Source organism: Protopterus annectens, chromosome 13.part0 (assembly GCF_019279795.1).
Source record: "Protopterus annectens isolate FY-2018-M chromosome 13.part0, PAN1.0, whole genome shotgun sequence".
Classification (NCBI taxonomy): Eukaryota; Metazoa; Chordata; order Ceratodontiformes; family Protopteridae; genus Protopterus; species Protopterus annectens.
The window spans coordinates 315,527,543-315,599,631 of NC_056747.1; positions in this window are offsets into that span (position 1 = coordinate 315,527,543).

The window sequence follows — 72,089 nt, forward strand, 5'->3', positions numbered from 1 at the left end:
CGGAGAATAAAAATTAATTAGGTACCAGAAGAAGCTCACCTTCCATTGTTATTACTTGGTGAACATAACTGTATCAGTTATGTGCAGTGATTAGGAAACCTTTCAGAAGAGACAGGAACTGTTCATTGTACCTGGGCTGCCCTGCCTGCCCATGTTTCCTCCATCCCACTGATAATGAAGAAAAGTATTGTATCTGCAGTAATTTATTTGCAGGGGTAAAATAAATGGACTATGACTGTAGGAAAGCTTGAATGTTGTAACATACATGTCTTGGTAGTAAGGAATTATTCTGGAAAGTAACAGACTGGCAGAAAGAAACTTCCACAAGCATGTACAACACTATGTACAAAACTGGGGTTGTGGGTGAATACAGCAATTTTAGAAACAGGAGTAGCTATAGCCTAGGAGAAAAGTTTTGGGATTTAAAATAGGTATGATAATGGAGACTGGATATGAAGTTGAAGATTCTGGTTTGTGCATAAGATGTGCACAAATATGTGTTCAGTGGAAGTAGTGGAAAGGACCTGAGCATGTTTGTTTAAGGCAGGATGTCTGAGATGTGTGAGATGATTGTTTCTCACAGGTTGGCATATGGTACTAAAAATCCACACACCACTAAAGTGTAACAAGTGGCAGAGATAGCAGAGAACTAATCAGATAGGAAGGATGGTGAGCTGAACTTGTCTTCCTGTTATTATATTTAGAGACCGTTTTACTTCTGGAAAGAGCATCAGTACATTAGGAGTACACAGTTGCTGAGGCAGAGTTAGAGTAACTCAAGGACAGTTGCACAATCAAAGTTGGCTGAGTTGTTGCAGTGTGCTCAAAGAGGATTTAAGCAAGATGAATCTATACCGATTTTGCTGGAATACAAACAATATTAGCCCTGGTTTTGTACAACTAGTGAATACAAGGCATACTGTAAACTGTATCAAAACCAGTGAATTTGGAATGGAGTTGTGACTGCAGAGTAGAAGTGGATGTAAACAGGTGCAGAAGGGAAGTAGAGCAAATAGTAAACCACAAGTGACTCTCTGCAGTAGGACCGCTGATGTATGGAGAGTACAGCAGACCAAATAGCAAACCACTAGTGACTCCCTGCAGTAGGACCGCTGATGTATGGAGAGGACAGCAGACCAAATAGCAAACCACCAGTGACTCTCTGCAGTAGGACCACTGATGTATGGAGAGGATACCAGACCAAATAGTAAACCACCAGTGACTCTCTGCAGTTGGACTGCTGATGTATGGAGAGGACACTAGACCAAATAGAAAACCACCAGTGACTCTCTGCAGTAGGACCACTGATGTATGGAGGGGATACCAGACCAAATAGCAAACCACCAGTGACTCTCTGCAGTAGGACCGCTGATGCATGCAGAGGACACCAGACCAAATAGCAAACCACCAGTGACTCTCTGCAGTAGGACCACTGATGTATGGAGAGGACACCAGACCAAATAGCAAACCACCAGTGACTCTCTGCAGTAGGACCACTGATGTATGGAGAGGACACCAGACCAAATAGCAAACCACCAGTGACTCTCTGCAGTAGGACCACTGATGTATGGAGAGGATACTAGACCAAATAGCAAACCACTGGTGACTCTCTGCAGTAGGACCGCTGATGTATGGAGAGGACACCAGACCAAATAGCAAACCACCAGTGACTCTCTGCAGTAAGACCACTGATGTATGGAGAGGACACCAGACCAAATAGCAAACCACCAGTGACTCTCTGTAGTAGGACCGCTGATGTATGAAGAGGACACCAGACCAAATAGTAAACCACCAGTGACTCTCTGCAGTAGGACCGCTGATGTATGGAGAGGACACCAGATCAAATAGCAAACCAACAATGTGACTCTCTGCAGTAGGACCGCTGATGTATGGAGAGAACACCAGACCAAATAGCAAACCACCAGTGACTTTCTGCAGTAGGACCGCTGATGTATGGAGAGGACAACAGACCAAATAGTAAACCACCAGTGACTCTCTGCAGTAGGACCGCTGATGTATGGAGAGGGCACCAGACCAAATAGCAAACCACCAGTGACTCTCTGCAGTAGGACCGCTGATGTATGAAGGGGATAGCAGACCAAATAGCAAAACACCAGTGACTCTCTGCAGTAGGACCGGTGATGTATGCAGAGGACACCAGACCAAATAGCAAACCACCAGTGACTCTCTGCAGTAGGACCACTGATGTATGGAGAGGACACCAGACCAAATAGCAAACCATCAGTGACTCTCTGCAGTAGGACCACTGATGTATGGAGAGGACACCAGACCAAATAGCAAACCACCAGTGACTCTCTGCAGTAGGACCGCTGATGTATGCAGAGGGCACCAGACCAAATAGCAAACTACCAGTGACTCTCAGCAGTAGGACCGCTGATGTATGGAGAGAACACCAGACCAAATAGCAAACCACCAGTGACTCGCTGCAGTAGGACCGCTGATGTATGGAGAGGACACCAGACCAAATAGTAAGCCACCAGTGACTCTCTGCAGCAGGACTGCTGATGTATGGAGAGGACACCAGACCAAATAGCAAACCACCAGTGACTCTCTGCAGTAGGACCACTGATGTATGGAGGGGATACCAGACCAAATAGCAAACCACTAGTGACTCTCTGCAGTAGGACCACTGATGCATGCAGAGGAAACCAGACCAAATAGCAAACCACCAGTTACTTTCTGCAGTAGGACCACTGATGTATGGAAAGGACACCAGACCAAATAGCAAACCACCAGTGACTCTCTGCAGTAGGACCACTGATGTATGGAGGGGATACCAGACCAAATAGCAAACCACTAGTGACTCTCTGCAGTAGGACCACTGATGCATGCAGAGGAAACCAGACCAAATAGCAAACCACCAGTTACTTTCTGCAGTAGGACCACTGATGTATGGAGAGGACACCAGACCAAATAGCAAACCACCAGTGACTCTCTGCAGTAGGACCACTGATGTATGGAGAGGACACCAGACCAAATAGCAAACCACCAGTGACTCTCTGCAGTAGGACCACTGATGTATGGAGAGGACACCAGACCAAATAGCAAACCAGCAGTGACTCTCTGCAGTAGGACCACTGATGTATGGAGAGGATACCAGACCAAATAGCAAACCACCGGTGACTCTCTGCAGTAAGACCACTGATGTATGGAGAGGACACCAGACCAAATAGCAAACCACCAGTGACTCTCTGCAGTAGGACCGCTGATGTATGGACAGGACACCAGACCAAATAGCAAACCACCAATGACTCTCTGCAGTAGGACCGCTGATGTATGGAGAGGACACCAAACACTCTGTGGTGCAGCTTGGCTTCTGCATGAAAAGCTGGACAAGAACCAAATAATGAAAGTACAAGATCAGTAAGATTTTGCATGGAGAAATGTTGTGGAGTGTGTTATCTCTGGTCTGCTACAAGCCTTTTAGAAGCTAACTTTTGGGGCAAAAGGAGTGAAATGCAGCATTGCAGGTGTGGTGTTATGGGAACATCATATTACTTTGGCAGGTAAGTTTGCTAAGAGACATGATACGTGGCCAGGGTCAGGATGCTCAAGTGCCCTAAATGATTTCTCTAAGGTAAGCAAGCAAATTATGCTGCTCATTCTGACTTCAGTTGAGGCTGTTGTTATTTTTTCCAGTTTTCAGATTTATGAGGAGAACATAGAATTGATATGCAGGTATTTCCAGGAGTGACAGCCTTGAAGTAAAAGGTGAGCATAGTAGGGTTTAGAAAGCTGGAATAATCAATACAATCAAAAAGTTAGAGCTGGGACAAAAAGGACAGGCGTATTGCTAAAGACTGTACTGGATGCTTCCTTAATAATGTTGGTGATATTCTGAAGTAGAACTGGAAATTACCTCTTATATTTAATTATCAGTACAGCACCGTTAGACTGTATAGCTCTCAACATTATGAAATAGCCATTCTTCATTGCTACATGCATCCCTTTTTATTTCACTCATATTCATAGGCCACCCCAAATTGTTTATGGGCGAGGGTGTTCCTAATCCATGCCGTAACTAACTTTCCATGCTTTCTAGCACTGACTACTGCACATAAAACAGTGTAGTGTTTACCTTGCCAGTGACCACATTTACTTTTTTCTGCATCCTTTTGTTTTTACTGCTGACATATTTACTGGGATGTGCTATGCTTCTTCTCTGTCACACTTGTTAGCATATATGTTACACCGTTTTAAAGACAATGAAGGTTTGGCACACTCTGCAGGAAATAGTTCTGATCGGAGGACTCCATATTCAATTCTCACTTTAGCTGTACATTGTCTTTTCAGAAAAAAATACACTTGTCCTCAGAAGCAAAGACACTTGTTCTTCTTTCTTTGAAAACAGGTTCTTTCATCTGTAAACTGCCTTTGGCAATGACATTCAGTCCCTCCAACATTTCAGGAGGGTGGTAACCTTTGTAAGACTTTAGCATCTTTTTGACATGCCAGCAAAGAGTTTCACTGTGCTGAGAGCAAAAAAAGTGTAACATAAAGGTCACAACTGCAGAAGAAATACACACCTGATGTAAGCTAAACCTACTTAACAGTGTAGTGAATGGGAATTTAAAGGTACCACATCATGTATCATATACTGTTCTCTCTGTGAATAAATGTGTATATATATATATATATATATATATATATATATATAATTGATCCTTTGGTACTTTGAAACTCAATATTTTAGTACATATTTCCTGCACTTCACTCTATCCATCACCAATAAATACTGTATTTCTGTCTGTGACTTAGGTTTACAGATTGTTGCTAATGTTCATATGATCGTGGGGTATTTTGTAGGTTTAGAATCCTTCATTAGAGTTCTTGATAATGATTCTATATTTTTAAGATATTCTAACAGGGTGGAAATCCTCATCTGAATGGTGAAAGAGTGGGAAGGAGAGAGAGAGAGAGACAGAGAGACAGAGAGACAGAGAGAGAATGAGAGAGAGAGAGAGAGAGAGAGTACGGGGAATAAATCAATGATCTACAAACCCAGTCATGAAGTAAGCCTTATCCAGGCCTGCTGACTTCATTAATTTAGTCCGCTTCTATCATTTTATAATGATTGTTATTAAGATGGAGTTATTCTTAAGGAGTCTAATACACAAAATATATTCATAATTAATGGACATTTTTTTAGAAATACTCCAGTAGCTGATAGTTTTCTCCATAAAAATATGCATTACATATATAAGAGACTAATTGTGTGACTAATGATTCTGCGGAGTGCTAAAATATGCATGCATTGTTTAGGAAGTACTAACAGGACACTCACTATACCATGTAAATGTATCTGCATACACAACTACATCTGCAACCCATACTCATGAAGAATACTTCTGACCTTATCGTACAGTGCTGCACTCTACCTAAAACTGAACTCTGAACCCATGAAAAAAGATTGCATTCTTTACATTGAACACACAGATGGGTTAAGGGTACCTGACTCTCCTCTCAGGCCCTGTACTGTTCACTCACGAATGGCATATAGCTGCCTTTCTGCCACCCAGTGCTACCCATTGCTACACAGTGTAACTAGAGAAATAGACTTGACTTCCTAATCCTACACCCTATATCTTGATTCTTCTGCCATGTTTGAACATACTTCTTTGATTAGAGGATGCAAAGGAAACTGATTGCCTGTCCCCTTCATGACAACATGGTAGCAATCTCATTGCTCACAATAATGACTTTAACATTTAATCCTTGGAAAGGATGACCACAGAAAGTGGACAGAGAGCATCAGACAAAGAAGGATAAGAACACAACAGGCTAATAAGCAAAAATGTAACTGCTGGTGAGAAGAGAGAGTGCATCTCATGGAGAAGCATGTGTATCATTATATGTGTCATAGGGAGTAAAGTGCTGGGACTGCACCAGACAATTTCATATTCAGGGAGGTTGAGGACAGTGGTATTATGTATCACACTGGAACGAAGCAGGAGTACTGCTGCACGGACGTTCCATACTACAGATTTAAGTAAGTAAATCTGTAGGTAAGTAAATCTGTAGGTAAGTACCAAGTAGGTACTAGTCACAAAGTAGCAGCTGTTGAAGAAGCACTGGAGGTACCACAAGGTATTTATTACACTATACTGTATACAGAGTAGGAGTATTTTGGAGCCTGCTTTGTCAAAAGAGGGCACATCTTATAATTTCTAAAAGGGGGAAGGTGTAAGCTCAGCTGTGCTGGTGTCTTTTCAGGAGAATAAAATATCAGAACTATTACTGCCATGGCAGAATTGTGAGTGTCAAGGCGGGGGGCTTTAGAATGCAATAATTATTGCAGATTATTTTTTAAATTCATTAGTGTGGTACACTCAAGCCATAGCATGTTCTCATCACTTCAGCATAGCTCTCAACCTTCCATCTCCAAAATGAGGAAAGCTAGCCCTCATAATGTGGAACAAATGGGCAAAATGTGGAACACTAACAACTTCAACTAGGAAGGTCATAGGATGGTTATTCTTATAAAGATCTTTTAGTGAATTAATATGATTAATTTCTATTTACAATGGATTTCACTTAAAAAATTCCTCACACTGAATGTGTGACAGTCTTTCAATGTGGAACTTTGAGGAACTTCGAGGAACATGAACTTTTTAAGACCCCAAATGAGATACGTTCCTCGTAATGAGGTACACTTGAGAGGTATGCACTTCAGTCTTCCTTTAATCTGACTAATACACAGTTCTTTTCCAACTCCTTCATAACCCCATCTCACACACATTTTTGTTGCTTTAAAAGGTAAACTTGAACAAATGTTCTATAAGTTAAAGTCTGCTATTCTGAAATCCAGTACTCAGTCCTTAAGGAAAGAAGAACAGAAGATGAAGAGGGAGCTTGAAGACAACAGGGACAATAGAGATGTAGCACACAACAGAAACAGAAAAATAACAACAAGAAAAACAGAAAAATAACAAGAAAAACAGATAATTCAGCAAAGACACAAGCAGACCAAACAGCTTCCATATCGGTTTAAAAGAAGGGAAGGAGAAGGGAAACAGAAAGGGAATGGAAATAATTCTATCAGTATATAGGATCTTACTCAGACAAAATTCACAAACTCCTGAAAGTGGTTCAGATGAAAGGTATTCTGCAACATAAAACATTATTTTCTACCTTCTAGATAGATGACAGTCAGGAAAAATGTTTAGATTTTGTCAACCTTAAGTGACACACAACTTGCTCATAGGATCATAGTAAGTTACTGGGCTACTGGCCCTGAGGCCCAGAGGCCCTGAGGACCTTATAGGCCTAGCCAATAAATTAGCCCATGGTCCCACAAGTCAACACCCAATGCCCCAGTCCAGCAGGGACACAGGTAGAATTTTCTATTTCCCATCCAGTCATCTAGGTTCCTCTTAAAGAGGGATAATGAAGAACTGTGCTTGACGTGGAGAAGGAGTCTGTAACACAGATGTGGTAGTCTCTGGGAGATCTGTCCCACCAGCAAGTCCTATTGATGTCAAGACCAAGTTGAGGTTTTGCGTGCGGGTCATGTGAGTGGAGTTTGGCTCAATATCATCAAGGTGGGGTTAGAGATTGCTCTGTATGAAAAACATAGGTCACCTCTGAAGAGTCTGTATGAGATGGGGTAGAGGGACAGGTTTTTAGCCTATCTGTAAAGGATAGACTTTGAAGCCCTGGATTCTCCTAGTCAGGAACCTCTGTTGTCTCTCCAGCTACTGCATGTGCTTTGTGAGGTACATGCCAAAAGGGGCGTTATACTTGATGATGGGCCTGATAAGGGAGGAATACAGGGAAGTTATGACTTCCTTGTTTCTGGAAGAAATACCCTTACTAATGAGGTGAGCTATATAGAAACCTGTCCGTACAATGGAGGCAACATGGTGGTCAAAAGTTAGATTGTGGTCAACTTGGGTGTTCAGGTCCCTCACAACAGCTTGTGTGCTTATGACGTTGTTATTAATGTGATAATTTGCAGAGATGCCACTTTCCCCAAAGGGAATGATGATGCATTTTTTGGTGTTTAGTTTGAGGCTGTGTTTCTGGCACCAGTCATTTGTCTGTGTGAGACCCTCTTGTAGTATGTCTACATCACTAGGGGAGCTGATGACAGCACCTACCTTGCAGTCATCTACAAACTTAGTCATCCATAGACCTGTGGTTTTGGCTTGCACCTCAGAGACAGCAGGAGCCCTAAGACCAATCCCTGGGTACGCCGTTTGTTATTCTACTACTTGAGGTAGCTTCCCCTATTATGACTGCGTGAGTTCTATCAATGAGCCAGTTAGCTACCCATTTGTTCACATATGGATTTCCACCAAGCTGGGATAGTTTATCTATTATGCCTGAGTAGGGAATAGTGTCAAACACCTTGGCCAGGTCAAGGTAGGTGGCATGCACCATCTTCCCCTCATCTATGGCTTTGGTGACTGACTCAAAGAAGTCTACCAAATTTAACAGGCATGATCTCCCCTTGACAAAATCAAACTGTGTGGGATCAAGGGTTTGGAGGTTGCCAATGTCCTTGTTAATGTGGTCCATCATAATGCAAAACAAGCTTGTTAGGCTGATGCATCTGTAATTGCCTGGATTGGTGGATACTCTACCTTTGTGCAGAGGGATGATGGTGGCCATCCTCCACTCAGCTAGGATGAAACCAGTACTCAGGTTTAGGTTGAATAGGGTGCTTAATGGTTCTGCAAGTTCCTGCCTGAGTTGATGCAGGATGCAGCCTGGGATGTTATCAGGTCCCATGGAAGCTGTGTTTTTAGCCTTCAAGAGAGCAGCAATGACTTGTTCCCTAGAAATAAGGAAGGGGGCAGATTCATAGGTAGGTACTAGGCTATCTGCCCAAAGGCATTTATAAGCCTAGCCAGAATGTGCTGGCTTTCGCTACCCCCTTAGATTAGTTGCCTGTGCCTCTGTCCAGCAGAGCCATTGAAGTGATCCCTGGGGTAAACTTTCTTTTTCCCATCCACTCATCAAGGTTTCTCTTGAAGAGGGTTAGCGAGGAGCTCTGCCTAATGTAGATTGGAATCTTGTTCCAAAGCATGGGAAGTCTCTGGGACAGGAATCTATTCCTCCAGCACATCCTATTTATTGTTATGGTGAGGTTTAGATCCCTGGAGCGTGTGGCTCGAGGGGATACGGTTTTCTTTAGGTGGAGCATGTCCATCATTTCTGCGTTGGGCATGGCCTTGTATGTCAGGCAAAGATCACCTCTGAGTAGGTGGTATGCAACCGAGTACAGCTGGAGTTTCTTCAGTTGAGCTGCATAGGGCATCTGCTTGAGGCCAGTGATCCTCTTGGTGTGGTACTTCTGTGGTCTTTCCAGTTGTTGCAGTTGCCTTTTAAGGTACATCCCAAATGGGGCATTGTACTCTATGATGGGTCTGATGAGTGATGTGTAGAGGGGCCCAATGACCTCTTTCTATCTGGATGCAAACCCTTTTGTGATTAGGTGGGCCACATAGAAGGATTTTCTAACCACTTTGGCAATGTGATTATCAAAGGAGAAGTTACTATCTACTTGGGTCCCCAGATCCCTTATTAAGTCTTCCATATTTAGGGTGCTACTACCTATGTGGTAGTTTGTGGGTACTTTGTTTTTTCCAAAGGGGATGACTATGCACTTTTTGGCATTTAGCTTGTGGCCATGGTTTTGGAGGATGTCTGTGTCAGCCGGAGAGTCAATTATAGCCCTTAGTTTGCAGTCGTCTGCGAACTTGGTCAGCCATAGTCCTCCTGTGCTTGCCTGTAGCTCTGAGAAGTATATGCTGAACAGGAGGGGTCCTAGGACTGAACCCTAGGGAACGCCACTTGTAACTGGTGTAGAGTCAGACCTAGCTCCCACAACTCTTACCATGTGGGTTCTGTCCATAAGCCATTTGGCAACCCATCTCATGACGTAGGGGATTATGTTCAGGCTGGTGAGCTTGTCTATAATACCTGAGTGGGGAATGGTGTCAAAGGCCTTTGTGAGACCTAGGTAGGCTGTGTTGACCACCTTTCCCTCATCTATAGCCTTAGTAACTGTCTCAAAGAAGTCCACCTGATCTGCCCTTAACAAAGCCGAACTGGGTAGGGTCCAGTTTTTGGAGGTTTCCAATGTCTCTGTTAATGAGATCCATGATGATGTGCTCCATAGCTTTGCAGACCAAGCTATTCCAATGTCTCTGTTAATGAGATCCATGATGATGTGCTCCATAGCTTTGCAGACCAAGCTAGTCAGGCTTATAGGGTGATAGTTCCCAGGGTCCATTGTGGCTCCACCTTTGTGGAGCAGAATAACAGTTGCTGTGCACCACTCTCTCGGCATGTAGCCTGTGGAGAGGCTCAGTTTAAACAGTGTGTTTAGGTGAGGGGTTAGTTCATCTTTGAGCTCATATAGGACGCAGCCTGGAGCACCGTCCGGTCCCATTGATGCTGTGTTTTTGGCTTTGGAGAGGGCTTTTTAACCTGAGTGTCTGTGATTTCATGGACACTATATTGTTCTGGTATAGTTATGGGCCTTTTGGGAGTATGAGGGGGTGAAGTTTGCACTGAATCTGTCTGCCAGGATGTTGGCTATATAGTTGGTTCAGTGAATTTTGTGCCATTCTACACTAACTCCGAGCAGATCTGAGAATTGCCACTTAGATTTTTGACATAGCTAAAGAATGCCTTGTAGTTATCTTTGGAGTCCATGGCAATTTTTCTTTCGAAGCTAACCTTGGATGATTTTATGAGGGAACATAGTATCTTGCTGATATGTCTTCCCTTCTTGGGATTTTACTCTTTTCTGTACTAGTTTCATCCTTCTATTGTATAGCTTGTTTATGGCAGGGGTCCACCAGGCTGGTTTCCTTTTCTTGGAGGAGTGAGTCTTGGTTTTGTTTGGGATAGCACAATCCATGCATTCTTGTAGGTGCCCGTAAAGTGCATTAGTAAAGGATTTTGCAGCTTGAACAGTGTTATCCTTTAGCATGGGGGCTTTGAAACTTCTCACCTCGGTCTTAAGTAACGTGAAGTTTGCTTTTGAAAAGTTTTTCATGGTGGTTTCTTTGACTGGGGGTGGTGGCGGAATGTGGATATCCAGAGTGATTAGTTTATGGTCAGATCTAACCAGTGAGGGGTTAACCTCTGGTGTGGAACACCGGTTGCCCATGTTGGTGATGACCAGGTCCAATATGTTGTCACCTCTGGTGGGGGTGTTGACCAGTTGATCTAGGGCATTTGAGTTTATAAATTCTAGGAAATGTTGGGCAAGGGAGTTTGTACTTGAGTAGTTCTCCCTGTTAATGTTTGGGAAATTTTCACCCAATATCAGGGTGTTTGGTAAGACCTTTATGTTTCCCAGTGTTTCCAGAAATGCGGAGTGTGGGTCCTGGGATGTGGTGGGTGATCTGTAGCAAGCTATAATTTGAATAGCAGTTTTGCCCATTGTAAGTTGCACGTGGATGATTTCTGAAGCATCGTGCTGTGTCACTAACCTGGAGGTGTGGGTATCCTTGATGAATATGGATACTCCCCCACCTTTTGTATTTCGGTCTGGGTTTTGTGGCCGAAATGTATGGTATGAGTTGTAGCCTGGTAGTGCTGGAGTGCTCTCTGGAGCCTTAAACCAGGTTTCTGTTACTGAACATATATCGATTTTCTCCATACTGAGGAGTGCCTCGAGTGCGTGCATTTTGAGGTTTAGACTTCTGGCATTGAGTAGCATTACCCTCAGTTTTTTTGTTACTTGTGCTATTTACGGTGGTGGGTTTGTCTTTTGAGCCTTGCCTAAAAAAGGCACTATGGGGGTGGCAAGAGCCTTGGCCAGTATTTGAAAGCCTAAGGGTGATAGTTGCAAGCCGTCTCTAGTGAAGCAGTGTGGCTTGTCGATCATGTCATCCTAGGCTGACAAGACACTGGATCCCCTTTGAATGACACCAATAGCTTAGCCAATTGTTGAAATTGATAATTTTTTCTGTATAACGTGGTATCATTCTTGTTGAGGGCAGGATACTACTCAGGGTCAGGGTCACACCGGCCTGGACTACATGATCAGAGTGCTCCTCCATATCTCTTTTCATGTAGTCCAGCGAGGTACAGCTAAGGTGATTCACACCAGCATGGACAATAACAGTCATATTTGTACTTGTTCTGGAGTGACCTGAGTGCTTGTGTTATGTGGCGGATCCTGGCACCTGACAGGCAGCTAACAGTAACCTTCTCCTTGTTCAGCCTAGTGAGTGGGACGTCAGTGTGCCTGACTATAGATTCACCTATTACTAGTTTGTTGGGTATGTTATTTTGCCTTGAGGGCTGTGATTGTGTGGCACACTGGTTTTGTGAAGTATGTGTTTCATGGTTTGTGTTGGGGGTGGTGGAGGTTGCTTGGATATCTGCTTTGGAGGTCTCTGTTGCTTTTGCAGATTTTTATTTAGAGCCTCTAAGTATGTTCTCATGTATTTATGTGTGTTTTTTGCCGGTGCTGGTTTCATAGGTCTATGTGAGACTGGTGGTGTGATGCAAGTAATTCCCTTCTCCTCTTGACTGCCTGGTCCAGTCTTGGGTTGAGAGAGCTTAGCCTCCAGTTTGGCTGTATAATTGCATCTCTTGCATGTATTAGTGTTTGGTGGAAGGAGGAGAGTGTTGTCTGTGTACATGAGGTAATTGTAACATTGCCTCAAAATGCCTAGATTCACCAGTTGGACCAGAGAGTACACCTGAAACTGCCCTTTGGACATGCCAGGATAGGTACAGTGAACTGTTTTACTTATTGGCTGGTAAGGTCGAATAGAGAGCCTTATGCTTTTCTACAGTATAAGGGGGTCTAGTGCTAAGGTTTATTAGTGATTGTTATGAGTTTTGAGCAAGTGCCAGGATGAGAAGTGAATGATTTGAGTGCTTAAGTTGAAAGTTTGTCTAGTTCTAGGGAAAAATTGAAGAGTAGACTTTGTGGAGCCAGGAATAGTTATACCCTAGCTAACCGGCGCTGCCTGGCATGCAAAACAGTGCAAAGGCACGTTTTATAGCAGGGAAATGAAAGCGATAGAAATTAGCCCAAAATGGCCAATAAACTACTAATTGCTGGGCTGAAACCACTCCTCCAGGGACAGATAGGCTGCTCAAAGCTCCCTCTCTCACAGTGAACAGAGAAACTTCCTTCTATCCAAGTAAGGTATGGGCAAACACAGAAACTTGTAACGCAGTCCTGAATTCAGCACTAACCTGAAAAATGGACTATACTAGCTTAGAAAGGCGAGAAAACAAGTATACTTTTTTTTTTCAGAAAATAAAGCAGATACAATAAAAAAAACACTTTAAATGGACAGAAATGGCTATCTCACTTGAGTGTGTAGCCTATAACAGCTAAACAGGTAATTTAAACACAAAAACGACTTTGTTAAAGTGCAGGCAGTAAAATAAGTACAATATGTAGCTGAAACAAGCTTTTTAAATCACAGAAATGCTAGAAAATTGGCATTTTAGGCAGAATTAGCTAAAGGCAGCAAGAAAATGCAGAAAAATAATACTTAATCATTCCAATGTCTCACTTTTGTCTCTCTGCTGCTGCAGAACTCTGCAGGGCACCAGGCAGGAGCTTGCTGAGCTGTATACTAGCCCAAAAACCTTGCAAATGCAGGTTTTATAGCAGGGAAATGAAAGAGATAGAAATTGCCAATAAACTAATAATTTCTGGGCTGAAACCACTCCTCCGGGTACAAATAGGCTGCTCAAAGCTCCCTCTCTCACAGTGAACAGAGAAACTTCCTTCTATGCAAGTAAGGTATGGGCAAATATTGCTGGGGATATCCCAGATTACTGATGGGGAAGGAGGACGGGGGGTGGAGTTTTCACTGAACCTGTCTGCCAGCAGGTTGGCGATATCCATGGCATTTGTGTACATGGTGTTCTTGACCATTAGTTCTGAGCATATTTGGGTGTTTCCCCTTAGACTGTGGACGTATGTGAAGAAGGCCTTATGATTATCTTTAGCAGATGTGTCCAATTTGGACTTGAAGTTAGCTTTGGAGGCCTTCACTAATACCCTTATTTGCCTGTTTAGGCCAAGGAGAGATTGCTTCCAGTTTGGCACCTGCTCCTTCTTAGTCCTGGACAGCAATTTTTTTTTCCTTTTGTTATAGAGTTTATTTATAGCCGATGTTCACCAGACAGCTTTCCTCTTCCTTGAGGAGGAGGATTTTGTCCTAGCGGGTATTGCTGAATCCACACGTTTATGTAAGTGGTTGTATAGTACTTTGGTGAAGGTTTGGACAGTAGTACTTCTTTTCTTCATTATGTTTTACTTAGGTAATATACTAAGAAAAAAATCCTGCTGAATTAATCTCGCTGCGCTGTCTTTTGCCTACCTAAGGCCATAATGTAGATGACAAACTCTATGGAGATACTAATAGGAAGAAAATTTCTTGTATATGTACATAATGCAAAATAGAATTTAAATGACTTGTGTATGGTATGATTTCCAGAGGTTTACATTAGATATCAGTATCTGATAAGGAGATGGTGTCCATGTCTCAACAGGTAGCACACTTGCCTTTTATTCCAAAAAAATCAGTTGTTTGTAGGTTTTATCTACATACACCATATTTATGTTCCATTGCTGACACTGCTGTACAGTATAGAGTGGGTACTGCCCTCCTGAGGTGCTGTCTTTAAAATGCTACATTATACTGAGGTTCCACATGCATGAGTGGCTTATAGGTGCAAAGGATCTCACAACACTTATCAGAAGGAGTAGGGCTAGCTATATTTTAACATTTTCGAGTTAAAAAATCTTTATAGCTTACTTAAACAGAAACTCAGATTTAAAGCATTGTGTAAATAAATATGGGTCTATATTTGGCAAATGAAAAATCAAAAGCCTGAATGGCGAAATATCGAATGGAAGACAGCAAAACCGACAATTACTGAACAACAACACCATATGGTTCAGGAAGCCACTGTTTACATTGTTTTTTTATTTTTTTGAAAATAATACAAAAACAAATTCAGTTTAAATAATTATACCAAATTAGACATAATATGAAAACATTGGTTAGGAATAGATGGAAGTTATATGATAATGATTTGATAGTTTGAGTAATTTTAGGTAGTTTATAGAGAAATTAAAGGTAAGTTGGTGTAATACAAACACGAATTGCAACACGAAGTTAGAAAAAAGCAGGATTATAGTATATTTAGAGAGAGAGCTGGGGAAAGAAATTGATTGATAGAAGTAAGGACGTGAGTTAAGAAGGGATAGTAAGGATATGTAAGGTATGAATATATATTTGTCCACATTTAAGGATATAGTTTATCCTGGTGTTGAGCAAGAACAGAGACAGCTTTTAGCTAGGATGTCTTTCAGAATGTTTTTGAAGGATTGGAGGGAGAGTATTGACCTGATGGATAGAGATAAGAAGTTCCAGGCCATAGCAACATGGTACAAGTACAGACAATACCCAGCATGTTTGTGGACAGGAGTTTTTGGTCATTAGATCATAATGACTAAGAACATAGTTGTGTAGAATGTTATTTAGTGCTGGATAAGCAAATGGATTCTGGATAATTTTATAGATGGTAAGTAGCTGTGTGTTAGGTGATGGGGCAGTTCTAACCAATTTAGCCTTTTTTAGTGCTGTATAGTGGCAGTTTATGAAAGGGAAAGGGATATTTGCTGCAAATATAGCAACTTTGTTATAGCATTGTTCAGGTTTTTACTTACTATGTAAATATTCCAGATCCTGTAACATGGTGCAGTCTCTAATACTGGCCTGATTACCTCTGGTTGGAGAGGCACATTCACCTTCTTACAGTCAGCAACTCAGCTCTATGTTTATAGTTAATATTGTGATAGCACTTCTTTCTTATACCAACCGCCCCATCAGATGCATAGAACCACCCCTCCCCCCAGCACCCATCTTTCTGCTCCTTTCCACTGTGTCTTTAACTAAGCTTCATCATTCTCTTTGTCTCTTTGTTTCTCTCTCTCTGTCCTGTAGGTGTACTGAAACTAAACAGAACACCCAAAGATTGATGTTTACAAAGTCCACCACAGTCGACTTTGCAAATGTTGACACTCTACTACACATGCACTGAGCAATAACCTTGGTACATGCAAAACTTAAACTTAAAAAAAAAAAAAAATAAAACATTGTTTATTTTCAGGGGGTGCAAGCCCTTCTGCAACCCTTGCTAATTATATATACATACTCAGAAATCACACACTCTTAGGGAAAGGGCATATTTCCCTACCTCAAGAAATGTGTGATCTCACACAGCTTTTGACTAGTCGACCAACAATAGAGTTGACATATTTCAGTGGACCTATATATATATATATATATATATATATATGTGCATGTGTGTGTGTGTGTGTGTGTGTGTGTGTGTGTATCACACAAAGAAAGTCCATGAAGCACAATAAAAAAAAATGAACACAAGTAGTCATCCACACAAATGGAACTAAATCAAAGACAGCAATAGTAGCACTCAATAATCCATGCATTTGATAATTAAAAACAGCTATGCCAGGTGTCAACAAGCTTTGTAGTGTAAATTGAAATCATCAAGCAAATTATAGTTGAAAAGTATGAATGGGAAGGGTGTAGTTAGCAAAGAACATGGACTACTGGAATTGGGTGAATTGTCCCTTTTTTCTGGTATTGTGCATTGTCAGAGTTGGTATATTTAAGTGATGGTATGGCTGGTACAAATGGGTGTTGCCCCCTTGCAAAACTGATTGTTTTCCTGTTTTTGTTTTCTTTGTAATTCCTTTGCTAAGTTGTATTTCATGATTATGTGATCAATATTATGGACTTCAAAGAAAGTGGTTTGATATGTGTGTGTGTGTGTGTGTGTGTGTGTGTGTGTGTGTGTGTGTGTGTGTGTGTGTGTGTGTGTACACTTGTGTGGTCAATAACACTTTTACACCAAGGTAAGTACTAAGTTATGAGTTGGCCATAATATGTTGAAATGGATCATGGCATGGAAATAAAGTAAGGAATTATTTCTCTTTAGAAATGAAAGGAAGCATGTAATTAACTGCACAGTAGAGATAGGGCAAATATGGACAGACAAAATGGGGCTAAGTGCCATTATCTGACATTTTTCTTTGTAACAGTTTACTAGTTATGTGCGTGTTTCTTGTTTTTGCCTCTACACTGTGCACACGTACGTGCGACTTGATTTTCAGTCTTAGTGCTTGTATTTGTCTGTACTGTCATGGGACAGCCAGTCTTCTAATCCCAGTAATGAAATCTCTTTGTACTCCTTATGTGTCTAAGCTGTTTGGCCTGCTGACTGATAAAGAGGGACATAACTGCTTCTGTATGCTCTGTGCTAAAAGAAGAGATGTGGTTGTGTGTGATACTGTTACTGAAATTTACATTGTATAAGCACAGACAAAAACAAATTACTTCATTGATTTACCTGAATCCACAATGCACTCTCACAGTTGGGATTTATTTACCTAATTCTGCTGTCTAATTCTGTAATGGGGATCTGCTTAGGTTTCTCATGGTATGTGATCTTTCAACCAGAATATACAAAGAGAAACCACACAAGGAAATGCCTGTTAATCCCACTGGCATAAATCTACATGCTCAACTTGCACGGAGATCATGTAGCAATGCAATGCAAGTTAAAGAACCTGCAAAATAAAAATACAGGAAGTAAGAGCATTAATGAAGAGAAAAGAGCAGAGAAAGTTAAGAGGAATGGGTCTTGGGATGATTATTTCTATTTTTTAAATGTAAGCAGATAACAGAAAGTGCTAATGGCATATTGGGAAGTACTGGATGACACGTCACCACTAGTAAACAGAAAGTTGTTGTTCCCATTTATGTTTGGTGAGATGTCAACTGCAGTAGTCTGTTTCAGGCTGGATATGTTATCTTCATAAGGATATATACAGTTCATAGTAGAATGAAACAAATGTTCCATAGTCCAGGTAAGCACCTATATAAAGACTGATTAAATGATTTATTATGCATGCTGTTCAAGAAAAAAATGGAAATGGGAGTAAAATATTCAAATATCTTGATGAAATCAAGTTGTGAGGTGCTTGCTCTTCTACAAAATGGGTTTACAAGAGGAGGACTGACTATATATAATTTGGACAGGTCTAAGAAAATGCGAAGAGTGGTGAGTGTAAGAACTTAATAGGGTATGAATACTTATGAGGAATTTCAAAAAAACATAGACGAGGGATATTACAGTTGTATTACCTATAAGCAGTGGGGACAGCCGCGGTGGTGTAACAGTTAGCGTAGTCGCCTCACAGCAAGAGGCTCTCCAGTTCGATCTTCGGCTGGGGTGTCTTCTGTGCGAAGTCTGCATGTTCTCCCTGTGGTTGTGTAGGTTTCTTCTGGGTGCTCCGGTTTCCTCCCACATCCCCAAAGACATGCTGCAAGTGGATTGGACATGCTAAAATTGGCCCTAGACGTTGAGTGGGTGCGTGTGTGTGCCTTCCGTGGAAGGTTGGGCGCTGTGCTGGCAACTCGACACCATAAAACTCCACTGCCAATCATGAGCAGACAAGGTGATCTGCTGTGGCAACCCCTAACTGGGAAAAGCCAAAAGACAGAGAGAGAGAGAGAGAGAGAGAGAGATTACCTATAAGCAGTGGGAACATAAGCTGTTGATTAGTGAAGCATGCAACTGATAACGGACAGGTGCCAATTATGTTTCATTAGAGCTTATGCTGCTTTACCCATTCTACTGAGACCTTTCTCCTGGATATGTGCATGACTGACACAGCTGCCATTGCTGTTTCAATAATGAACCACATGTGCCCATTGATTTTATCTATGTCTTATACTCACAATGGGGGTTCATCTGTTAACAATTAACACATGCACCATCCTAAGCAGTATAAAGTACTGGTTCCCAAACCTTAAAAAAATGGAGAAACAGGTAGTAAAGGGGCACATATGAAAAGTCATAGTCAACAGCTTTCTGATAGAACAAGGAATGTATTAAATCAGTAAAAAATTCCTGCTCCCCAACTTTAAGTACTTCCTTCCTGTTGTGGGTCTTTCATGTGCACGTAACCTACAAACACTACAGACAGCACAGAACAACATCTGTCAACTTATCATTGGGGCTTGCAAGAGATAATATCATTGCCTGATTATCCAGGAAGCAGGATGCCTGCCCGTCAGTCTAAGATACCCCTTCCCTCAACAGAAAACTGCTCTACAATCTGGACACTCTTAGTCAATGTAGATCTCTCTGCTATAAGATCACCATTAGGCAATACAAAAAAATGTTGTAATCCATTGTATCCTCAGCCACCTATCTGCATGTCCCCAAGGCTTTATTAGCCTACACAGACAGAGCTTTCACTGACTTATTGCTGTGGACCTCCGTCCCAAGCACAGTGTGTCAGTTACCCATGCTATGTGCATTCACTGAACACCTAAATTCATTATTCCAGCAAAAGGATGGACGTACCTGCATAGGTCCTGTAATGTAAATACAGTCAAATTTGCAGCTTTTGCAACTGTCAACTGGATCACTTTTGGGAGAAGTTCATAAACGTGTCCTAAAATGACTGTAAAACTGAACAGTGTTAATCACTCTTTGTTGGCCTTTGTTGAACTTGCTAACACCACTCAAATGCTATGATTTAGGAATAGAGATATGATTTTGGCCCTCAGATTTAGCTTTGCTCCTCCTAGATTTATTAAGTTCCTCAAAAAGTCAAACCTATTTATGGTTACATACTTTATTAAATAGATAAATTAAGCCTAAACATTCACAACCACTAACTATATAGGGTCTAGGATATAAAAACATTCTTTTGTGAAAAATAAGAAACAGCTTCTTGTTATGACCCTCTGACACTCCCTCTCTTATGATTTTTATTGCTTGGAAGTTGAGAGATATATTGTTTACGTCAGCTTGACTCTTCATATTTTGTATTTATACTTTTCTTCTGTAACAGTATCTTGACTAATAAAAGGCCCATGTGGTCCAGCTTACAAATGCATGTTAAATAAATAAATAAATAAATACATGCAAAATTACATAATGGTAAGTGAAAGGATACAACTGACTCTTCACAAGGTACTGCTGCTCTGAGAAGTATGTTTTTGCATACAGGGCACATTAAAATTGCATACACTGATGCAGATTTACCTTTCTGTTTGTGCAGGGTACATCCTACTTGCAGAGGCTGTTGTTACTCTAAACAATTAACTATACACTGGTGTCTATACAGAGTACAACAAACACCTCAGAAGCTGTTGTTACATTGACACATAGTTATTCCCTCCTATGTGTTTAGGGAACACACAGCACACAATAACCCATAATGTTACCTTGCTATGTGTGCAAGCTGCACCCATTACAACACATACTTGCTACACTAACCCATAACTATACCATGCTGTGGGTACAGGCCACACCCATCACAGCAAAGCACAGGCTGCTTTCCACTAACCCATAACTATACTGTGCTGTGGGTACAGGCCACATCAAGCATAGCACAGCACATGCTGTTCTTATACTAACCCCTAACTGCACCTTGTTGTGGGTACAGGCCACACCTGGCACAGCACTGGCTGCCTTTTCACTAACCCATAACTATACCCTGCAGTGGGTACAGACCACACCAATCATATCACAGCACGGGTTGCTGTTACACTAACTCATAACAATACTGTGCTATGAGTACAGGCCACACTCGGCACAGAACAGCACAGGCTGCTGTTACACTAACCCATAAATTCACCCTGCTGTGGGTATAGACCACGACAAGCATAGCACAGGCTGCTGTTACACTAACCCATATCTACAACCTGCTGTGGGTACAGGCCTTACCAACACAGCACAGGCTGCTGTTACATTAACCCGTAACTACAACCACATGTGGGTACAGACCGCACCCAACACACCACTGGCTGCAGTTTCACTAACCCATAACTACACCCTGCTGTGGGTACAGCACACACCCAATACAGAGTAGGTTACTGTTACACTAACCTATAACTACCCCCTACTCTAGGTACAGTCACATCCACGACAGTACAGGTTGTTGTTTCACTAACCATAACTACATTTTGCTATATGTACAGACTATAGCCAGCAAGGAACAGGCTGCTGTTGCACTAACCCATAACTAGACCATGTTGTTGATGTAGGGCGCACCCAGCACAGTACAGGTTGCTGTTATAGTAACCCGTAACTACAACCTACTGTGGGTGCTGGACATAACCAACATAGCACTGGCTGCAGTTACACTAACCTGTAACTATACCCTGGTGTGGATGGAGGACACACCCAGCACAGCACAGGCTGCCAGTTTCAATAACCCATAACTACTTTCTGCTGTGGGTACAAGGCATAGCCAACATAGCACAGGCTACTGCTTTACTAACACATAACTACACCCTGCTGTGGGTACAGGCTACACCCAGCACAGCACAAGCTGCTGTTATATTAATCCATAACTACACCCTACTGTAGGTACAGGGCATACTCAACACAGCATAGGCTCATGTTTTACTAGCCCATAACTACACCCTGCTGTGTGTACAGGCTACCCCCAGCACAGCACAAGCTGCTGTTACACTAATCCGTAAATGCCCCTTACTGTAGGTACACGGCACCACAGACAGCAGTCACACATCTATTGGATCACAGGTTGATGTTACATTACCTCAAAATTATACAGTGTACTTCCTTTTATCTAGCCTCTCTTTAACTGGCCTCCTCTTTACCCTGCCATCAAATTTCTGCCATAGGCCTAGCAAAAAACAACAGAGAAGAACAAAACGTCTGCCTCCTCTTGGCTAAATAATGACAGACATTTGAGTTTTAGACTTCATATTCATTAGAAAAATGCATACTAACACAAATTATTTTATTCTAGCTAATTTATAACCTATAAATGCTATTTTGTATGCTTTTCTGATTAACCAGCCATTTATTTATCCAGCCTAAGGTCTGGTCCCAGTGAGACCAGATAAGTGGGAGTCTACTGTACCCTGCCAGATGTACAGGGCACACCCATCATCTCACAGACACCTCTAAGGTTAAATATTAAATATAGTCTGCTATCTGCACGTGGTACAGTACCTATTTCTTCTTTAAAAGTGTGTTGATCAAATTGGGTGCAGTTTAGGTACAATTTCTAGGATATTTCAGAAAAGTGGGAGACATGATTCAACAAGCTCCAGGAACAATTGTGTATCATGATTGTTGTTTACCTTTGTAGATCACCCTGAGCCATCTACATTGCTTTGTTACATTAGTATTTAGGGGTAGTATGAGAAGAAATGCCCTGCTACAGTCCACACTGCCAGCCCGCTTTTATTCATCGATGGCATGGCTGTAGAGGAAACATAATGGAAGCTTTCGGATGCATTTTTTCTATAACTTCATGCCACTGTGTGAAACTGCACAAAAGATATTAAGTGAAGCTTTAAATTGATTAGAATAAGAGGTTTTGACTTATCCCAAAACAAAACTATCCTGAGTACCACTACTCCACAGAGATCCATTTAAACTTAAGAGTTAAATGCTCCTCCTAAATCCCAACATATCTGGAGCGGTCATAGTTTGCGAGTCTAGGTTCTTGTCACCCAAGAATTAGTCTTAAGATTTTTTTATGAACGTACAGCTACAGCCACTGTCAGGGCAATGCAGCTTTGCTGTTCTAACATGGTTTTCAGAGGAATTAATGTGCTTAAGGTCAAGAATAAGGGAGGGGAAACTCTGTGTATAAAAGTAATTGCACTCCTGTGAGAGACCAAGACATTTGTACAAGCTGAAGTTTGCAATGGAACACAACAAATTAGGCTGTGAGAGAGAAAAACTAGGACACGACATTGAAGTCTTGCTTTAAAAAATGAGGCAATTAGCTGGAAGCTTAGTTGTGCTGTGTTACATTCACAACTACAGTAACTTTCATTCTGAAGCTTCATTCTGCAAACTATGTATGTAGGAAAAAGAAGGGTAATTGCACATGAAAGGGCTTAAATCTATTACAGTATCATATTTTTTCTGCAAAGTGCTGTAATAATAATAATAATAGTTAGTAGAGGGGGTTATACATGCCTACATCTCCTAGGTAAAGACACTGTATGTAATGGTATACCAGTATGTATTGTGGGAACACATTTCTTCATGGTCAGTGCTGGAAGCGGTGCAGAATTGATGCCTGAGAGAGAGCTCAGATGTAGTCCAGGGCTCAGCCTTTAGAGCCAGTATACTTTCAGATAATGACCCTGGGGTGCTGTCTATTTGAGTGAGCTCACGGATACTCCAGGCACAGCTTCCAGCAGCCATTGTTTCCACATGTAACACCACAGCTCATAAACAGTTAGGGCTCCCTTTCCTGCAGTCAGTGTTTCTACAAATAAGAATACCATCTGTTGGAGAGCAAGATCACAGTTACTCCAGGCTGAATTTCCTACAGCCAGTGCCCCTGCAAGTAATGGTACATGTGTGCTGCCTGCAAAAAGCTTGTTGTTCCAACTCTAGCACTTCCTCCTATCAGGAATCATCACCATACATAATGTTTGGGGGTATTATCACAGAATAAGGACTTAATGTAGCCTCAGACTCACAGGCATGGTGGACCTAGAAATAATTGTACAATAGTACTGATTAAAAGAAAGTTTTTACAGTTACTTGAGCATAACCTCTCCTGACAGTAGTTACTGTAAGCAATATCAGTATAATGTTCATCGTAGAAGAGATGCATGACAATTTTAATGGAAGACTTTTCCAATGAGAGTTATGTGAGGTCATGACACAGTAGAGCTGGCTAATGTCACTCTATTGTATGCAGATCAAACTTTTGTCTAAAATGGTTAATGTTAATAATTGTGTAGACAGTTTTTAGAGGATTAGGTATTCATGAAACACAGGTATTTTAGTATCATGCAGGTATTATATTAAAAAAACAGTAGTTTTTGGAAGTATTCTTTTAGAATAGCTATGCAAGAAAACTTCAGGGTAACTGAATTAGTAGTCTTGATTTCCACCAGTAGCAGTCAGTAAGTAGTGATGTAAGATCATTGGCCGTGGGGGTGCTTATAGCTACTAGTGTCCTAGTTTCTTCCAGCAGGTAATCATGTAGGACAGTTAGCTGCAGGGTAACTCTGTGTTTTGTTTTGTTTTATAGCACGTCTTGCACTGGTTAATATAATTTGCTTTTTATCATTTTGCATTGATCAGGGAACAGATAAAGAAACAGCTATTTTAAATACATCTCCCCCCTCCTGCCTGCAGCCACAATTAGAGCAAAGCTCTCTAATTGCCAAGGGATTGGACTATCGCCTGTGATGAAGCACCTCCAGTCACGGCACTGCTCTGTTCATTCATTACAAGACATCCCCTGTCGACAGCTGTACTACAGAGACAGAATAGCAAATTGTGATGAGGCCAATAATGCTGCAAGCCCCCAGAATATGAGGCTAGCTTATCCTCGCTGCAATATTTCACTTATAAGCAAAACAAATACTGTGCATTTTTTATTCCTTGATTACGCTGCTTTAAGCACTGCATTATATTTTTTCCAGCACACAATCCTGTAATTTATGGTAGGCCATGAATCCCCTGTCTAGACTGGAGTGTTACCTATCAATAAAACACAGTCTTTTTCTGCACTAAGTAATAAAGTAGCAAATGGGAGTTTTCATTTTATTATCATATGTATATCATGCTGAGTGTGTTTCAGTGTTTGTTCACAGCACATTACCAAGCCCAATGTTCCCAGCAAGCATGTTTACAGAGGCAAACTGATATATAAGTGGCAATTCCCTGTTTTTAAGACTTGTTTTCAATTTCAGCTATGGTATATCTGCTGGTAAAAACACAAGTTCTTAGGTGGACATATTTTGTAGAGGCTTACGATGTGTCTGTAGTGTTTTATTTATGCTAGACAAAAAAATAGACTGCTCATCATACAGGTGAAATAACTCTGAATTTTTTCTTCTAGTTTCTTTACTTGCTCATAGCCTGAGACATGTGTCATGGTCCAGTGACTACTCCCAACAACTTTACCATGATGAAGTATAAGGGACCGATGCTGAATCACATGTGCCTGCACTTTTTTAAGTGGTTTTCCTAATATGCAGCTAAGTATTCAGTAAAAGTAGATCAAGGATCTGAAACAAGCAAGTTTTGAATGGTATGACTTAGTAACAAACAACTGTACTTACAAATAAATGCAGATACTATTAGAAGATACAGGTAATTCATTAAGTCCTCAAAATGTGTTTTATAGCAACACTACAATACTATGTAGCTTCCACTTCCATTCTGTGCCTTTTTAATGTTTCTCAGCATAATTCTGCTGCACTATACTTCATCAGACAATTCCATTTTTTGCATTCTGAGGTCCACCACCTGCGCTGCGGACTTACCACTTTCTCTTTCAATTATAGCTCAGCCAGCAGATTTTTCTTATTCTTTCTCCAAAGTGTTACCCTACTAGCACTCCCTCCCCCCAGTGTATAGGCATCCATTTGTATCTCCCCTTTCCCTTCTCTCTTCTAGGACATACATTTCCAGTGATTTGAGCCTCTCATCATTCTCCTTATTCTTTATTACCCTAATCATTTTGGCAATCCTCTTTTGTATGTTTTTAACCAACTTATGAGTTCTGGTGCCCATAAATAAGCAAAGAGTTTCATATGAGGCCTCCCCACTGCTCTGTTAATGGGAAAATGATCTCTCTGTTAACAGGATCCAGAGCGCCACTAGTGTACACCACTATTCTGCTCTCAGATCACAGCGTGACTCAAACAGGGGATTATTATAGTACACAGACCTCTTTATTTTACTGTCTATCCTTTGGTAAAGCAGTCATCCCTTATTTCGAGGTTCATGACCCTCCACTTTTCAGAATAAACCTTCACTGGCACTTGCTTCTCTAGCTTGCAGACCTCACTAGGTAATGCTGGAGATTGGCTCCTCCATTCCTAATAACTACTCTGACCCCTGTGCCATCATTCTAGACCACACACAGCCCTCCGCACCACAGACACAGAAGGCTAAGCCCCATGCAACCCCCACTAGTCTAATAATAATGCACTCAAAAGTTGCTACATTGTTGGTGTAAAGAAACATTCTCTTCCTTCGATAAAGCACACTGGCCCATCAGAGATCTTCTTAGGGGGTACAATAAATTAAATGAATTTCACAGAGTTATATACTTTCTGATGAAAGTTGATTGGATTGAAACCTGCTCTTGCATCCTGGTCCCTTATCTATTAAATTATACTGCCTGTTTATAAAATTATGTTCCTTTAGAAGGTATACTGTATTCTTTTTATTTATTTACTGGGTAACTGACATAATCCTTGGCATTTTATAGTTCTTATTGTACAATGAAGAAATCTAGTGCTTGCAAATAATTCTGATCACAGATATGAGATCACTGTAAATAATTCCCTATAAGGAAGTGTCTCTCTTCAGAAATCTGTCAGAAATAAGTATGCAATACTGTAGCACAAATGTGTGCTATAATAAACACTGATGGTACTCTGCTGTTTCTAGAAATGGTTAAGCTTGCAGTGGCCACTTGCAGTCTCACCATTGTCACATGGATGAGCATCTGAGCCATTAATTAAAACTGGGTCATCTGAGCCATTCCCCAATTAAAAAAAAAACAAAGCCCTCAAAAGCATTGTAACTTCCAGAATAATACTTTATTAAACAGATTAAGCACTTTTGTCCAGCTAATTCACAGACTTATTCAGAATCAATTACACAATTCAACTGCAACTTTTTTATCCCTTGCATTAAAAAAAAAAATCACATGACTTTATACGCCAATGCAATACCACAATTAATTCAACTAACACAGCATAAAACATGCCTGTTTAAAAACCTGTAAAAAAATATAAAAAAGTAATAAAAACTATTGTTATTTTTTTTTTACACTTTATAAGACAAAACTCTTAAAATACTGACTAATGAAATCTGCTCATCGAGGCCTAGTGGTACACATGCATTTAAGTTGCCACAAAATTTCCTTACAATCTGTCAAATCAATCCACGGTCCACCTTCCAATTTTTTAACTATTGTATCCATTCCAAAAAATAAAATAAAACGTGTTCAGGATATTTTTCCAAATGTTTATACAATGAATTGTTAGTCTGCTTCTTCTTAATATCTCATATGTGTTCATAAATATGCTCTTTAAATTTACGCTGGGTCTTCCCTATGTAGAAACTGTCACATTCCTTGCACTTTGCTAAATATATAACTCCTGTAGAATTGCATGTACAGTGAGTACATACAAGCTGGTTGCTAACTTTAACCTTATCAGTCTCTAATATGTATTTACACTGGTTACAACACCCACATTTAAATGTACCTAACCTCTTGTTATATTGTACATTTAACTGGGCATCATTTTTAATACATTTTTTAAGGGCTTACCCTTTTTATAGACTATTCTGTTTTTTTTTTCTCCCAAAAGTTCCATTAAACCATCAAAACATTGGAACGCTTTCCAATTCTTCTCTAAGATCCTATAAATAAACTCATGTTCCAGTGTACAAGTAGCTAATAAAGTACAATTTTGCAAGTTGCAGTACTTTCAAGGGCTTTGTTTTTTTTTTTTAATTGGAGTTTGCCTTAAGCTCTGAGTTTGTTTTTGGTTCATCTGAGCCATTTTGTGGGACAAAACCTCTGTCATGCAGCCATTAGACAGAGAAGTCTTAACCCATCCCCCAGTGTCTAAACATGCAGATACAGAGAGTCTTGGCTAAGAATGGTCTTTTGACCAACCCACCCAATCAGTTAACAATGACATTAAATACATGCATAGGGAACACACAACATGTAACCCATGTCAGATGGCCACTCCCTCAAAGCTTTCCTCACCTTGGAGAATGCAAACATTTTTGCAATTACTGAGACATGGTTTAAAGCTGCAGAGAGTACCCCGACGGTGCTTTTCACACATTTAGACCAGAAACTGTACAGACAGGGACTAAGGGTGGAGGTGTATCCATCTACATCAATAGCATGCTTACCACTAGATTGGTTAAACAGAATGATACACTGAAATTCCCCCATGTACAGATTACCATAGACAAACATCCCATGCCATATTCTAGCAAGTTATAGGTCACACTCTATGTCCCATGAAATCCACAGCTCATACTGACACCTATTGGAGACACTCACCATTCAAATACCATACTCATGGGGGCCATTAATTATCCCACATTAAAATTGGAATCCTACAACACTCCAAATTTGCAGCCACAGAGATTCCTAAACTTTGTAAACACAAACACCTTGGACCAGGTAGTGCATATACCTACTTAGAGATAAAAAAATATTGGACCTGGTATTCACAAATACAGGAAAACAATGAACCTCCCAGTGTACTGTCCACTCTGGTAAGGTCAGATCACAAAGCAGTCTTCACTGAAATAAGAATCAGTTCTGTAACCCCAGCAATTCTGTAATAAACTACTCCAAGACAAACTAGCTTTTATTAAGTGATAACCTGTCAAAATTTCTATTCCCTCCAAACCTAGATAATACAGCAGTCTATGTGGAATTATTCATAGAAGCTTTGTACAGCCATATCAATGATTGTATAGAGGTTGCTATGTATACCAGAAGTAATCTCAAAACTAACTCAAGAAACAAACCATCCTTTGGCATCAATTTTTCAGAAGTCAAGGCCAATGTGAAAGACCTGTGGCTTACCAGGTTTGCAGATGATTTCAGGCTAGGAGAAATAACAGAACCCTTCCCCCCAAGATACTTACATCATACAGTAAGGTCTAACACAGTCAAATGCCTGGTACCAAAGACATAGCTTAATACTCACCTTTGAGACACTCCCTAGGAAACACCATCTAACGTAACCCCTCTAACTATCAGTAGGGAAAAGGTCTTAAATGCACTCTCTGAAGCCAAGACTGTAGCTTTGATGGGCTCTAACAGTATCGAAGGATGCCTCAAATAGCCTGAAATATGACCTATCAGGGCCATTAGAGTCACTATTCAACCATAGCCTCCACACAGCCTTTATGATAGATGAATGGAAGACTGAAATAGTCATCCCTCTGCATAATGGTTAACCATCAATGGATCCTGGGAACTACAGACCCATTAGTCTGACTAGTTTCATATGCAAAGCCATGGAAATAATTATCACAAAAGGGATTAGCAATGACATTGGAAATCTTCAGACACGGGACCCTGCCGAATTAAGTTTTGTAAAGTCAGGTCATGCTTACTAAACCTGATGGACTTCTTTGAGAGGGTCACCAAGAGAATGGCTGAGGGCAAAAAATGTATAGTGTCTACCTTGATCTAGCTAAGTTATTTCATACAACATCCCACTCTGGCGTTGTTAACAAACTCACAGAATTAGGCAAGAACACGTATCTAATTCACTAGATAGCCAGCTGGCTCACAGGCAAGTCCCAGGAAGTTAGGAATGGAGGGATCACGTCTACAAAGAGGCCAGTCACCAGTGGTGTCCCCCAGGGCTCTGTGGTGGGTCTGCTTCACTTTGGCATCTATTTTTTGGAAGTCAAGTTCAATGTCATAGGCCTGTGGCTTACCAAGTTTGCAGATGATTGCAGGCTAGGAGCAATCATAGAAACCCCCAAGATACAGACATCTTACAGGAAGGTCTAACATAGACAAATGACTGGTGCCAAAGCCATGGCTTAAAGCTCATTGCTAAGAAATGCATAATAGTACATTTTTGGAAGTCAGCCACACAGAGAAACTACCTCATTGATAAAACACCCCTACACAGAAGTCAGGGATTATTGGACTTGTGTCAGTAGTAACCTGGATTTTTACTAAAGTGTCTCAGGTAGTAAGAAAATCCTTCTAAGTCACTCACCTTATAAGTAAAAACATGGCATATAGGTACAGAGAAGTTATTGTTGCCACTGTTTTCAGCCATTATTAGACCCGTTATTGAGTATAACACCCCATTCAGTATATACCTGACCAATCACATGCAACACCTGGGATGTCCATAGGGATTCCTCACAAAAAGTATGCAGGAAATAAACATAATGTCCAATGCAGATTGACTCAAAGCCCTGGCTCTATCCTTTGTTTTCTACAGACTGCTGAACAGCAGTTTATGCCTGCATACAAGGCATCCTAGGACTTTTTGCATATCTGTGAAATGAACAGCACTAGAGCTACTAGATCTAAGGATTTGACTTTGCCTGCGACTTAAATAGTTGTTGGAGGGACAGGTATTTTTATTTCAGAGAATCCCCATTCTCTGAAATAGGCAATCCATCCATATGAAGGAAACCCTTTCCTAACCCTATTCAACAGTGACCTGGACCAGTGGATGGGAAATTGGAAATTCACCCTTGGTCTGACAATGTGTCGCTGATGGACAGTGACAACCGTTAAATCATGTCCTAAGTAACATACACCACTGAAAATTAATTATAGGGCATAATAACTCGTGGGATACATTTGGGTTACATGGTTAGGCTTATAAAAGCCCCAGTGGTCATTAGCCTACTATACATCTATGAGCCTATAAATAAACACGAACAAATCAGGGTAATTCTTTATTTTTCTTGTTAGATTTCTTTTTTTTTTACTTTTTACTTAGTCTTTACACAGTGCTTAATATTTTGTAGTTCCTACATTCTTTTTCATTTCTTTTATTCATATATATTTCATTTGCATTCCTTCATTGATTCTTTATATTTCACTGTCTGTTGTATTACATTATTTTTGTATTTTCTTGTCCTGATTCTTCTGGTTAGCTTCTTATTGTATTGTTCATAGCTATTTTAATTACCTTCTTTCTCTGTATTTATAATGAACTTGTTCCTTTTTCAGTCTTTTTCTTCTCTCTGATTGTCACTTCTTGTTTTTCATCTCTGCACATGCTTGCTCATTTCATTCAAGCATAGAAGTGGCTGGCAGATACAGGTCACTGTAGAACTCTGGGTGAATGACACTCATAGACTATCAAGCTTATAGCACCTTTTTATAAGTTAAACATCCATGGTGATGTCATTCTTCTTTTCATAGATGATGCCCAGGACTCTGCTTTTAAAATGGTGGCAGATGACTGGAACCTGTCCGTCTATGGCCCCCTTTATGGCACTGTACTCTAATGGAAGGTCTATCTGCAATAATCCTGGTGTTATCTCAGACTTGCTTTATTATTGACTTTGCATTCACTAGGGAGAGCTGGCTGCTGCCATTCTACACAGGTTCTCCAAAATTCAGAGAACTAGGTGGGATAAGATGAGGGTGGGTCACTATTTGCTATGGCTCTGAATTATAGCTGACACAGATTGCCTCTAAGATCAGAGCTGTAGCTAGGTTGGGGCAAAGGGGGCAGCCACACAGGCACAAAGTGTTAGGTGCCACAGTCATTAGATCCTAATCAGTCTTCAGTGCATTACTGGCATTGGATGCCAATATTGTATTTGCACTTAAAACAGAAGCACTGTAGAGCTCTATGTTTTCTGAATACTGGTATTGAATTTATGGTTAAATCTGAAGCTGTAGAAGTTTAAAAGATAAACAGTTTTTTTTATGCTAATCAAGTCTGAGAGGAGCTTGCTTGCTTTTATTTATTGTTTATAATTAAGTGGGGTGGGGTTGGGGGTCCTTCCTGAAAACTGTGCTTTTTTATCATCATCCTTCCATCTGGATGTGTCAGAACTTTTCTACTAGAATTTACAAACCTTGTCATTGATGCAGTCTTGGGTTTCTGACATCATGTTGTTCTCAATGACTTCAACATCTGAGTTAATGATGACTTGGTGGCACTCTCCTATTAGCTTAGCTGCATCCTGAAACTTTGTCTTTGCTCAGGAAATTACCTCTGCAATGCATACATTTGTATCTGTATTTGAACACCTGTTGGACATAAAAATCTCTGATTAGGTAGTAGGATGGAATGCCTATTTCAGAGAATGGTTTAATCACTTCCTGGTCTTCTTCATTCTAGAGCTACCAAAATTCAGTTCTACTGATCTTGAACTGAGGGTCGTGTTCTATTTGTCATATCACTTCTGATATCTTTTCATTCATACTCGTTTGGTTTCTTTTAGAGAAAGATGCTCTCTTTTGCTTGCTTGATGTTCTGGCTGGTGATGATCTTTGACAGTGGACATGCTGTCCCTGTGTGGCCTTGGCATTGGACACGCCCAAAGTGGCACAGCCATGGTTCAGCCATGAGATTCACACATTGTGACAAGGACAGGAGAGGCCAGAGCATCACTGGCTATGTATGGGCCTGTGGAGTGACATACCTGACCTGAATGACCATTATGCTTTGTACCAGACTGGGATCACTCATAAGAGAGGGAGCTTATTTGTCCAGAGTGATCTCAACAGCATCTAACAGTCCAGGAATGCTCTTTTGAATGGAGAACAGAGTATGCAGCCCATTAGAATACAGTGCCCTAAAGGGGGTCATGGGAGAATGGGACCAAGTCACTTGCCATAGTAGAGCTCCTCTGGAATTCATATCTTTGCACTGCTTCTCCTTGATTCTAGAGTGCCACAGGACTCAATCTTGGGCCCTTTTCTTTTTATGGTGATATTGCTTCTCTTGGGAAATCTTCTGGATGAAGGCATTTCATTTACTGTTATTATGCAGACAATATTCAGTTCAGTTTCATCAGGAGGAAATGACGAACAAACTTCTACACCCTTGATGAAGATTTGGAGGCCATCCATCAATGGCTTAATATATAATCAGTTAAAAACTGAGGCCATGGTGGTTCATGTTACTTTGATAGATTCCTTTCTCCTCAACATTCAAAACACATTGTTTACAGAAGCAGCAAGCCTGTGTTTGTTAACAAGATGTGTGATATATGAGTGACCTTGGATAAACAGCTGTCATTTTGGAGCAAGTTGTCATTCTTTTCTTTTTTATATGTCATTTTGTTTCCATATGATGAGCATTTACAGGATGAAACAGCACATCCTTCAAACTGATCCCTCAGTGGTTGCTAACATGGTGGTCTTACCTTGACATTGTTACTTCAGTGTCCTTTACTTTGGACTTCCTGTCACCTAGATGCCCACATTTGCCTGGTTGTCTTTTTCCTAAAGGAGCTTGTTCTACCATTCGGATCACAATGGACTCTGTGCTCAGCTTCCCAAGGGCTGTTGGTTGTTCCACAAATGCATTTTGATACTTCTGGCATTGTCCCTTTTGCACATTAGTCCCTGAACATGTGGAACTAACATTTACTCTTTTGCATTTTAGGCTAAGTTTATGTGGTAGTTACTACTTTGGTGAATAGGGAGTACTCTACACTGGCTTGTTTCCACAGACCCTTGAAGGTCTCTGTTTTTGAATTAGCTATGAAGGTGTGGCTGATTATTTTTCAAAGCCTGATGTCAAAGTTAATATTGGCTTTTGCCCTTTTACCTTTAATTTGTGTTAGTATTCATGGGAGTTACTCATTTACTTATGCAATGTTTTTGTGAGAGTCTGGCATTCTACATTTTGATGTTCTTACTTATGTATGCATTTTGCTTTTATGTTTTATTTTACTGTTTGTAACTACTATTTTGCATGTTTCATTTTTGTTCTATGTATGTTATGCCTATGTTTTATTTTTTTACGGTACTTTGTGATAAAACACCATAACAAAGAAAGATGAAGTTGAAGCTGAAATCTTACCCATCACTGCGGCTGGTGGTGTGCCACTCTATGGGAAAGTCATTGCAGTCTCTCAGGAAGGTACCATAAGAATCAGTTCCAGTATCTCCAGTCTTACATTTCTGGTTAGAGGTGGTGTCTCTCTGATGCAACAAGATGCTTGAATTTTGTTATAAAGGCAACTGTAATGCTTCCTTATAAGGGAATAGGTACAAGTGGACCAAAGGGGTGGGCATTGGGAAACCTGTTGGAATATAGGGAACTTTATTGGTATATATATATATATATATATATATATATATATATATATATATGGGTCTACCTCGACCCATCGAAATTATGTTTCAATGAAACATAAACAGACAAACTCCTTTTTGCAAAAGTACATTTTCACGAAAATGTACTTTCACGAAAAGGCAACTAAGTGAACATCAATGGGGGCTGTTGCTTACATTGCGGCACAGTGGGGATAAGGGAATATTCCCTTTTCCCCACTGTAGTGCGATCTTGGATTGAGAATATAAAAATAGAGGGTGTGTGTGGGGCTTGCCCCCCTGCATAAATGTGGTTCGTTCTGTGTTTTTGTTTTGGTTTATTTGCATTTCGCTGAAAGAGCATTTTCATGAAAATGCACTTTTGCGAAAAAGAGTTAATCTGTTTACGTTTTGTTGAAATATAATTTCGATGAGTCGAGGTAGACCCCATATATATATATATATATATATATATATATATATATATATATATATATATATATATATATATATATATATATATATAATTTCTACACTTTATTGTTTCTTTATAACTTTTTATTTTTTTCTTTCCTGCACTCTTTCACTTTTATTTGCTCTTATTAAATCCAATTATTTGTTATACATTTCCTTAAACAATTTTCTTATATAAACAATCTCATCTCCATTAATCCATTCTTACACTCTGAATAAATTTATGGATGCTCCATTAACCACTGGATTTAATAATTCCAAACCTCCTGCATTCTTATCCACATACAATGCTCCACCTTTAAGTGGGTTCAGTCTAGAACTTTAGATAAATCTAAATGTTAATTCAATAATTTATTTTTTTATTTCTTAGGTATTGTACATATGCTCACCATATAATATTTTCCATGAATATTGAATTAATTAAATTAACTTTGTTATTGTAAGATAATCTGTATTTACTCCCTGTAATACTCAACTCTCTCAGATGCTGTGAACGTTTTGTCCATTATTCCTTAACAACTTTAATAGGTCCAAAAGTAATACCCAGTACCAAAATTCAACCTATCCCAACATTAATATCCTTTATTACTTCTTTATGTCCAAATCCTTTTCTTTTATTACTATTTAAGCACATTCCTAAACCTTGTAAACAATAATTTGTTCTAACAATTATTTTTTCCATCATGTTTCTACGTTTAGGTACTAAAATCATATCATCTGCATACAATATAATAATACAATATTCAATATTTTCATTTTGTATAAACCTTGCCTTTATCATATCTTTGTTTATTCTTGTCACTATGCAATTCATAACCATAGAAAATAAAACACTACTCATAGGACATCCTTGTTTCAATCCTCTGTTCATCTTTATTTCCTTACTTAACCATTAATTTACCAATACTTTAATATTACTGCTCTTATATACTGACTGAATCACATTCTGGATTTTCCTACTCCTATTTTAACATTTCCCATTATACTTTGTAATTTATTTTATCAAAATCCTTATTTATATCTGCTATCAAAATTTTCCCTTTATTTCCTTACCTTATATCATCCACTATTTCCCTAGCTATCATTAATATCCCCTGAGACCGTCTCCCTTTAATTCCATGTACACCATTCTCTAACACCTTATTTAGATTATTTTTCTATTCATATTTGTAAAATCTTCATAAATATTTTGCAATCTATATTATTTAAAACCACCAGTCTCCAATTTATCTCCCTCCTTTCTCCTTTTTACATATAAATGTCATTACTCCATTACATATTTGTGTGTATTGAATACCATCTTGTAACCATTCATTCAGTGTACATATAAATCTTTCTTTTTGCCAAGCCTCCATATTCTTGTATATTAGATATTTTATCCCATCTGGACCAGCAATATGAAATCCAATAATGTCAAAGTAATTTGTTTTTCCTTATCATTATTTATATTTTCATTAAACTTCTTTACTTCTTGTTTTCTGACTGTCTTTTCAACAAATTGCACTATAATGTTCATAATTTCAGACTGTTTTTTACCACCAACCCTTTCTCATCTCTCAATTCTATAATTATTCCACTATCTTCTTTAACTTTCTTAGCTAAATACAGTGAAACTTCTTTTTTACCTTGAAAAAAATGTCTTTGTTTATACAATAATCCTTTTATGTTTCTCTTTATTCATTTTATATATTTCAGTTTATTTTATATAATAAATGTTTTTATTCCTTTCTAAACACTCTAATGGATTATTGTGTAAGGCCAAATATTCCTGTTTTTCTTTTTGTCTTAATACATTCTCCCATTTATTCTGATTTATATTTTTCTTTAAATACTAATCAGTATTCTATCCAGTTTAAATAACAATCTCTCATAGTTAAATGTTCCTTCCAAAATTGCATTGTATTTTCTTTACCTTTTTCATGCCAACTAATCTCATTAATGCTTTTACTCCTTTTTGCAATCTTTATATATTCACTATCCTCCTTAATTTCTATCCATATAGCCATATGATCTGGGAACCCTGTCTAAACTTTCTCTTCTATCTTGAACCTTATACTGTAATTGATCTCACATCTGTTGCACCAGGAAAACAAAATTACATATTTTTACATGAGGTGGTGTTGTAATAATTTATAATTTTAGTGCCCTCTTTTTAAGCACTGGTAGCAAGGAGATATTATCGTTGATGCCAGGTGCCTTAACTGCATTCAACCTCATTTGTCATTGTAATTCAGCTAATACTAAGTTCATTTCCCATCAACCACCTCTAGGGTGCTTGAGGACCACCTCTAAAATACCAGATTTGAATTTAGAAAAATTTGGACATTCAGTGACTGAAATAGGGCATTACTAGTGTTGGCTCTCTGTATAGCATATACATGTTCACATATTCTTTTTTCTTAAAAGTCTTTCTGTCTTACCAACATAGTAATGCCCACATTCAACACATATCCCAATGTATACAATACCTCTCGTGTTACAATTAACCTTTTGCAACCTAATTTCAAAATTATTACACCACCACCTCATGTAAACATGTGTAATTTTGTTTTCCTGGTGCATCCTATCTATTATGGCTGTTTTATAATATATTATATTTTATAACATATTTTATTAACATATTATACATTTCAACATTGTGTTAACATTTTATTTTTACATCTTAGCAGCATATGTGTCTTTTATTAGGTTTTAGTAATATTTTATAGTAACATGCTTTTTAAGTGATTTTTTTTACTGTGTGCATTCAAATTTGTGTGTGATGTTTCTTGTAAAAAGCACTGGTCACTTTAAATGTTGTTATGGGTTTAACAACCAGTTAATTGATTCAGTAAAAAGGAAGGTTCTGAAGTGTAATGACTGTTCTAATGAAGTCCCCTTGCTTGTTGTTGAGGGATGAAAGTGCTTAACAGTCTTTTTATTTTTTGTGATTTAGTCAATAAACTTAGCTGTTCAAATGATCTGGATTTAAAGTTTTGCGTTTTGGAAGCATTAATTTGACTTAACTCTGTGTAACTACACAAGAGGTTTTGCTGTTTTATACTTTCCAAAACCCAACATGGTTTCCACCCTGGTCATAGTATCACTATCACCCTCATCAATGTCTGCAGTATTATCAACTAAAATAGGAATGAAGGCAACTTAGTATCATCCCTGTGTATAGCTCTCTCTAAAGCATTCAGTGCTGTTGCCCATCACTACTACTATCTGAATTCCCTAGTCTTGGACTCAGTCATACAGCCCTGTCTTGGTGCCAAAGCCTAACCAATAGACTGCAAGCCATAAAATGTCAACAAGACCTCTCTCTACCTCTCTCAATTATGATACATGTTCCACAAGGATCAATATTGGGTATGCATATTCACAAATAAACTCCACGATGGCACAAACTTGGAGTCTGTTATGTGATATGTAGACTACTCAACCCCATCCCTCTCTAAATTCCAAGAAGTGACCCAGCTCTCTTTTTCAGCAGTAGAATCCTGGCTAAACAATTTCTAAGTTTGCCTGAACTGAAACAAAACCAACTAATGATATTTACTCCTGAAATAATCACAGATTTAAAACATTTTTTTCATATCTTTTCATCCAACAATACCAAATAGATGTTCTAATTGAGTATAAAATAAAATTAATCCAGTACCTTCTGCAATCGGTCAAAAAAACAAAACAAAACACTAAACTAGATTGTCTCTACAGAGCAAAACCTCACCTCTCTGATTCCATGTGACAGTCCATGACCAGAACTTACCTAATTTCAGGCCAAATCTATGGATTACCAAGTCTCACTGACCTGAACAAAATGGATTATTATGAAACTGAGATTTGTTACAACAAAACTGCAAAGTTTGTTACAAACCCATTACACTGATATCACTACTATAAAACTCTAAAAGAATTACAGTGGTTTGACCTACCCCACTAATTGTCATACTTACTGTTAGTCACTGCTCACAAGTTTATTTACACCCAAAAAATAATTCTCAGCAGTACAAAATACCCTGTAATAGTACACCTGTACCAGAGAACTAAGACCCAGAAAAATGTCCCACCTACTTATAACCAAATCCAATATTCATGCAATGAGTCTGTATACTGTAGCTATGTCTCAAAACTCTGAAACTCTATCCCCCTCAAAATCAGACAAATACAGAAACTACCTATTTTCAAATGTCAACTCAAATAAAACCTAAACAATAACTGGCTATGTTCATGCTCCTCTCCTGGATTGCCTCACTCACACCCTTAACTCTCTCTGGCTTTACATATTACCTCTTCTTTTCCATTTCTTCTCCTGTTTCTTCCTCTGTCAGTCATTTTACTCTTTGCTTTTTCATCTATGTATTTTTCCAGGCAACCTCCTAGCAATTATTTTAAACTTTTTTTCCCTTGGTATTAATTCCATAAGTTATCATGGGATGGATAGATGTATTCCTGCTCCCAACCATGCAAATTATAAAATTCACCTAAGTAGTCCACAGCTGCTGTTAATCAACCTACATAGGCCACAGCTGTTTTTCATCACCCTACGAAGCCCACAGTTTCTCTAACTCATCCTAAGTAGCTCACAGCTGCTCTTCATCATTATAAGTAGCCCACATCTGCTCTATATAACCCTAAGTAGCCAACAGCTGCTGTACATCACTCTAAGTAGCTCACAGTTGCTGTTCATCACCTAGATGGCCCAGAGCTGCTCTTTATCATCCTGGGTAGCCCACAGTTGCTATCACCCTAAGTAGTTCACGGCCAATCTTCATTGCCTAAGTAGCCCAGAGCTGCTCATCACCCTAAGTAGCTCACAGCTGCCCTACATCACCTAATTAGCTGACAGCTGCTCTGCATCACTCTCAGTAGTCCACAACTGCTCTGCATCATCCTGAGTAGCCCAAAGCTGCTCTTCATCACCCTTAGTAGCCCAGAGTTGCATTACATCATCCTAAGTAGTCCACAACTGCTGTACATCATCCTGAGTAGCCCGTAGTTGCTCCACATCACCCTAATTATCCCACAGGTGCTCTACATCACCTTAAGTAGCCTGCAAGTGCTCTTCATCATCCCAAGCAGCCCACAGCTGCTGTTCATCACCATAAGTAGCCAATAGTTTCTCTACATCACCTAAGTAGCCCACAGCTGCTCTACGTCATCCTCAGCAGTCCACAGCTGCTATTCATCACCCCAAGCAACCCACAGCTGCTCTTCATCACCCTAAGTAGCCCATAACTGCTCATCGCCCTTAGTAGCCCACAGTTGTTTTCATCTAAGTAGCCCACAGCTGCTCTTTATCACCATAAATAGCCCACTGCTAGTCTTCATTGCCTAAGTAGCATGCAGCTGCTCTACATCAGTCTCAGTAGCCCACAGCTGCTCTACATCAGCCTGAGTATCCCACAGGTGCACTTCATCACCCTAAAATGCCCGCAATTGCTGTACATAATTTTAAGTAGCTCAGAGCTGCTCTTATAGGTTCATAGGTTAGTACTAGGCAAACTGACCTTAGGGGCTATTTTAAGCCTAGCCAATTACCCCATGTCAGAATCAAACCTTGCACCTTGTGTTTCTAAGGTAAGCACTTTAAACATTACTCCAACCTCCCACCTGTCTTCATCATCCTAAGTAGCCCACTGCTACTGTATATCACCATAAGTAGCCCACAACTGCTGTACATTACTCTAAGTAGCCTAACGCTGCTCTACATTGCCCAAAGCAGCCCACAGCTGCTCCTCATCACCCTAAATAGCCTGCAGCTGCTCTTCATTATCCTAAGTAGCCCACAGCTGCTCTACATCATTCTAAGTAGCCCACAACTGCTCTACATCATGCTTAGTAGCCCACAGCTGCTTTTCATCACCCTTAGTAGCACACAGTTGCTCTACATTGTCCTAAGGAACTCACTGGTACTCTGCATCACCATAGGTATCCCACAGCTACTCTATATTATCTAAGTAGCCGACAGCTGCTCTAAATCACTGTAAGTAGTCCACAGCTGCTCTATATCATCCTGATTAGGCCATAGTTGCTCCACATCACCTTAATTAGCCCACAGCTGCTCTACATCACCCTAAGTAGCTCACAATTGCTGTTCAATACCTCAAGCAGCCCACAGCTGCTCTTCATCACCCTACATAACCCACACTTGCTCTGCATCACCTAAGTAGCACCCATCTGCTCTACATTTCCCCATGTAGCCCTCAGCCACTCTACATTGCCCAAAGCAGCTCATAGTTGTTCCACATCACTGTAAGTAGCCCACAGTTACTCTACATGACCTAAGTAGCACAGATCTGGTCTACATTACCCTAAGTAGTCCACAGCTGCTCTGCGTCACCCTAAGCAGTTCACAGCTAGTCTTAATTGCATAAGTAGCCCACTTCCGCACTTCATCACCCTAAGTAGCCCGCAGTTGCTCTACATTACCCGATATAGCCCACAGCCACACTACATTGCACAAAGCAGGCCATAGTTTTTCCACATCACAGTTAGTAGCCCACAGATGCTCTGCATCACCCTAATTAGCACACAGCTGCTCTACATCACCCTAAGTAGTCCAGAGTTGCTCTATATCACTCCAAGTAGCCCTCAGCTGCTCTACATTACCCTATGTAGCTTGCAGCCACACTATATTGCACAAAGCAGGCCATAGTTTTTTCACATCGCAATAAGTAGTCCGTAGTTGCTGTACATCACCCTAATTAGCCCACAGCTGCTCTATATCACCCTAAGTAGCCCACAGTTGCTCTTCATCACTTAAGTAGCCCACAGCTGCCCTATATCACTCTACGTAGTCAACAGCTGCACATGATCACCCTAAGTAGCTCATAGCTGCTCTACATCACCTAAGTAGCCCACAGCTGCTCTACATCATCCTGAGTAGGCCACAGCTGCTCTTCATCAATGCTAAGTAGCCCACAGTTGCTTATTATCACCTAAGTATCCCACAGCTACTCTATATCACCCTAAGTAGCCCACAGCTGCTCTTCATCCCCCAAGTAGTACACAGCTGCTCTACATTATTCTGAGTAGCCCACAGCTGCTCTTCATCACCCCAAGCAGCCCACAGCTGCTGTTCATCACCCTAAGTAGCTCACAATTAGTCTACATCACCTAAGTATTGCACAGCTGCTGTACATCACCCTCAGTAGCCCACAGCTGCTCTTCTTCTTCCCAAGCAGTCCACAGCTGCTCTTCTTTACCCTAAGTAGCCCACAACTGCTCTTCATCACCCTTAGTTACCCACGGTTGCTCATCACCTAAGTAGTCCACAGCTGCTGTACATCATTCTCAGTAGCCTGCAGCTGTTCTACATCATCCTGAGTAGCCCAAAGCTGTTGTTCATCACCTAAGTATCCCACACCTGCTCTTCAACACCCAAAGTAACCCACAGGTGCTCTACATCATCCTTAGTAACCCACAACTACTCTTCATCACCATAGGTATGCCACAGATGCTCTACATAACCGTAAGTAGCCCACAGCTGTTCTTTCTCACTCTAAGTAGCCCAGAGCTGCTCATCATCATAAATAGCCAACAGCTGATCTTTATCACCCAGAGTAGCCCCACTGCTGGTCTACATTGCCCAAAGCAGTCAATTGTTTCTCCTCATCACCCTAATTAGCCCACACCTGCTCTACATCACCCTAAGTAGCCAACAGCTGCTCTTCATCACACTAAGGTCACAGTTAGTCTTCATTGCCTACGTAGCCCAGAGCTGCTCATCACCCTAAGTAGCCCACAACTGCTCTACATCACCCAAGTAGCTGACAGCTGCTCTAAAATCACTCTGGTTAGTCCATAGCTGTTCTACATTAACTTGGGTAGCCCATAGTTGCTCCACAACATGCTAATTAGCCCACAGCTGCTCTTCATCACCCTACCTAGCCCACAACTGCTCTTCATTACCCTTAGTAGCCCATAGTTGGTCATCACCTAAGTAGCCCATAGCTAGTCTTCATTGCCTGAGTAGCCCACAACTACTCTACATCACTTTCAGTAGCCTACAGCTGCTCTACATCATCCTGAGTCACTCAAAGCTGCTGTTCATCACCCTCAGTAGCCAACAGCTGCTGTATATCACCCTAAGTAGCCCACAACTGCTCTACATTACCCTAAGTAGTCTAAAGCTGCTCTACCTTGCCCAATGCAGCTCACAGCTGCTCTTCATCACACTAAGTAGCCCACTGCTGGTTTGTATCACCGTAAGTAGCACACAGTTGCTCTACATCATCCTAAGTAGTTTACAGCTGCCCTTCAACTCCCTAAGTAGCTCACACCTGCTCTATATCACCTAAGTAGCTCACTGTTGCTCTTCATCATGCTAAGTAGCGTATAGCTGATTTTTCTCACCCTATGTAGCCTGCACTTGCTCTACATCATCCTAAGTAGCATATAGCTGCACTTCATCACCCTAAGTAGCCTAAAAATGCTCATCACCCTTAGTAGCCCACTCTTGCTGTGCATCACCTAGGTAGCCCATGTCTGCTTTCAGTCATCCTATGTACACAGCTGCTGTTCATTACCCTAAGTAGCCCACAGCTAGCCATCATTGCCTAAGTAGCCCACAGCTGCTCTACATCACTCTAAGTAGGCCACAACTGGTCTACATCATCATGAGTAGTCCCCAGCTGCTCGTCATCACCTTAAGTAGCCCACAGCTGATCTACATTATCTAAATACCCCACAGTTGCTCTATATCACTCTAAGTAGCCACAGCTGATCTACATCATCTGAAGTATCCCACAGCTGCTCTTCATCACCCTATGTAGTACACAGCTGCTCTACATTATTCTGAGTAGCCTACAGCTGCTCTTCATCACCCCAAACTGCCAACAGCTGCTGTTCATACCCTAAGTAGCCCACAGTTGCTCTACATCACCTAAGTAGCGCACAGCTGCAGTACATCATCCTCAGTAGCCCACAGCTGCTAATCACCTCCACAAACAGCCACAGCTGCTCTTCATCAGCCTAATTAGCCCACACTTGCTCTACATCACCTAGTTAGCACACAGCTGCTGTACATCACCCTCAGTAGCCCACAGCTGCTTTTCATCTCCCCAAGCAGCCACAGCTGCTCTTCATCACCTTCTGCAAAAATCCAGAACCACATTACCTTCAGGCACACTTTCAAAAGAGTCATCTAAAGATAAATTATTTCAAATTGAGTATACCAGATGACTTTATAAACAAAAATGATATACTGGTCAGTGACTCCATAAAGATGCACATTAATTCACTCTGTATGCTGGACAAAGATAGGGTGACATGAGATTTCTTTCAGTTACCAAGATTTCTGATGTCTCAAGCACTCTTAAGACCCTTTCACTTAACAAATATGACTAAAGCAATGTGGTGACCCATATGGGGTGAAAAACGAGGGACCCAAAAACCCAGAGAGATGTGCAGAGTGATATGTCAGAACTCAGCATGCATGATACAAATGCAGTTAATGCTCTCCCTGAGTGGAATCCTTCCTAATCCAAGAATGATACCTAGGTACGAACGGTGAGCTACTCAACAATTCTACTTGTTTTGCATAAAGCAGCCTGTACCTTAGTTCTAAAGCTTCTGCATACTGGAGAAAGCCTTTGATGCCACTTAGTGCATTTTTTAAGCAGAGTCCTGCTAATAGATATCTAAACAACACTACTATGAAATCTAAAACATCCTTCAATACTATTGAAACATGGTTGGCAGATGCCCAATTAATCTTGAACCAAAATAAAACTAAACTTAATGCTCTTCCACTCCACTAAATTCAAAATCCAATCCACTTACTTCAGTATCACATTCAGTAATAAGACGTTGATCGAATCAGTGCCATCCACCCAAATTCTCGGTGTTATTATTGATAAAATCTGAAGTTTGACTTAAACATTGCCCAGACTGTAAAAAAAAGTACAGAAGAAAATAGGTACCCTATACAGATGCAAAAACTACCTAACCACAAACTCCAGAATAACCACAGCCAGAACTCATCTTCTGTCAACTTTACTATACGCCTCACCCATCCTTACCAACCATTCCAAATCAGACCTAAGCAAGCTAGATGCCTGCTATAATAAGATAGCTAAATTTGCCACTAGCTCTCCTCCTAGAACCCATCACTGTAAGGCCCTAAGACAAATATCTTGGTTAGAACTACCCCACCAACTCATCCTCACACAACTCTCTACCACCCACCAAATGCACTATAAACCAGATAAAACACCAGCTCTACAAGGCCTCCTTAATCGCATATAAGTACCCTTCCACTAAGATCCACTAATAAAACTCTAATTGAAGTAACCAGGAGTAATAATAGCTCAGGTGACTCCCTGTACTCCTACTACATTGTTAAACTGTGGATTGCCTTACCACTTGAAATTAGAACTATAACTAGCTTAAAAACTTCAAGCATCACATTAAAGCTGACCTCACCAATTCCTGGACATGTACATGTATTGGGCATGGGTAGCCCAAACCATGGAACTAGCTGATTTTAAAATTGTAATTGCCTATGTAATGAGCATTGAATTTAAGTCATATGACTACCTTATGTTGTTTTTTTCTCTTTCTCACTGTTAATATCTATCAGATTTTAAGTCTTCAGTTTGCTATGCTACCTGTATATAAGACTAAGTATCAAAATTGCACCCTCATTGTATACAATGTCACAACCTGCTACTACTGTAAGCACGGTCTACTAGAAGCATTGTTATATAAGATTATTGGTCTTGTCTCCCACTTGACCAGTTTATTCTGTTTTAGTCTTTTTACTGTTATAAATGCCTGTTACTATTTTTTCTGTTTTGTATTATACGATTTTCTTTCTACTAACATAATAGTCTACTAACAATAGGTTCATAGGTTCATAGGTTCATACTAGGCTATCTGCCCTAGGGCATTTATAAGCCTAGCCAGAGTATGTTTGGCTTTCGCCACCCATTTAAATTAATTTTGCTATGCCCTTTTTCGAGGTTAGTATACTGTGCCTCTGTCTAACAGTGACACAGAAGTGATACCCGGGGTAAACCTATGATCTCCCATCCACTCATCAAGATTCCTCTTGAAGAGAGTCAATGAGGGAGTCTGCCTAACCTGGACTGGGATTTTATTCCATAGTGAAGGCAGCCTCTGGGTTATGAATCTGTCCCTCCAGCATGTCCTATTTATTTCAGTGCTGAGGTTCAAGTCTCTCGAGCGTGTAGCTCGATGGGATTTGGATTTTTTGAGGTGCAGCGTCAGGCACAGGTCACCTCTGAGCAGGCGGTATGCCACTGAGTAGAGCTGGAGTTTCTTTAACCGGGCAGCATATGGCATCTGTTTGAGCCCTTTGATCCTCTTGGTGAGGTACTTTTGGGGTCTTTCCAGTTGCTGCAGGTGTTTGGTAAGGTACATCCCAAAAGGGGCATTGTACTCGATTATGGGCCTGATGAGGGATGAGTAGAGAGGCACGATGACCTCCCCTAATCTAGATGTGAATCCCTTCATGATTAGGTGGGCTATATAAAATGTTTTTCTAACCACTTTGGCCACGTGGTTTTCAAATGAGAGATTGCTATCAACTTGGGTCCCCAGGTCCCTAATGACTTCTTCTGTACTTAATGGATTACCACCTATGTGGTAATTTGTGGGCACTTTGTTTTTGCCAAAGGGGATGACTATACACTTTTTGGCATTTAGCTTGAGGCCATGGCTCTGGCACCAGTTGTCTTTTTCTATGAGGCCCTTTTGGAGGATGCTTGTGTCGGCTGGAGAGTCGATTATGGCACCCAGTTTGCAGTCATCTGCGAACTTGGTCAGCCACAGTCCTTCCGTGTTGGCCTGTACCTCCGAGAAATATATACCAAAGAAGAGAGGTCCCAGGACTGAGCCTTGTGGGACACCACTTGTAACTGGTTTGGAGTCTGACATGGCTCCAGCAACTCTAAACATGTGGGTTCTGTCCTTGAGCCAGTTTGCAACCCATCTAGTGACATAGGGGTTTATATTTAAGCTGGTGAGCTTATCTATAATGCCTGAGTGGGGTATTGTATCGAAGGCTTTGGCGAGGTCCAGATAGGCTGTGTGGACCACCTTCCCTTCGTCAATGGCCTTGGTGACTGTTTCAAAGAAGTCAACCAGGTTTAAGAGGCAGGATCTGCCCTTAACAAAGCCAAACTGGGTAGGATCCAGTGTCTGTAGGTCCCAATATCTTTATTTATGAGGTCCATGATGATCCTTTCCATAGCTTTGTAGACCAAGCTAGTCAGGCTTATGGGGCGATAGTTTCCAGGGTCCGTTGAGGTACCACCTTTGTGGAGAGGGACCACTGTTGCTGTACGCCATTCTTTGGGTACATATCCTGTAGTAAGGCTGAGATTGAACAGTAGTTTTATGTTTGGGTTTAGCTCTTCTTGGAGTTCATGTAGGACGCAGCCTGGGACACCGTCTGGTCCCATTGATGCTGTGTTTTTTGCTTTGGAGAGGGCGGCTCCCACCTGAGCATCTGAGATGTCGGGGGGGCAGCACTCTGCTGGGATCGATATTTGCCCTTTTGGTGGGGAGTTTGCTGAACCTGTCAGCTAGGATGTTGGCAATGTCTGTGGGATCAGTGTATTTTTTGTCATTTTGGACTAATTCTGAGCATATCTGGGAATTCCCACCCAGGTTCCTAACATAACTAAAGAAAGCCTTGTGATTATCTTTAGTGTCCTGTGCAATTTTTCTCTCGAAGCTGGCCTTTGACGATTTTATGAGTGCCCTTAATTTTTTGCTAATACTGATCAGAGATGCCTTCCCTTTTTGGGATTTTGCTCTATCATGTAGTGGCTTCCTCCTTCTATTGTATAGTTTGTTTATGGCTGGGTCTTCCAGACAGGTCGTCTGCCATTGGAGGATTGGGTCTTGGTTTTATTTGGGATTGCATGATCCATTCATTCCTGAAGGTGCTCATAGAATGCATTTATAAAGGATTCTGTGGTCTGGGCTGTATTTTCCACAGGCCCGGGGGCTTTGAAGGATTCCACCTCGGTTTTGAGGAGTGTGAAATTTGCTTTAGAGAAGTTTTTCACTGTGGTTTTCTGGGCAGGGGGTGGGGTCGGGATGTGAATATCCAGTGAGATCAGTTTATGGTCTGATCTTACCAGTGAGGGATACACTTCTGGTCTGGAGCATAGAGTCCTCATGTTGGTGATGATCAGGTCCAGTATGTTTTCCCCTCTTGTGGAAGTGGTAACAAGTTGTTCCATAGCATTTGAGTTTATGAATTCTAGGAACCTTTGGGTAAGGGTGTTGGAGCTAGAGTAATGCTCCCAATCTATGTTTGGGTAGTTGAAGTCGCCCAATATAATGGTGTTTGGAGAGACCTTCATATTTTCCAGTGTTCTCAGGAAGGCCGAGTGGGGTTCCTGGGTTTGGGAGGGTGGTCTGTAGCAGGCTATAAACTGGAAGGCAGTTTTACCCACTGTTAGTTGCACATGGATAGTCTCTGATGCTTTTGCTTTGCCACCAACCTGGAGGTGTGGGTATCTTTGATGAATATCGATACTCCCCCTCCTTTTGTGGTTCGGTCCAAGTTTTGGGGCTGAAAAGCATGGTATGAGGTATAACCTGGTAGTGCTGGGGTGCTCTCGTGAGTCCTGAACCAGGTTTCTGTTACTGCACAGATATCGATGATCTCCATGCTAAGGAGAGTTTCGAGTGCGTGCATCTTGAGGTTTAGACTTCTAGCGTTGAGTAGCATTACTCTTAGTTTCTTATCCCTTGTGATACCTATGGAGGTGGGTTTGTCTTTTGAGCCTTGCCTAAAAAAGGCACTATGGGGGTAGCAAGAGCCTTTGCCAATATCCGAAAGCCCAGGGGTGACAGGTGCAAGCCGTCCCTAGCAAAGCATCGTGGCTTGTCGTGCATATCATCCCAAGCTGACAGGCATTGGATCCCCTTTGAATGACACCAATACTTAAGCCAATTGTTGAAATTGATCATCTTGTCTTCATATTGTGGCATCATTCTTGGTGAGGGTAAGATGCTACTCAAGGTCAGGGTCATACCAGCCTGGGCTACATGCTCAGAGAGCTCCTCTATGTCTCTTTTCATGTAGTCCACGGAGGTACGTCTCAGGTCATTCACACCAGCATGGACAATGACTGAGTCATATTTGTACTTGCCTTGGAGTGACCTGAGTGCTTGTGTTATGTGGCGGATCCTAGCGCCAGACAGGCTGCTCACCATGACCTTCTCCTTGTTCAGCCTGGTGAGCGGGACATCAGTGTGCCTGACGATAGAGTCACCTTTTACAAGTGTATCAGGTGTGTTGTTTAGCCTTAAGGGCTGTGACTGTTCGGCACACTGGCTTTGTGAGATATGTGTTGCACGTGTTTTGTTTTGGGGTAGTGGTTGCTTGGGTGTCTGCTTTGGAGGTCCCTGCTGCTTAGGCAGATCTTTATTTAGAGCCTCCGAGTATGTTTTTGTGTGATTATGTGTTTGGTTTGCTGTCGTGGTAGGTCTATGTGAGACTGGAATTGTAGTGAGTGTGGTTTCCTTCTCCTCCTGACTGTTTATGCCAGTACTGAGTTGAGAGAGCTTAGCCTCCAGTTTGGCTATATGGTTGCATCTCTCACATGTGTTGGAATTTGTTGGGAGGAGGAGAGGGTTGTCTGTGTACATGAGGCAGTTGTAACATTGCCTCAAGATTCCCATATTCACCAGCTGGACCAGAGAGGAGAATGACAACTGACCTTTGGACATGCTAGAATAATATTGGGAATTCCTTTATAATTGAAAACAAGGGCCAATGGGGAGCGAGGGTGTAGTGCTTTTAATTTTTAGTGCTGACTTATAATTGCTTTAATGAGCAAGTGCCAGGTAACAAGTGCAATGTGTTACAGGTAACTTAAATGCAAAAACGACAAACAGTAACTTTCTTTCAAGCAAAGCAAGGAAATAAGTACAGTAAGCAATGCAGATATCACTAGGGATCCACAGAAGCACTGAGAAGCCATGTTTTAGGTGGAATTAGCGTTCCAGGGAAATAACTAGCATACAAACAAAGCTAGATTCAGCAGGCCTGGATCTAGTCTATGCTACAGCAAACAAGGTGTACCAATTTCAGTAAGATATAGTTCAAATATTCAGGCACTATAAACCTCTAACCAGAAATTCCCAGCTCAGAAGGGCAGAGTCCAGCCTCTCCTCCCACAAGAGTGCAGACCACGAACCTTCTTAATGTAAAATAACTGGCCTGAAGCCCAAGTGCTTAAACCAGAGCTAATACACTTTAAGAATAACAGACACTGAGCTCTCAATCAGCAGTTCCCAACTTAGAAGGATGAAAGCTACCTGTCCTGCCACCACAGTGCATGCCACAAACCTTCCTAATGTAGAACAACTGGTCTGAAGCCCAAGTGCTTAATCCAAAAGACTTAGAATGATAGCTACACTTTAACCAAGTTACTACCAAGCAGTAATAAATACAACTGAATACTTTAAATAATGCCTGGATTAGTGCTCAAGTTATACAAACAAAGCTAGATTCAGCAGGCCTGGATCTAGTCTATGCTACAGCAAACAAGGTGTACCAATTTCAGTAAGAAGAGATTCAGATATGCATGCACTATAAGCCTTCAACCAGAAATTCCCAGCTCAGAACGGCAGAGTCCAGCCTCTCCTCCCACAAGAGTGCAGACCACGAAACCCTCTTAATGTAAAATAACTGGCCTGAAAGCCCAAGTGCTTAAACCAGAATTAATATACTTTTAGAATAACAGACACTGAGCCCTCAATCAGCAGTTCCCAACTTAGAGGGATGTAAGCTACCTGTTCTGCCACTACAGTGCAGACCACAAACCCTCTCAATGTAAAACAACTGGTCTGAAGCCCAAGTGTTTAAACTAAAAGGCTTAGAATGAGTTACACCAAGCAGTAATAAATACAATTGAGAACGTTTAAGATGACGCAAAAGCAAAATAAAGTAGGATGGAGCTTTTCTCCCTGAACCTCCCCTGAAAAATGGTTTTATGCCCAGTTGGACTCTCCTGGCAAACAAATGTAAAATAAATAAAACAATATCGCATTAAGGTGGCTCTTCTCAGTGCTGGATGTCTGAAGAACAAACGGTCTAATCTGTAGGCTGTACAGCATTTGGTACATATAAATACCTGTGTAATTACTGAAACTGGTTTAAATGCTCAGGAAAACGGTCTCACAATTTTAGGTTTTGCACTTACTATGCATTTAGACCCAGTGGCAACAGTGGTGGCATCTCCTGATTTGTAAGAGACCATATCACCTCAAGACAGATTGAGAGAGACCCATAAACATAACTTAATGAGCTTCAAATTACACTAAATTTGACCAACTATAAATTTATAGCCTGTTATATTACTCCATTTATGTTCCGTGAATATCATGTAGGGTTGTTAAATGTACTTGATAAACTCCCAATAAACAAATTATTTCTGGGACAGTTTAACTACTCCTCAATAAACTGGAATACTTATACATCTAATGTAGGATTTTTCCAAAATTTCTTAGATTTAATATACAGAAACTCCCTGGAATAGATTGTTAGCAAACCCACTAGAGGACATAAAATTCTTGATTTGGTCCTTAGAACTATAGCTTCTTAACATACTTTTCCCCTATTATCTCCTTCCCCAATTAAGTCAGACTAGTGACCTTAATCTTCAAAATCTCTAAATCCACTGAAGCCAGTATCTCAAGAATTCGAGCATTTCAAACATATTAATTCATCAAATTCTGTGACAGTTTCAAAATTCACTTACATCCGAATCAGCCCTCAAGTAGCTTCACAAAGGAGTTCTATGCCAACTTAGATCACTGTGTAGAATTGGCAGTAACAGTCAGATCTAAATGTAACAGGACATTTAAAAACAAACTACCCTGGTGGTTTATCAAGATAAATATATTACTGCAGTAAAAGAAAAAATCCTTAAAGTATACAGCAGATCAAAAGTCCCTCATATCAAGGATAACATTAAAAATTGACTAAAAATTAAAAATCAGCCCATGCACTTAGGTTAGCATTGGAAGCTAAGGACAATTACAAATCCTTCTTTAGCAATATTAGAAAACCAAAAAATAACACCAGATATTGTTCTGGCCTTATTCATAATGGCATCATCTATTCTGATTCAGTAGAAGTTCCAACACAATAGCAAGCACATTTACTGCAACTTGTATTCCATAGATGACTATCCAAAGCCCACTTATCCCTGTGTCTGTCAGACCTCTTGTCATCATAAAAGAACATGTACTGAAGGTGTTCTCCAAGACTAAAAATACTTCCTTTGTGGCACCTGATAATATACCTATCTGTTTAATAAATGGTACTGAAAAAACCCTGGCAGATCCACTCCTTAAACTAGGTAACCTGAATTTAGCTACTGTCTTTGTCTCTTAGGTTTGGTGCACAGCAGTAGTGATGCCACTACACAAGGGCAGCCCCACCACTGACTCTGGGAATTATAAGCCCATAAGTGTGATGAATCTTATTTCCAAAGCCATGGAATATATTCAAACTGACATGATAAAATATGATATTAAAAATCTCATCAGACTAGACCCACTGCAGTTTGCCTTTGTCAATGGGAGGTCCTGTCTAATTAATTTAACTTCTTCCAAAGGGTAATAAAGAAGACAGACTCTTAACCGAAATGCTGTGAATACGGTTTACCTTGACACTATCTCACAAGCTAGATGGTTGAGTTTAATTCATTAAAAAACACCACAAAGGCAAATATAGTGTTTGGTGTTTACAGAGAAAACAAACAATATCATACAACCCACTAAGAATTTTTAATAATTTATTCCTCAAGGTTCTAATGTTTTATATTTACTCATATAATAAATTATTGCGAATTCTTAGCAGGGTGTGTGACACCATTTGTTTGTGTACCTTTGTTGTAGATTTTACAGTTTTTTTTTTGGGGGGGGGCAGCATGGTCACACACCCTAAGTTTTAGTTTTAAGTTTAATGTATTACAAACAGATTCTTATCTGGTAAGGTGGATAGAAAATTGGCTAAAAGACAGAAGCCACATGATGTGTGGAGAGTATGAAGTTGACCAGTGGTGTCCTGCAGGGCTAAGTGCTGGGACCACTTTTGTTAAGCAGTTACTTTTTTGATCTTCAGACCATGAACCAAGGGCTCTGGCTAACCAAGTTCACAGAATGTAAACAGGGAGACATTGTCAAGTCCCCTCTAATGTCCACGCTCTATAGCAAGACCTTACACTCATAAATAGATGGTGTACTAAAATGGACTCAAAGTAAATGCTAAGAGTACAGGATTGTCAGATTTGGCAAGCAACCCACCCCCCTGCACACAACATCAATAACACCCCACTCTAACATGAAAATATGTTTAAGTTTAAAGACCCTGGAACTTAGGTTGACAATTCCCTGTCCTTTGATAACCATGCAACCACAATAGTCTGAAAGTCCTTCTACTTAGCACAGATAATTGCCAAAGGAATACAGTCCAAATCTAAAAAGGTCATAGTCCCATTTAATTCAGCATTGATTAGGCCATTTGTTGAATGCAATGGCACCTCTGGGATGTACTGCATTAGTCATATCAAACAACTAGAAAGACCACAGAGATTCCTAACTAAGATCACTAGCTTAAAAATACTAAGTTATCACAAAAGACTGGAAGCACTGCCTTTTTGCTCAGCATCTTATAGACTCCTGATGGCAGCTCTGTGCCTTGCATCTCATACCAGTAGGGACCCAGTAGCCAGGACCTCCACAAATCAAATAGTCTCTCAAATAAAAGATCCAGGGATTAAGAATCATCTTCATCAACAAATAAAACAAGATGAAGAGAGAGAGGCTCTTTACCCAGTACACCACACCTCTGGAATAGACTTCTCAAGTAAATTATGCAGTGTGATGCCTTTTCTTTCTTCAGATGGCAAGTGGGTGATTGGATGGTTATTTACAAATTCACCCCAACATGGTTGGTGAAGCCTGCTCACAGAAGGAGGAATAATCAGGGAGTCAGTCCTGGGAAGGTATAAATGGTTGCAAGACTCAGTTGCTTTGTATTTTATATGCGCTTACTATCCTATGATGTAAGTGTAGGAGTCCACTATAGTATGTTATACATCTGACATCTGATGCAAGCATGGGTGTGCAATGTAGTATGTCATACTTCTGATGTAAGTATGGGTGTGTACTGTAGTATGTCATATATCTGATGTAAGCATGGATAGCACAGAAACTTGGTATGCTCTATCGCCACAATCGCTATCCCTCTCCCTCTACCAAGTTTGTTCTCTCTACCACATATCTCATCCCATCCATCCTATATGGTACCCCACTCCTTATGAACCTACAATATTCCCTCAAAACAAAACTCTCCTCCTGTTACAACAAAATTTCCAAATTTGCTACAGGTTATAGATCCTCTACTCATCACTGTATTGCCCTTCAAAAATTAAAATGGCTTGAACTACCTAATTATCTTACCTACACTCAACTCATCCACGCTGACAAACTCATCTTCAGCCCTTCTGTTTGTCCCTCCCTTGCCATCACCTTTAAAATGCATCTACCAGATAGACTCTAAGATCAAACAACCAGAAACTAATTGAATTGTACAAACCTGCCTGCCCACCTGGTAAACATCTACTGTCCTTCTCCCTAGCATGCCTCTGGAACTCACTACCACCTAATATCCATACCACTGGCAACCTCTCTTCCTTCAAAAGCCTGTGCCACTCACACCTGACACTCCATTAGAAATGTTCCTGCTCCCAGCCTGCTTAAACCTCCTTAATACTCACTCTCTGCTCACTTCTAAATTAGCTCACTTCCCGATTAAATTACCCACATGTTATCCATGCAGTCTTTGCCCCTATTGTTATATCTCTCAGTAGGAACACATTTATTTGTAAATATCCACTTATTGTTCTAATTTCTGTTTGCCATTAGCAGGAACCAGTATATATTTGTAAATATTACTTAAGTTCTTTATAATCTCTGTGTTTGCTAGTTCATTAATTGCATGCACCATCTTCATCTGTACTTCTTTATTCTTGTATTCCTGTATTTTGCATTTTGTATATTTTACTATCTTGTATTACCATGTTTACTCTGTATTTTGGAGCTTTTCTCCCCAGGACTCCATTGAAAATGGGCTCCCCTTGGCCCAATGGACCATTCTGGTAAACACACTGCAAATAAATAAAAATAAATAAATAAAATGTGTACTGTAGTATGTCATACATCTGATGCAAGCATGGGTATTTACTGTAGAATGTCATACATCTGATGTAAATATGGGAATGTACTGTAGTATGTCAAAAATGTGATGTAAGTATGGGTGTGTAATGTAGTATGTCATACATCTGATGCAAGCATGGGAGTGTTCTGGTGTATGTCAAACATCTGATGTAAGTGTGGGTGTGTACTGTAGTATGTCGTACATCTGATGTAAGCATGGGCGTCTACTGTAGTATCTTATACATCTGATGTAAGCATGAGTGTGTACTGTAGTATGTCATACATCTGATGTAGGTATGGGTGTATACTGTAGTATATTATACATCTGATATAAGCATGGGTGTGTACTGAAGTATGTCATACATCTGATGTAAACATGAGCATGTAATGTAGTATGTCATACGTCTGATGTAAGCATGGGTGTGTACTGTAGTATGTCAAACATCTGATGTATGTATAGGTGTGTACTGTAGTATGTTATACGTCTGATGTAAGTATGGGTGTGTAATATAGTATGTTATAAATTTGATGTAAGCATGGGTGTGTACTGTAGTATGTCATACTTCTGATGTAAGCATGGGTGTGTACTGTAGTATGTCATACATCTGATGTAAGCATTGGTGTTTACTGTAGTATGTTATACGCCTGATGTAAGTATGGGTGTGTACAGTAGTATGTTATATGTCTGATGTAAATATGGATGTGTAAGGTAGTATGTCATACATCTGATGTAAGCATGGGTGTGTACTATAGTATGTTATACATCTGATGTAAGTATGGGTGTGTACTGTAGTATGTCTTATATCTGATGTAAGCATGGGTGTGTACTGTAATATGTCATACTTCTGATGTAAGCATGGGTGTGTACTGTAGTATGTTATACATCTGATGTAAGCATGGGTGTGTACTATAGTATGTCATACTTCTGAAGGAAGCATGGGTGTGTACTGTAGTATGTCATACTTCTGATGTAAGCATGGGTGTGTACTGTAGTATATTACACATCTGATGTAAGTATGGGTGTGTACTATAGTATGTCATACTTCTGATGTAAGCTTGGGTGTGCACTGTAGTATGTCATACTTCTGATGTAAGCATGGGTGTGTACTGTAGTATGTTATACATCTGATGTAAGCATGGGTGTGTACTATAGTATGTCATACTTCTGATGTAAGCATGGGTGTGTACTGTAGTATATTATACCTCTGATGTAAGTATGGGTGTGTACTGTAGTATGTTATATGTCTGATGTAAATATGGATGTGTAATGTAGTATGTCATACATCTAATGTAAGCATGGGTGTGTACTGTACTATGTCATACATCTGAAGTAAGCATGGGTGTGTACTGTAGTATGTTATACATCTGACGTACGTATGGGTGTGTACTGTAGTATGTCTTATATCTGATGTAAGCATGGGTGTGTATTGTAGTATGTTATATGGCTGATGTAAGTATGGTTGTGCAATTTTGAATGTCATACATCTGATGTAAGCATGGGTGTGTACTGTAGTATATTATACATCTGATGTAAGTATGGGTGTGTACAGTAGTATGTTATACATCTGATGTAAGTATGGGTGTATACTGTAGTATGTTTTACTTCTGATGTAAGCATGGGTGTGTACTGTAATATGTCATACATCTGATGTAAGTATGTTAGTGTACTACATATCTGATTTGACTGAGGGTGTGTACTATACATATCTCATGCAAGTGTGGTTGTGTAATATAGTTTGGTATACATCTAATATAAGTGTGAAATTGTACTGCGTATCTCGTGTAACTGTGAATGCGTATCATTCATCTGATGCAAGTATAGGTCTGTACAACATATCTAATGTAATTGTGACATATACCATAATTTGATATGTTCTTTTTTCCATGAAGCAACATATATTACACACACACACACACACACACACACTCTATAGGTATATTATACCAAAGCTGCTAAAATGACACTAAAACTACTATATTCATTATATTAATTCTGCTCAATAAAAACTAAGCTAGTTTATGTACTGCAGCCCCAGAACAGAAACTGATATACTATAAAATACTCTAACCAATTTAAATCAGCCCCATAAATTTAAATTTACACATAGCTTAAAATAGATAAAAGAAATAAAAAATAATCTAAAACACAGATAAAATTTCCCTTTTGTTACATTGCAGCAAAGTAACTTTACATGATTCACACATAAAACCCAAGTAAACAGGCTCTTTTCAAAAGAAAATAAATAAATACATAAATAAATTAAAAAAGTAAAAAGAAAAACTGCCCAGCTAAACCTACCACGTATATATTAAGTTTGTCCTTACTAGAACAAACAAATTAAACTAATAAAAAAAAAAAAATAAAAATGAACTGCCATTATCCAGTCAGAAAACAGCATTGCTAGAAAAACAGACCTACTAAGTACAATTAAAAAAAAAATAACTAAACTCTAGAAGTTTCATTTCTGACATAACCCTCAGTAAACTGCTGATCTTCAACAAATAAAAAGACTTTCATTTCAAAAACTTAAAATATGTATCACAGCTACAGTTCAAATGACAAAAGAAACACCCCATTTTGTGGCAGCAATGAGGGGCTAAATGATTGCTTGTTTGTTACTGTGCAATAGCATAATTTCTGGGCAGATAAGGCTTGATTTTGCTTATTGTTAATCCAGTATGATTAATGTTATTCCAGAATAACAATAATGCATGCATAGGCGTCATAGATCTGCAGGCTGTTAAAAACCTAGCCAAAAGCACATATATTTAAAAGTCCCTTAAAGCCTTAAGGAGGGCAACATGCAACACAAGATAAACTGTGGGGGTGGGGGGTTGAGGCTGCTCATCGCATTACCTATGTTCACTTCATGGTTATAAACAAACAATTGAAAAGAACGTTTTTACAAATGATTTGCAAGTTACAATTAAACCATCATTCAATAGTGGAATTGCTGTTTAATCAGAATAAGAGAAATATGATGTGCAATAGAAAAATTACTGTGTGATCTGAAAATACAACAGTAGAATTATTGTGAAATAATAGTATAATAGTGGTGTTCTTGTCCTACATGTTTTTTTGTTTTGTTTTGTAAAGGCACACATACAGATGAAACCAATACTTAACAAGTCAGAGCTTTCCACCTTTCAGCATAAGCAATGGTCTATCTGATTCCTGCAATGTGGTCTTTTCACAGATTTATCTCCCATGATGGTACCTGTTAACCTTTGCCCCATTTTGCTGGTGCAAACTATGCTCAGGTGCTGGCTGTACTCCTTACTTCATACTGATTTATTGTAGCACTTTAGAGAATATCTTAGAAAGTTAAATCTTTAAGTGCAAAAGTTTTGACTGATAACAGAGCTTGTCTGTACTGAAGACAAGAATGGCTGTGTTGGTAATTTGTTTGTTTGCTGAATGTGTCCATTCATTTCATAATCAATGGGCAAAGAAATACCCCTTTCTTTACAGTTGTCTTTTTATCATTTTACCTAAAGATACGTCAGATGCGTATAAGAACAGTTTTATTGGAGTGTGCCATTTTCTGTGGAATTGTTTTGCCTCTTGCTGAAACCTCTTAATAAGGAATTCTACAGGCTGGATAATGGCTTCTCAGAGATTGTCAACACTGTGGTAATTCAGAGAGAAGTCTTTGCCTGTAGGCCCCTTCTGAGATGTCACATCTCTTCATGATTTTTCTTTTAACCATGTCATAGTTTTCTAACTGAATTGTGTTCATAGTGCGTAGGCAAGTTAGCCTTTGCCTGTCAAGTGAGGACCAATTCTTTTTGTCTGCTCTTGCTTTGACCGCTGACAGGCTGTGAAAACTTTTACAAAACTTGTTACCCTTATTTCACTGTCATTTGGTTGAAAATCACTTTATAATCATAGTATCTTTAAAGGCTGCATCTGACACTGGGCACATACTGCATCTTTTTTGATGTGTTGTCATTTTTGTCAGTACAACACATCTGAGTTGTTACATCTTTGTCTCTTCCCTGCTTCACTCTTTTTTAGCAAAGTTACAAAAAAAGCCAATGTACATTTAGGTTTTGCTATATACTTGTTCAGCTTTCAACGGCTCTGGCTGTTATGCTATGTTTTTCTGCCTCTTAGTTATAGTGTTATTATTTTAATAGCTTCCCTTAATTGTAGTGTTTCATGATATATACTTTTATTCTGCATTTCCCTGACATAAAAGTAAATAAGCAAAGTTACATCTAATGTACAGGTTATGTTGTTGTAGATGTCACTTAAGTATAATGAAAGCAGTCAATCAAGCATGTGCTAGGCAGTACTGGAAAATAAAGTAGTTTAAAACTTCATAACCAAAGTTTTTTTGTGTATGTGTTAATAGCAGTAATGTGTACCATGAAGGAATACAAATTCCCAATCCCTTCTAGCCCAGAGAAGGACCAGCAATATTTCTAAAAGGAGACACAGTCATTTCTCTTCTCTCCATTTTCTGATGGCACAGCCTGTTTTACTGGTATAATCAGTATCATAGGTTCTAGTACCACAACAGCAGGGCTGACGTTACTTGCAGTTACATTGTAAAACTTAATATGCTTAACAAAAATGTACATTTCTAACACATTTCTCTATGGGCAGTTTTTGTAACATTAGCATTTGCTTCCAATTTTCTAATTCATGAGCTACTGTTGAAGTTACTGTATATATTTCAAAACAGTGATGGGTTTTGGCATTGAAATAAACAGATCACTAACACATTGCTTCTGCATCTTTTACTGGAGTACATGCTCAGAGAATGTGTCTTGTAAATAGTCATTCTATCAGAAGTGCAGTTATTGATACCATGTGAATGTGATAGTGTTTAGTTATATGAATGTACAAACTTGATATGACTTCAATCCAATCTGATTTCATCAAGGGCAAATCATGCCTACTCAACCTGAAGGACTTCTTCAAGAAGGTCACCAAAGCAGTGGAAGAGGGCAAAATGGTGCATACAGTCTACCTTGACCTGGCCAAAGAATTCAACACAATACCCACTTGGGCATTGTGGACATACTCACAAAATTAGGTGTAAATCTGTATGTCAAACACTGGATAGCCATCTGGCTTAAATATAGGATCCAAGAATTTAGGATAAGGGAGTCTACTTCTTCAATAATGACAGTCCTTAATACTTAGTGCTGGGTCCACTCCCTTTTGGTATCTACTTCTTTTAAGTCAAGGCCAATCTATACCTTAAAACCCAAAATCTACTTCTTATTTACAGCCACTGACCTATTTCTCCTTCCTACTATCTTTATAAAAAAAAAAAAAGTGTGTTTTTTTTTTTATAAATTATTCTTTCCACATGGAATACCACTAGATGTACTTACATAACTGCTAAGTTCCTCTTAATCTCCTTTATCCTCTTATTACTGTACATTATGCTAGTATTCTCACAGAATGTCACTTGTAACAATATTTTTGTCACAACATTTTAACCATTTATGTTATAAGTACTGCATTTTTACACTTTATAACTATGTCTCCAGTTATAATGCTTTCTTTTACTCTGTTATTTTCATGTATTTCTTTACTGTAAATTCATTTTAAACTTTGGAGCTTATCTTCCCGGGCTTCTACTGAAAATGGACATATATCCAGCTAGACTAGCCCGGTCAACAAATGTAAAATAAAATAAATAAATAAATAAATAAATCAAGGTCCTCTGGCTGACCAAGTCTGAAGATCACTGTAAATTAGACATAGTTGTAGAATCTTCCAAGAACACAAATACCATCCAAGAAGGTCTGACACAGACCAATAACTGGTTCCAGAGCCATTGTCTAAAAGTCAGTGCAAAGAAATGCGTAATAGTTTCCTTTGGGAAGACAACTACTGCTGGAAACTACCACATTGATAATACACCCCTATGAGTAGACCAAGTGGCCAGGGATTTCAGAATGCATGTTGACAGTAACCTGGCCTTTGATCATCATGTGTCTATGGTAGTAAGGAAGTCATTCTTTGTTGCACATCTTATAAGCAAGGGTATGGTATCTGGGTACAAGGATATAATTGTTCCACTGATCTTGGCCCTCATCAGAACAATAATTGAGTACAATGCCACCTTCATTTTGAACCTGACCAGGGATATGCAACAACTGGAGTGTCTACAGAGGTTCCTTACAAAAACAATATGGAGTGTAAACAACATCTCCTAAGTGGACTGCCTAAATGCCTGTACTCAGTCTCCTACAGCCTAATGAGAGATGATCTTTGCGTGGCTTACAATGCATTCTCTCATCCCACTCTGATGAACCTGCTGCATATCCACAAAACAAATATCATCTGAATTACTTGATTTAGGGACCTAAACCTCCTCTATACAATAAATTGGACATGTTGGAAGGACAGATATTCATCTCAGAGACTACATCTTCTCTGGAATAGGCTTTGCATTCATGTAAGGCAGATTTCTTCCTTAAACCAATTGAAGAGTAACTTAGACCAGTGAAAGGAAAATCAGAAATTTCCCCGATCTGATATCTATGCCTTTATTGTACAGAGGCAGCCTGTAAATGCTTGACCACCCATGCCCACGCCTACATATACCCTTTAAAATAACCCTAGGGTATCAAAACTTGTCAGATACATTTGGAAAGCATGATGAGGCTTAAAAAGGCCCCATGGGGTCATTAGCCTAGTAATCACCAAAGAACCTAGTCATAAAGATGTAGTTTGCAAAAAAGCTGCTGTCCCCTGCCATTTTATTCCCCAGACAAATAATTCCCTTCTTTGCAAAGGCCACATTAATTGCTAACAGTTATTTAAGTAATAATCAATGACTGTGTGTTGGTATGTCAGGATTTTACTGACAGGTGGTATGGTTTGATCATTAGAGCGAAGCAGGTGTTGTCAGGAATTATTAATTATAATTAGGGAATTAGTGGATGATAACATAAATAGAAAGGAAAATGTAAAAATGATGATAGGTGACATAAAGAAAGCATTTAATACTATACAACATTCTAAAATTTGGGAAATTTTTCGACTGTATAATATAAGTGAAAATATAACAAATGTGTATGTTTCTGCTTATAACTATAATATGATAAATGATTTAGTAAATGGATAGTTAAATAAGGATATACTCATAAAAAATGGAATAAGACAAGGATGTCCTTTGAGTAGTACAATATTTAGATTAATAACGAATGCACTAGTAAAGCACATAAACCAAGAACTGAATGATGTATGTTATATAAATCAGGAAAGGGTATTAGATGGTTTGAATAAATAAAATAGGATTGTGTTTAAAGAAGAAAAAAGTAAAGGCTTGGGATATAATGGAGAAATAGCAGTAATTGAGTTTAATCTCCATGAGATAGCAGTTTTAGGATTATATTTTGGGGTTCATAGGTTCATAGGTTCATAGGTTCATACTAGGCTATCTGCCCGAGGGCATTTACAAGCCTAGCCCATAGTTTTGTGGCTTACGCCACCCCTTTAGTATGGGGAACTATACCCATTATTTTGCTGTGCCTCTGTTGAGCAGTGACACTGAGGTAAATCCTGGGGTATATCTGCGATCTCCCATCCATTGGTCAAGATTTCTCTTGAACAAGGCCAGCGAGGTGCTCTGCCTCACATATACCGGGATTTTATTCCACAGCATAGGGAGTCTTTGGGTGATGAATCTATCCCTCCAGCACGTCCTATTAATAGCCGTGTCGAGGTTTAAGTCTCCCGCCCTTGTGGCTCTGACGGATCTAGATTTTTTGAGGTGAAGCATATTCATCAAATCTGGGTTTGACATGGCCTTGTATGTTAGGCAAAGGTCACCTCTGAGCAAGCGGTGCGACTGAATAGAGCTGGAGTTCTTTCAGTCGGGCAGCATAGGACAGATGTTTGAGACCCTTTATCCTTTTGGTGAGGAACTTTTGTGGCCTCTCCAGCTGCTGCAAGTGTCGGGTCAGATACATTCCGAATGGGGCATTGTACTCAATCATTGGTCTGATGAGTGATGAGTATAGGGAGACTATGACCTCCCTTGATCTAGATGAGAATCCCTTCATGATAAGGTGGGCAATGTAGAAGGTCTTCCTAACTACTTTAGCTACATGGGTGTCGAATGACAGACTACTATCAACCTGGGTCCCCAGGTCCCTGATAACTTCTTCTGTACTCAGTGGATTGCCACCTATTTGGTAGCTAGGGTAACCTTGTTTTTCCCGAAGGGTATGACTATGCATTTTTGGCATTTAACTTTAGGCCATGGCTCTGGCACCAGTTATCCGCTTCTGTGAGACCCTTCTGAAGGATATCTGTGTCAGATGTGTTTTCTACTATGGCGCCAGTTTGCAGTCATCTGCAAACTTTGTCAGCCATAACCCTCCTGTGTTTGCTTGTACTGGAAAAGTAGATGCCAAACAAGAGTGGGCCCAGGACTGAGCCCTGTGGTACACCACTTGTGACAGGCTTTGAGTCTGACATGGCGCCAGCAACTCTGACCCTGTGGGTTCTGTCACTCAGCCAGTTTGCAACCCATCTTGTGATGTATGGGCTAACATTTAAGCTGATGAGTTTTTCAATGATACCCGAGTGGGGTATTGTATCAAAGGCCTTCGCCAGATCGAGGTAGGCTGTATGGACTGCCTTTCCTCATCAATGGCTTTGGTGACTGTTTCAAAAAGTCAACCAAGTTTAGAAGGCATGATCTGCCTTTGACAAAGCCAAACTGGGATGGATCCAAAGTCTGCAAATTCCCTATGTCTTTATTTATGAGGTCCATTATGATCCTCTCCATGGCTTTGCAGATAAGGCTTGTCAAGCTAATGGGCGGTAATTTCCAGGGTCGGTGGAGGCACCGCCTTTGTGAAGTGGGACCACAGTTGCAGTGCGCCACTCCTGGGTACGTATCCAGAGGTAAGACTATGATTAAACAGCTGTCCTAGCTGTGGGTTTAATTCCTCGTTGAGTTCGTGGAGCACACAGCCGGGGACACCATCAGGTCCCATGGATGCTGTGTTTTTGCTTTGGAGAGAGCAGTTCTCACTTGGGCGTTGGAGATGTTTGGGGGCTGCAATCGCTTGGTATAGATATCTCTCCTTTGGGGGGAGAAGTTTGCACTGAACCTGTCAGCCAGTATGTTGGCAATGTCTGTAGGATCAGTAATCTTCACATCATTTTGAACTAGTTCTGAGCATATCTGGGAGTTTCCTCCCAGGTTTCTAACATAGCTAAAGAAGGCCTTATGATTGTCTTTTGAGTCTTTAGCTATTTTTCTCTCAAAATTTGCTTTGGATGATTTTATGAGAGCTCTTAGTTTTTACTTATAGTGATCAAGGGTGTCTTACCTTTTAAGGATTTTGCTCTATCTTGTAGTAGCTTCCTCCTTTGTTGTAGAGTTTGTTTATGGCTGGGGTCCACCAGAGTGGACGCTTGCCTTTGGTACAAAGAGTCTTTGTTTTGCTTGGGATTGCCTTATCCATGCAGTCCTGCAGGTGCTGGTAGACGGCATTTGTAAGTGATTCAGCGGCTTGAGTACTGTTTTCCGTCGCTCGGGGCCTTAAAGGAGACCACACTAGTCTTTAGAAGTGTGAAGTCGGCTTCGAGAAGTTCTTTACTGTGGTCTTTTTATTTCAGGTGGGGTGGGATGAGGACCTCCAGCGAGATTAGTTTGTGATCTGATCTCACCAGTGAGGGTATACTTCCGTGTTGAACATTGTGCTCCCATGTTCGTGATGATGAGATCAAGTATGTTTTCTCCTCTTGTGGGGATGGTGACTAGTTGTTCCATGGCATTTGAGTTTATGAATTCCAGGAACTTTTGGGCTAGGGTGTTTGGGCTTGAGTAGTGTTCCCAGTCTATATTAGGGTAATTGAAGTCACCTAGTATGATGGTGTTTGGTGATACATTTATCCCTCTAGTGTTTTCAGGAAGGCCATGTGAGGTTCCTGAGTTTGTGAGGGTGGCCTGTAACATGCTACAATTTGCAGAGCAGTCTTGCCTATGGTTAATTGCACCTGGATGGTCTCCGATGCATCGTGCGTTGCCACCAGTCTTGAGGTGTGGGTGTCTTTGATGAATATGGATACCCTCCTTTCTTGGTATTGTCCAGATTTTGGGGCCGGAACGCATGATAAGAGGTAAAACCTGATAGTGCTGGGGTGCTCTCAGGAGCCTTGAACCAGGTTTCTGTCACTGCACAGACATCGATGTTCTCCATACTGAGAAGGGCCTCGAGTCGTGCATTTTGAGATTTAGACTTCTGGCATTGAGCAGCATTACCCTTAGTTTTTTCCTTTTTGTGTTCTAGGGTGGTAGGTTTAGAATTTGAGCCTTGCCTAAAAAGGCACTATGGGGTGGCAAGAGCCTTTGCCAATATCCGAATCCCAGGGTGACAGGTGCAAGCCGTCCCTTGCAAGCAGCGTGGCTTGTCCAGCATGTCATCCCAGGCAGACAGACATTGGATCCCCTTTGAATGACACCAGAGTTTAAGCCAATTGTTAAAGCTGATCATCTTATCTCTGTATTGTGGCATCATTCTTGGTGAAGGTAGGATACTGCTCAAGGTCAGGGTCATACCTGCCTGGGCTACATAATCAGAGAGCTCCTCAATGTCTCTTTTCATGTAGTCCAAGGAGGTACGTCTCAGGTCGCTTACACCAGCGTGGACAATGACTGAGTCATATTTGTACCTGCTGTTGAGAGACCTGAGTGCTTGCGTTATGTGGCGGATTCTAGCCGACAGGCAGCTTACTGTGACCTTCTCCTTACTCAGTCTGGTGAGCGGACGCCAGTGTGTCTGACTATGGAGTCACCAATGACTAGTGTGTCTGGCATTGTGTTTGGCCTTAAGGGCTGTGACTGTTTGACACTCTGACTGTGAGGTCTATGTGTTGCAGGTGTTGTGTTCTGAGGTGGTGGTTGTTTGGGTGTCTGCTTTGGTGGCCTCTGCTGTTTTGGTAGATTTTTGATCAGAGCCGAGTATGTCTTTGTGTGTTTATGTGTATGATTTGAGGTTGTGATGGTACTATGTGAGACTGGGTCTATAGTGTGTGTGGTAACCTTTTCCTCCTGACTGGTCTTGCCAGTCCTATGTTGAGAGAGCTCAGCCTCCAGTTTGGCCGTATAGTTGCATCTCTCGCATGTATTTGTGTTTTGTGGGAGGAGGAGAGGATTGTCTGTGTACATGAGGCAATTGTAACATTGCCTCAATATTCCCAGGTTCACCAGCTGAGCAGGAGAGGACACTAGGGGTACAAAAATTAATAGAAGTACAATGGAAAAAGATGATAGAAGTGGTAAGAAACATGCAAATTTTGGAGTTCCTTACATTTTCATTTAAAAAAAGATGCATTTGATAAATTTGATATTAATGGCAAAAATTATGCATCTGGCAAGTGTTTTTGGTTTACTGTTAACACATGAAAAGGAATTATATACAACAACTTTTTGCATTTATTTGAGGTTCATTGCTTAACCTGGTGAACAGAGGTACATTATCCCCGGGATTCATGAAGCTCGGCGCAAGGACGGCGGTAGGCTTGTGCCAACAGTGTGGCGTGAAGATGGTGCAGTAGCGCCAAATGCATATTAATGAAGGCGTGCTGCTGCCGCAGCCACGTGCAAAGGAAAGGAGCGCGAGTGCATAGGGCGTGTCGAAGTGCCGCATGGAGGCGTGGAAATGGCAGCTGCCAACGTGCAACCTAAAATGCTTGCATATAACAAGTTGCAAGATAGTAATCACATCTGTCAGTGTCCCTGGATACTGAAACGTATGCAAAGCATGCAAGAAAGTTCCTGCAAACACAAAGTGAAGAAGCAAACACAAATGCACAGCAGGGAATAACGGGTCCCTATCCCGCGAACAAATGACATGGAAGACCGTGTGGCCGTAGTCCAACGCTGTTTAGATAGCTATACCAAGTGGAAGTGAAAAGCATCCTATGTTAGCGAGCCACCAGTAGGTATGTCCAGCCCAATGGTGAGGGTCACCAGCTGACCCATAATGTGAGGGAGGGTACACAGCTGGGCAGATGTGTCCATAACAAATTACATGATAAATGTAGATATCTAGCGACCTTATGTCCGAATCATATCCCACAAGGCATGTAATAGTCACATACAAAAGGTATGTCCGTATTTCACATACCAAATGTGATAGGAAATAGAATAAGCATGTAAATGAAATAGAAGGAGCATATAAACAGCTACAACAATAAGGAAACATGTAGGCCGAAAGGAACATTATTATCCATACCATCGACTGTGGGGACATGTTGTCCAGTACAGTTGGATATGTGTATGGAATATATCCCATCCTGGACATAGAAAAAGGTGGCATCCTACCAATGAGTAGAACAGGCTGCCAAAATCTGGAAATCAGAGGTACAAACTGAACTTGTCAGGATGTGTCACAGTTGAACAGGTAGTACCCGGGTATACCAACCATGTAATGAAAGTTAAGTATGGGCATCTATCTATGTGCATGAGGCATAGAATGTGGAAAGCAAACATGGCAGGGTAGTCCACACAACCATAAAGGTACCTGACACATGTAGGGTATTCAATGTGTTACTCTGGCCGTGTCATGGGCCAACAACCAAAGCAGTGATTTATGGGGTTTGAGGAATTTGTGTGTGTGGGGGGATGGGTAATGGTACAATCCTCCAAGGCGATACTGTGTCGTATGCAGAATAGATGAACTGGAGGTGTATGAGGGAGCAGCGGGTGAAGCTAAAAGAAACACAAACACATGTATAAACAGCTGCAATACAACCAGACAGGCCATACTGTAGAACACAATCCCACAAACATATGAATATTGAAATGTGCGATACAAATCGATAGACATGTCACTGGCACATACCCACAGACTGGTCCTGATGGAACTGGCCATAACAAATGCAACACACCTGGATGCATAATGGACTACCCAGCATCCCCTCCACATCACACAACCCGCTCCCGTACCTGAACGTCCACCAAATCCAGCCATACTTGGCCTACTGGTTTGGTGCAGCCACAGCTACACATATTGACCACTATGCATATGTGGTAGGTAGTGTCACCCTAGGCAGTTGCAGGATTGCACACTATGTACCCCTTGCATGTAAACCCCCAGCACATGTTCGTATAGCCAAAAAGTTGTTCGTTATCTCGCTTGTTGTGGATCGGTCCAATTTTTGGATATCCCTCATGGGATACGTAAGCTGTGTAAACATTAGAATGGAAGACACGAAGTCCAGTCCAGTAGATATCTGGACACAAGTTGGAATGTGCATTAGAGGTGCACGACACTGTCCAGCCCTAAGTGGTCATGCATAACCTACCACCCAGAATCAAACACCTGCCCGTGACGCATGTGTCCCGACACGAATAAGCGGGAGAATATATTGCACACATTCGCATAGTGGCGCATGGTATAAGGGTGATGAAGTCACTGATGTAAACAGGATACCCCTGATCCACTGTGTGAGGGACAATTAATGTGTGTGTAGGCATGACCTGACCAACAATGGTACAATGCCAAATGTCTTGTGACAGTAGGGAATAACTATGCACCATACTGCATGTAACAGTTGCCTAAAGCGGTCACGTCAGGATAGAATAAAACGTAAGTCATACAAGAAACAGGCAAACAACAAAAGTGCCAAAGGTATAAGGCTTACAGCTAGGAAACAAATGACTGTTCTAAACCTGCAGTGACCGTGGCTATGTGTTGGCCCAAAAAATCTGGTGTCCACAGTAGGGTTGTCATCTGTCCCATTTTGCGAGGGATAGTCCATCGTTGGACAGTTGTGTCTTGACAAAAGACATATCAAATGGCAAATGTCCTGGGATTGTAGGACATAATTATGTCCCATATGTTATGTAAAAGTAGCAGAAAATAATTATTGCAGTATCTACAATACCTAAATGTTACACAAAACAGAATAAGCAAATAAACCGCTACAACAATAGGCTTTTAAGTCGGCAAATAAGTAAAGTTCTATCCGTTGTACTGACCGTGGGTATGTGTCGGCATTTAAAACCAGGTGTGTTCAGAAAATGTCCCATCTTGGCCATGTGAAAAGGTGCCAACCGTAGTCACCGGAATACAGCACAACCCGTACATATGACAATGTCAACGATACCAATGGTCAGAGCATTCGCACAATAACTGGCCAGATCCTTAAAAACTCACAAATCCAGTGCCCTTTGGGGGAAAGTTGTTGAATGAGAATGACTACTCACAACAATGAAGCGTACTAGATGCATTTAAATGCAGGCAATTAGTAGTATTACGAATCTGTCAACATGTTCCAAGTTAATAGTACTAATATGGTAGAAGTGTCCGTGATTGTCCCTGAGTTGTCATAGCCTTGTCCCTGTCACTGTAGACACGAGTCCCCGACTATCAGAGAGGTCCATACACAGAAGTACACAAACCAACTGTCCGAGCTGTTGACTAGAATATTGCATACCTGTAGTGATTTCATAACAGATGTCCAGAATAATATTCATTATATGTATAAATGAATGAATGAAATAGTCAAATGGGAAGGGAACCCCCCCCCAACCTGCATTATGTAGTGGAACCACTACCCACTCTAAATTATGTAGCGCTGACCCAATAATGTGGTCAGATGTACCCAAACACATGCGTCTGTAAACATAGGTAGACTGTGAAACTCTGGACTAACTCTGGCCATGTGCTACGTCTGATCTTTGAACAGTGCCAGGGCAGTGCTCGTCACCAGTCGGCCGAGCCTAAACCCGGACCAGCACATGGAAACCCTGACAATCTAACATGTGTATGTGCGAGAACTATAAGCGTAGGGGTTATGAATATCCTTGGAGTGAGTAGACTCGCAGCACGGGTCTAGAGCAGTAGGAAACAGGGAATGTCCAAATTTTAGTACTGCGGTTTTCCCAGCAGGAGAATGGATGCCTGCTGTGTAAGTGAAGCAGTGAGGCATATGTCAGAGTAGCTATGAACCATGGGTATACATATAAATGAGCCAGAACACCAATAGTGTAGTGGTTACAGCATCCGCCCAACGTAAAGGCATTCCCGGTGCAAGTACGACTATAGCACATATTAATTGTGTAATAAAAGCCTTTGTGCTGTAAAGCCAACAGTTATACATGTAAAGGTGACCGCGTTCGCATGGGTCCATTAACCGGATTCCATCAAAGTGCTACTGTCATAAGGAATATGGCACATGTAATCCTAAAGACGTGCCTGTAAACATATGTAACTCAGAATAAGTAGATACAAGTGGGCCTGCGTGGGTGTACGCAGCTATTAGCATAGCAAATGTATGTTGTCTTCTACAGCTGTACCTTTTATATATATATATATATATATATATATATATATATATATATATATATAGTTATATAGATGTGTGTATAGAGAAATATCCACAGACATAACAGAAATATGCAATTATATAGCTACATATCTATCTATATATACATATATATATATATATATATATATATATATATATATATATATATGTTAGGAACGCTGAAAGACGAAAGCAAACCTAAGGGTTGTGAAGGGAATCCATTGCAAGTTAGGAATTATAAAGTGCTCGCAGCATATGTCACATAAAGCTGCACAAGTGTGGGTAGAGCACAGCTCTCCACACCAGAGGCAGGGCTATACCAGTGGCCATAACATCGTTGAAGTGCTACGTCAACATTGTAAACAGACAGGACATGTTGCGACCAGCTACACTTGTAACATGCAAATTGTTCGTAATCCATAACACAAGGAAAGGCACATATGTGCAAATATTAATGGATGGTGAGCCTGTGAATACACGAGGCAGTACAAAATGTGTGTAGGGCCCCAACGCTCATGAGAGGGCAATGTGTAAAGGTGTGGCTGCGATATCAGGTGTATAATGTCTGTTATGAGGGGAAACTCAACAAGGGTGTGCAGGAGAAACCATGGATATGCGAGTATGAACACAGGAGTGATAGGGTATGTTGCGCCGGGTGCAATGGAGCGGCCAGTGGAGGTCAGCTAGTAGGGTTACCACTGTTTCAAATGCTCAAAGTGGGACATTGTCTGTAGAAATGTCAGATTTGCAGGAAAAAACATACCCATGACCAGTACAAATGATAGAACTTCACCTTTCTGCCAAAATAAAAGCTTATTTGTGTAGCATTTGAGTTGCTTATGCTATTTCATATCACATGTAGGTGTTTCAGAGAAAAAATAACTGTTTTTTGAAACTATGAAAGAAAACGTAGGAAATATTTTCGTACAATAATCTCAGGACACCTGCCATTTTGTCAGTTTTTCGCAGGACACAACTGCCCAAAGCAGGACTGCCCTCACAAAGTGGGACAGGTGGTAGCCCTAGCTAGTACATAGTTGCAATTCCCAGATAGAGTGTCGTTTGCGTGGAGACATGCATGACTGGGCGTATCGTTGTTGGACGCTGTGCATCAGGTCTGGCAGCACGTTACGTAAAACCTATACGCCACACATGAGCGGAATGGAGTTCTGCTGTGACAACCCCAAACCGGGAAAAGCAGAAAGACACAACTACATGAAGGCAACAATTTGTCGAGTACAGTCACAGTAACACAAACACACATCCTTTCAACAGTAATAATATGAATGTCTACAGAAACAAACACAGTAGCAGGAATAATAAGCTGCGCATACGAGGAATAGGTCAAATGACACTATCAGAACCCAGCTAGCAGCGGCACCCCAGACATGAAAAACCTGCGACATCTGTCCGCTGCACAACGTGCAATATACTGAGCACAAGTTCACCGGAATGAAGTGCCGGTGTCAGACTAAGGCAATAGTATGCTGTTGAAGCAGGGATAAAACCAATACGCATGTGTAAGTGTGCATGTCCGGGAAATGTCTAGGTTAATGGACACACATATGTATATATAGATAAAAACGTATATATACAAATAGCTATAATAATTGACATACACATATATATCCATACGGACATATATATATATATATATATATATATATATATATATATATACACACACACACACACACACACACACACACACACACACACACACACACACACACACACACAAGGATATACTACGGATATAGATAGATATATATACACAAACAACAGGCAGTGATATATACACATACACACAAAAACTATATGTCAGTGTAGATATACACATTCACGTAAATAGGTTACTTCACAGCAATTAGGGGTAACATATTTACAGCCTGGGCATTTGTGACTGGGAGGTCCAATAAAGAAATGTTGTACCCCCCACATCACCCACCTAGGCCGGACAGACATACAGACAGGCAAACAGATCAATACACTGCCGCTGTCCAAAACACCGGTAGGAAGGGACCAGTGGGAGAGTTTTGCAAGGTCTACACTTTAAACATGGATAACGGTGTCCCTTGCGGGACCCCAAAAATTCAGGGTACGTGAGAACCTGTAGTCATTGATGTGAGCAGGATGTAGGTGTACATGGAACAGTAGGTTGTGCAAGTGTGATAATACATGGGTTGACAAAACGTACATGTGTCCCGAGATGGGGAGAGTGGGCAATGTGTAGGGGTGTGCTCATACCCCAGCTGCGCTCACAGTAAG